At 39.3% G+C, this 72,089-nt stretch overlaps 1 non-coding gene and 1 pseudogene across 1 annotated transcript; one reads left to right on the top strand and one right to left on the bottom strand.

The window, feature by feature from the left end:
• Nucleotides 1-55,602: 55,602 nt before the first annotated feature.
• Nucleotides 55,603-55,706, bottom strand: LOC130951060 (small nucleolar RNA R71). Its single transcript, XR_009073825.1, has one exon. It is a non-coding gene; the product is annotated as a small nucleolar RNA R71 (small nucleolar RNA).
• Nucleotides 55,707-56,361: 655 nt separating this feature from the next.
• On the top strand, nucleotides 56,362-60,423 carry LOC130982907 (uncharacterized; annotated as a pseudogene).
• Nucleotides 60,424-72,089: the final 11,666 nt, after the last annotated feature.

Here is a 72,089-nt window from a genome sequence, read left to right as displayed (position 1 = left end):
GAAAATTGTTGATCCTTGGCCTCTTTTTACAATCTTTGAGGGTATGGAATTCTCGACTTATATTTAGGCACTTGAATCTTTTCTTTTGGTACATATGTGGAAGTTTGAATAGGTTGTTGTTGAAGGTTAGGTGCCATGTTCTCTCCTTGGTGGTTAATGGACTTTGGACCTCCTGTTCTTGACTTGGCTATAGGAGCTTCTTCTTCCTCTTTGCCCAACACCTTTCCACTTCTCAAACTAATGGCTTTACATTCCTCTTTAGGATTTGGAACAGTGTCACTTGGAAATGCTTGAGTAGGTTTTTCCAATTGTTGAGCAATTTGACCCACTTGCACCACCAAATTTCTCATTAAGGCTCCTTGATTTTTGAGGTTATTCCTTGTGTCCTCCATGAATGAAGAAGTGACTTGAGACAATTTTTCTAGGACAAGTTCAAGATTAGAAAGCCTTTAGAAATCTGGAGTGGATTGTGTGGGTGTTGGTTGTTGGTTAGAATTGTTGTGGTTATGTGGAGGGTGGCTGTTTTGGTTGGAATTAAAGGTGTTGTGAGGATGATGAGGATTTAAATGGTTCAGTTAATGATTGTTGAAATTACTGGGTCTCTGGTTTTGATTTCCCACCCAAAATTTGGGTGGTTTATCCATCTAGGAATATAGGTCTTGGAGAAAGGATCATTTTGAGATTGTTTTGAAGGGTTGCCCATGTAATTCACTTGCTCTATAGAAGATTGTCCAAATTCCATACCTTCACTTTGAGAAAATCCATTACTTGCACCATAATAATTCTCTTGTGAGCTCACTATTGAGACTTGCATTTCTCCTAGGTGTTTAGTAATTGCATTGATTTGTCAGGACATGACTTTATTCTGAGCCAAAATGGCATCCAAAGCATCTAACCCCATGACTCCTTTCCTCATTGATCTTTCAGAGCAATGGAGGTATTGATTATTAGCTACCAACTCAATTAACTCCAGTGCTCCATCAATGGTCTTCTTCATATGCAAGGAACCTCCAGCCAAGTTATCCAATGAAACCCGAGAGGCGGGGGTGATCCCATCATAAAATATTTGAAGCTGGACCCAGTTTACAAACATATCCAGAGGGCACTTTCTGAGCATCTCTTTGTACTTCTCCCAAGCTTCATAGAGGGACTTTCTTTCATGCTTTCTGAAGCTCTGAATATTGGTTCCGAGCTTAATCAACCTTTGAGGTAGGAAGAACTTATTTAGGAACTTAGTGACCAACTCCTCCCATGTGGCTATGCTCTCCTTGCACTGATTATCTAACCACTACTTAGCCCGGTCTCTCACAGCAAAAGGAAAGAGCAAAAGTCAGTAAACTTCATCTAGGACACCATTGGTCTTAACAGTGTCACAAATTTGTAAGAAATTAGAGATAAACATATTCGGATATTCTTCCAGGCTCCCACTAAATTGACAATTTTTTTTGAACCAACGAAACAAGTTGAGGCTTCAACTCAAAATTGTTGGCATTGACAGTTGGTGTCACAATGCTACTTCTACAACTCCCTGAATTAGAAGTAGTGAAAGAACTAAGAGTCCTCCTAAGTAAGGAGCTTTAGTATTGCTATTCTTTGCCATGTTTAGCTCAAATTCCTCTTCAACCACTTTTTCAATCTCTTCTTCAACTCATTGATTTCTAGCTTGCTTCCTTTGTCGCTTAAGAGTTCTTTCAATCTCAGGATCATATTGAAAAGCTTCTTTATCCCTGTTATTCTGCATAGATGAAAACAACAATGAATCAAATTGGAATTCCCTTCACAATGCCAAAGGGAATTTTCCAGTGGGGATAAAACGAAAACAATAAATAAACAAAAGGTAAAAAGATCTAATCTAGGTAATCAATTTATTGGTAGTTCGTTAACCACGATTAATCCTTGGCAATGATGCCAAAACTTGATGCGGATTTTATAAACTACAAAACACCGGCAAGTGCACTGGGTCGTATCAATAATAAACTCACGGTGAGTGAGTGTCGATCCCACGGGAACTAACAAATTAAGCAAACAATGGTCAACCGAATAATCTAGTCAGACAAACAAAGTAGGATTTTGAATAACTTGTAACATAAATAACAAAGTGAACAAAAGCAAATAGTGGGTATGGTGCATGAAAATTATAATCACACTTTGTATTTCCAGACAACTAACCAGCAAGTGCACTGGGTCGTCCAACTAATACCTTACGTGAGTAAGGGTCGATCCCACGGAGATTGCCGGCTTGAAGCAAGCTATGGTTATCTTATTATTCTTAGTCAGGATATCAATAGTGGTTCTTAGTTTTTGTTGCGAAGAGTAAAAGAGCATGAATTAAATAATACTTGTTGTGCAGTAATGGAGAATGGGTTGGAGTTTTGGAGATGCTCTGTCTTCTGAATCTCTGCTTTCATACTGTCTTCTTCGTCACGCACGCAAGGCTTCTTCCATGGTAGTTGTATGTTGGTGGATCACCGTTGTTAATGGCTACCATCTGTCCTCTCAGTGAAAATGGTCCATGTAAATGGCTAATCATCTGTCGGTTTTCACTTATGTTGGAATAGGATCCAGTGACCCTTTTGCGCCTGTCACTACGCCCAACATTCGTGAGTTTGAAGCTCTTCATAGTCATCCCATCCCAGATCCTACTCGGAATACCACAGACAAGGTTTAGATTTTCCAGATCTCAAGAATACTGCCAATTGATTCTAGCTTATACCACAAACGCTCTGGATTCACGGATTGAACGCTCTATTATCAGGAGAGGCAGTCAAACTCGTGGACTAGGAACCCAAGAGATAAACACTCAATCGAAGGTAGAACAGAAGTGGTTGTCAGGCACACGTTCATAGGCTGAGAATGGTGATGAGTGTTACTGATCATCACATTCATCATGTTTAAGTGCGAGTGAATATCTTATAATAGAATCAAGCGTGATTGAATAGAAAATAGAAGTAATTGCATTAATCCATCGAGACACAGCAGAGCACCTCACCCCCAACCATGGGGTTTAGAGACTCATGCCGTAGAAGATACAAATTCAGATGTAAAAAATGTCATGAGGTACTGAATGAATCTCTAAAAGTAGTTTTTATACTCAATTAGCAACCTAGGTTTATAGAAAATGAGTAAGCTAAGATAGATAGTGCAGAAATCCACTTCCAGGGCCCACTTGGTGTGTGTTTAGGCTGAGCAATGAAGCTTTCACGTGTAGAGGCTATTCCTAGCATTTAACTCCAGCTTTTGTGCCAGTTTGGGCATTTAACTACAACTTGTATCCTAATTCTGGCGTTTAAAGTTGGCGTTAAACGCCAATTTGCGTCATCAAAACTCGGGCAAAGTATGAACTATTATATATTACTGAAAATCCCTGGATGTCTACTTTCCAACACAATTGAGAGCGCGCCAATTGGGCTTTTTTAGGTCCAGAAAATCTATTTCAAGTGCAGGAAGGTCAGAATCTAACAACATCTACAGTCCTTTTTCAGCCTCTGAATTAGAGTTTTGCTCAGGTCCCTCAATTTCAGCTAGAAAATACCTGAAATCACAGAAAAACACACAAACTCATAGTAAAGTACAAAAATGTAAATTTTGAATAAAAACTAATAAAAATATAATAAAAAGTGAATAAAACATATTTAAAACTACCTAAAAACAATGCCAAAAAGCGTATAAATTATCCGCTCATCACAACACCAAACTTAAATTGTTGCTTGTCCCCAAGCAATTGAAAATCAAATAGGATAAAAAGAAGAGAATATACTACAAATTCCAAAATATCAATGAAACTTAGTTCCAATTAGATGAGCGAGACTAGTAGCTTTTTGCTTCTGAACAGTTTTGGCATCTCAATTTATCCTTTGAAGTTCAGAATGACTGGCATCTATAGGAACTCAGAATTCAGATAGTGTTATTGATTCTCCTAGTTTAGTATGTTGATTCTTGAACACAGCTACTTTATGAGTCTTGGCCGTGGCCCTAAGCACTTTGTTTTCCAGTATTACCACTGGATACATAAATGCCACAGACACATAACTGGGTGAACCATTTCAGATTGTGACTTAGCTTTGCTGAAGTCCCCAATTAGAGGTGTCTAGAGTTCTTAAGCACACTCTTTTTTGCTTTGGATCACGACTTTAACCACTCAGTCTCAAGCTTTTCACTTGGACCTTCATGCCACAAGCACATGGTTAGGGACAGCTTGATTTAGCCGCTTAGGCCTGGATTTGATTTCCTTGGGCCCTCCTATCCATTAATGCTCAAAGCCTAGGATCCTTTTTACCCTTGCCTTTTGGTTTTAAGGGCTATTGGGTTTTTGCTCTTGCCTTTTGGTTTAAAGAGCTATTGGCTTTTTCTGCTTGCTTTTTCTTTTTCTTTCTTTTTCTTTTATTTTCTCCCCTTTTTTTTGCAAGCCTTGTTATTCACTGCTTTTTCTTGCTTCAAGAATCAATTTTATAATTTTTCATATTATCAATAACATTTCTCTTTTTCGTCAGTCTTTCAAGAGCCAACAAATTTAACATTCATAAACTTCAATATCAAAAACATGCACTGTTCAAGCATTCATTCAGAAAACAAAAAGTATTGTCACCACATCAATATAATTAAACTAATTTCAAGGATGAATTCGAAATTCATGTACTTATTATTCTTTTGTTTTTAGAACATTTTTCATTTAAGAGAGGCGAAGGATTGATGGAATTATTCATAGCCTTAAGACATAGTTACTAGACACTAATGATCATGTAGAAAAGACACAAACATAAATAAAACATAAAGCTCAAAACCGAAAATAGAAAAATAAGAACAAGGAGATTAAGGAGCGGGTCCACCTTAGTGAGGGTGGCGTCTTCTTCCTATTGAAGAACCAATGGTGCTCTTGAGCTCCTCTATGTCTCTTCCTTGTCTTTGTTGTCCCATGTTAGAGGAAATGCATCCCTTCAGGTATCTCAGAGATTTCTTGATTAGGAACTTCCTCATGCTCTTGTTGAGGTAGGTGGGGATCATATGGGGTCCACATATCCTGAGGGGTCAAGGATTTCTTATCCTTGCTCCATTTAGGCGTGTAAATGCCCTCTGTATGCAATACTGGCATTTAACGCCAGACCGTTGCTTGTTTCTTCATTAAATGCCAAGCTGTAGCCTGTTTCTGGCGTTTAACACCATCTTGATGCTCTGTTCTGGTGTTAAACGCCAGCTTGATGCTTCTTTCTGGCGTTAAATGCCATTCTGGTGCTTCTTACTGGCATTTAAACGCCAGTAAGCTTATCCTTCAAGGTGTGATGTTTTTAATGCTATTTTTGATTTTGCTTTTGATTTTTGCGACTCCACATGATCATCATCCTAGAGAAGATATAAAATAACAATGGAAAATAGAAATTTAACATAGATAAGTAAAAATTGGGTTTCCTCCCAACAAGCGCTTCTTTACTGTCAATAGCTTGACATTACTGAGCTTTAATCTAGTCTCAGTCTTGAGCATTCTTGTTCAGCATTGCCTTTAAGATAATGCTTGACTCTTTGTCTATTAACAATGAATCTTTTGTTAGAGTCAATGTTCTGAAGCTCTACATATCCATATGGTGACATACTTATAATTACATATGGTCCTTTCCACCATGATTTTAATTTCTCAGGGAATAATCTGAGCTTAGAGTTGAATAACAGAACCTTCTGTCCTGGCTCAAAGACTATAGATGACATCTTTTTATCATGCAATCTTTTTGCTTTCTCTTTGTAAATTTTGGCATTTTCGAAAGCATTGAGTCTGAATTCCTCTAGATCATTCAACTGGAGTAATCTTTTCTCTCCATCTAATTTAGCATCAAGGTTTAGGAATCTGGTTGCCCAGTAGGCTTTATGTTCCAGTTCCACTGGCAAGTGACAGGCCTTTCTATACACAACTGGTATGGAGATGTTCCTATAGGGGTCTTGAATGCTGTTCTGTATGCCCAGAGAGCATCATCCAAGCTCCTTGCCTAATCCTTTCTACGATTAATTACAGTCTGTTCCAGGATTCTTTTTAGTTCTCTATTAGAGACTTCAGCTTGCCCATTTGTCTGTGGATGATATGGAGTTTCCACCTTGTGGCTAATTTCGTATCTTACCATAGTAGAGTAAAGTTGTTTATTGCAGAAATGAGTGCCTCTATCACTGATTAGTGCTCTAGGGACACCAAATCTGCAAAAGATATATTTCTGGAGGAACTTCAGCACTGTCTTAGTATCATTAGTGGGTGTTGCACGAAAATTATAATCACACTTTGTAATTCCGCACAACTAACAAGTGCACTGGGTCATCCAAGTAATACCTTGTCATCCAAGTAATACCTTACGTGAGTAAGGGTCGATCCCACGGAGATTGCTAGCTTGAAGCAAGCTATGGTTATCTTATTATTCTTAGTCAGGATATCAATAGTGGTTCTTAGATTTTGTTGCGAAGAGTAAAAGAGCATGAATTAAATAATACTTGTTGTGCAGTAATGGAGAATGGGTTGGAGTTTTGGAGATGCTCTGTCTTTTGAATCTCTGCTTTCCTACTGTCTTCTTCTTCATGCACGCAAGGCTTCTTCCATGGCAGGCTGTACGTTGGTGGATCACCATTGTCAGTGGCTACCATCCGTCCTCTCAATGAAAATGGTCCATGTACATGGCTAATCATCTGTCAGTTCTCACTTGTATTGGAATAGGATCCAGTGACCCTTTTGCGTCTGTCACTACGCCCAACATTCTTGAGTTTGAATCTCTTCACAGTCATCCCATCCCAGATCCTACTCGAAATACCACAGACAAGATTTAGACTTTTCGGATCTCAAGAATACTGCCAATTGATTCTAGCTTATACCACGAAGGCTCTGGATTCACGGATTGAACGCTTTGTTGTTACGAGAGGCAGTCAAACTCGTGGACCAGGAACCCAAGAGATAAACAGTCAATCGAAGGTAGAACGGAAGTGGTTGTCAGGCACGCGTTCATAGGTTGAGAATGGTGATAAGTGTCACAGATCATCACATTCATCATGTTTAAGTGCGAGTGAATATCTTTGAATAGAATCAAGCGTGATTGAATAGAAAACAGAAGTAATTGCATTAATAATCCATCGAGACACAGCAGAGCTCCTCACCCCCAACCATGGGGTTTAGAGACTCATGCCATAGAAGATACAAATTATGATGTAAAAAATGTCATGAGGTACTGAATGAATCTCTAAAAGTAGTTTTTATTCTCAACTAGTAACCTAGGTTTACAAAAAATGAGTAAGCTAAGATATATAGTGCATAAATCCACTTCTGGGGCCCACTTGGTGTATGTTTGGGCTGAGCAATGAAGCTTTCATGTGTAGAAGCAATTCCTGGCGTTTAACTCCAGCATTTGTGCCAGTTTGGGCGTTTAACTCCAGCTTGTATCCTGTTTCTGGCGTTTAACGCCAGTTTGCGTTGTCAAAACTCGAGCAAAGTATTGACTATTATATATTGCTGAAAAGCCCTAAATGTCTATTTTCTAAAGCAATTAAGAGCGCGTTAATTTGACTTCTTTAGCTCCAGAAAATCCATTTCGAGTGCTGGGAGGTCAGAATCCAATAGCATCTGCAGTCCTTTTTCAGCCTCTGAATCAGATTTTTGCTCAGGTCCCTCAATTTCAGCTAGAAAATACCTGAAATCATAGAAAAACACACAAACTCAAAGTAAAGTCCAGAAATGTGAATTTTGAATAAAAACTAATAAAAATATAATAAAAAGTGAATAAAACATATTAAAAATAACCTAAAAACAATGCCAAAAAGCGTATAAATTATCCGCTCATCACAACACCAAAATTAAATTGTTGCTTGTCCCCAAGCAACTAAAAATCAAATAGGATAAAAATAAGAGAATATACTATAAATTCCAAAATATCAATGAAACTTAGTTCTAATTAGATGAGCGGGACTAGTAGCTTTTTGCTTCTGAACAGTTTTGGCATCTCACTTTATCCTTTGAAGTTCAGAATGATTGGCATCTATAGGAACTCAGAATTTAGATAGTGTTATTAATTCTCCTAGTTTAGTATGTTGATTCTTGAACACAACTACTTTATGAGTCTTGGTCGTGGCCCTAAGCACTTTATTTTCCAATATTACCACTGGATACATAAATGCCACAGACACATAACTGGGTGAATCTTTTCAGATTGTGATTTAGCTTTGCTATAGTCCTCAATTAGAGGTGTCCAGAGTTCTTAAGCACACTCTTTTTGCTTTGGATCACGACTTTAACCACTCAGTCTCAAGTTTTTCACTTGGACCTTCATGCCACAAGCACATGGTTAGGGACAGCTTGATTTAGCCGCTTAGGCCTGGATTTGATTTCCTTGGGCCCTCCTATCCATTAATGCTCAAAGCCTTGGATCCTTTTTACCCTTGCCTTTTGGGTTTAAGGGCTATTGGCTTTTTGCTCTTGCCTTTTGGTTTAAAGAGCTATTGGCTTTTTCTGCTTGCTTTTTCTTTTTCTTTCTTTTTCTTTTCTTTTCGCCCCTTTTTTTTTGCAAGCCTTGTTATTCGGTGCTTTTTCTTGCTTCAAGAATCAATTTTATAATTTTTCAGATTATCAATAACATTTCTCTTTTTCATCATTCTTTCAAGAGCCAACAAATTTAACATTCATAAACTTCAATATCAAAAACATGCACTCTTCAAGCATTCATTCAGAAAACAAAAAGTAGTGTCCCCACATCAATATAATTAAACTAATTTCAAGGATGAATTCGAAATTCATGTACTTCTTATTCTTTTGTTTTTAGAATATTTTTCATTTAAGAGAGGTGAAGGATTGATGGAATTATTCATAGCCTTAAGACATAGTTACTAGACACTAATGATTGTAAAGACACAAACATAAATAAAACATAAAGCTCAAAATCGAAAACAGAAAAATAAGAACAAGGAGATTAAGGAGCGGGTCCACCTTAGTGAGGGTGGTGTCTTCTTCCTCTTGAAGAACCAATGGTGCTCTTGAGCTCCTCTATGTCTCTTCCTTGCCTTTGTTGTGCCATGTTGGAGGAAATGGATCCCTTGAGGTATCTCAGAGATATCTTGATGAGGAACTTCCTCATGCTCTTGTTGAGGTAGGTGGGGATCCTGTAGGATCCACAGATCCTGAGGGGTCAAGAATTTCTCATCCCTACTCCATTTAGGCGTGTAAATGCCATTTGTATGCAATATTGGCGTTTAACGCCAGACTGCTACTTGTTTCTGGCGTTAAACGCCAAGCTGTAGCCTGTTTCTGGCGTTTAACACCAGCTTGATGCTCTATTCTGGCGTTAAATGCCAGCTTGATGCTTCTTTCTGGTGTTAAATGTCATTCTGGTGCTTCTTACTAGCGTTTAAACGCCAGTAAGCTTATCCTCCAGGGTGTGATGTTTTTAATGCTATTTTTTATTTTCTTTTGATTTTTGTGACTCCACATGACCATCATCCTAGAAAAGACATAAAATAACAATGAAAAATAGAAATTTAACATAGATAAGTAAAAATTGGGTTGCCTCCCAACAAGCGCTTCTTTACTGTCAATAGCTTGACATTACTGAGCTTTAATCTAGTCTCAGTCTTAAGCATTCTTGCTCAGCATTGCCTTCAAGATAATGCTTGACTCTCTGTCCATTAACAATGAATCTTTTGTTAGAGTCAATATCCTAAAGCTCTACATATCCATATGGTGACACACTTGTAATTACATATGGTCCTTTCCACGGGGATTTTAATTTCCCAGGGAATAATCTGAGCCTAGAGTTGAATAACAGAACCTTCTGTCCTGGCTCAAAGACTCTAGATGACATCTTTTTATCATGCCATCTTTTTGCTTTCTCTTTGTAAATTTTGGCATTTTTGAAAGCATTGAGTCTGAATTCCTCTAGCTTATTCAACTGGAGCAATCTTTTCTCTCCAGCTAATTTAGCACCAACGTTTCGGAATCTGGTTGCCAAGTAGGCTTTATGTTCCAGTTCCACTGGCAGGTGACAGGCCTTCCCATACACAAGCTGGTATGGAGAAGTTTCTATAGGGGTCTTGAATGCTGTTCTGTACACCCAGAGAGCATCATCCGAGCTCCTTGCCCAATCCTTTCTACGGGCAATTACAGTCCGTTCCAGGATTCTTTTTAGTTCTCTATTAGAGACTTTAGCTTGCCCATTTGTCTGTGGATGATATAGAGTTGCCACCTTGTGGCTAATTCCATATCTAACCATAGCAGAATAAAGCTGTTTATTGCAGAAATGAGTGCCTTTATCACTGATTAATGCTCTAGGGACACCAAATCTGCTAAAGATATATTTCTGGAGGAACTTCAGCACTGTCTTAGTATCATTAGTGGGTGTTACAATTGCCTCTACCCATTTAGATACATAGTTTACAGCCACCAGAATATAAGTGTTTGAGTTTGATGGTGGGAAAGGCCCCATGAAGTTGGTGCTCGAAATTGTGATACACAATGGGGCCAACAACTTGGTCGCACAATTGTAATCTCACTTCTTTTTCACAACTTCGCACAACTAACCAGCAAGTGCACTGGGTCGTCCAAGTAATAAACCTTACGTGAGTAAGGGTCGATCCCACGGAGATTGTCGGCTTGAAGCAAGCTATGGTCACCTTGTAAATCTCAGTTAGGCGGATTCAAATAGATTATCGAGTTTTCATAATTAAAAGATAAATAAAACATAAAATAAAGATAGAGATACTTATGTAATTCATTGGTGGAAATTTCAGATAAGCGTATGGAGATGCTTCATCCCTCTTGAATCTCTGCTTTCCTACTACCTTCATCCAATCCTTCATACTCCTTTCCATGGCAAGCTGTATATTGGGCATCACCGTTGTCAATGGCTACTTCCCGTTCTCTCAGTGAAAATGGTCCATGTGCGATGTCACCGCACGGCTAATCATCTGTCGGTTCTCGATCATGTTGGAATAAAATCCAGTGATCTTTTTGTGTCTGTCACTACACCCAACACTCGCGATTTTGAAGCTCGTCACAGTCATCCCTTCCCAGATCCTACTCGGAATACCACAGATAAGGTTTAGACTTTCCGGATCTCAGGAATGGCCGCCAATAATTCTAGCTTATACCACCAAGACTCCAATCTTTCGGAATGGAGGCTAAGAGATACACGCTCAATCTTAAGTAGAACGAAAGTGGTTGTCAGTCATGCGTTCATAGGTGAGAATGATGAAGAGTGTCATGGATCATCACATTCATCAGGTTGAAGTGCAAGTGAATATCTTAGAACAAGAATAAGCTTTAATTGAATAGGAAATAGTAGTAATTGCATTAATACTCGAGGAATAGCAGAGCTCCACACCTTAATCTATGGTATGTAGAAATTTCACCGTTGAAAATACATAAGAATAAGGTCTAGGCATGGCCGAATGGCCAGCCTCCCCAAATGACATATGAATTCGAAAATAGGGAAAAAGACCCCTAGTACAATAGTCAAAAGTTCTATTTATAATGAAACTAGCTACTAGGGTTTACAGAAATAGGTAAATGATGCAGAAATCCACTTTCGGGCCCACTTGGTGTGTGCTTGGGCTGAGCATTGAGCTTTACACATGTGGAGGCTTCTCTTGGAGTTAAACATCAGCTTTGGTGCCAGTTTGGGCATTTAACTCCAACTTTTATGCCAGTTCTGGCGTTTTGATGCCAGAAAAGGGCAGAGAGATGGCGTTTTGTTGCCATTTGACGTCATAAAAACTCGCGCAAAGTATAGACTATTATATATTGCTGGAAAGCCCTGGATGTCTACTTTCTAACGCAATTGAGATCGCGCCATTTGAAGTTCTGTAGCCCCAGAAAATCGACTTCAAGTGCAGGGAGGTCAGAATCCAACAGCATCTGCAGTCCTTTGCCAGCCTCTAAATCAGATTTTTGCTCAGCTCCCTCAATTTCAGCCAGAAAATACCTGAAATTACAGAAAAACACACAAACTCATAGTAAAGTCCAGAAATGTGAATTTTGCTTAAAAACTAATAAAAATATACTAAAAACTAACTAAATCATACTAAAAACTATATAAAAACAATGCCAAAAATAGTATAAATTATCCGCTCATCACAACACCAAACTTAAATTGTTGATTGTCCCTAAGCAACTGAAAACAAAATAGGATAAAAAGAAGAGAATATACAATGAATCCCACAATATCAATGAAACTTAGTTTTAATTAGATGAGCGGGGCTTGTAGCTTTCTTGCTTCTAAACAGTTTTGGCATCTCACTTTATCCTTTGAAATTCAGAATGATTGGCATCTATAAGAACTTAGAATTTTAGATAGTGTTATTAATTCTCCTAGTTCAGTACATTGATTCTTGAACACAGCTACTTTATGAGTCTTGGCCGTGACCCTAAGCACTTTGTTTTCCAGTATTACCACTGGATACATAAATGCCACAGACACATAACTGGGTGAACCTTTTCAGATTGTGACTCAGCTTTGCTAAATTCCCCAGTTAGAGGTGTCCAGAGTTCTTAAGCACACTCTTTTTCTTTGGATCACGACTTTAACCACTCAGTCTCAAGCTTTTCACTTGGACCTTCATGACACAAGCACATGGTTAGGGACAGCTTGATTTAGCCGCTTAGGCCTAGATTTTATTTCCTTGGGCCTTCCTATCCAATGATGCTCAAAGTCTTGGATCCTTTTTACCCTTGCCTTTTGGTTTAAAGGGCTATCGGCTTTTTCTACTTGCTTTTTTCTTTTTTCTTTTCTCTCTTTTTTTTTCTTCGCCATATTTTTTTCCCTTTTTTTCACTGCTTTTTCTTGCTTCAAGAATCAATTTCATGATTTTTCAGATTATCAATAACATTTCTCTTTGTTCATCATTCTTTCAAGAGCCAACAACTTTAACATTCATAAACAACAAGATCTAAAATATGCACTATTCAAGCATTCATTCAGAGAACAAAAAGTATTACCACCACATCAAAATAATTAAACTAGTTTCAAGATAAAATTTGAAATCCAAGTACTTCTTGTTCTTTTGTAATTAAGCACATTTTTCATTTAAGAGAGGTGAAGGATTCATGGAATTTATTCATAGCTTTAAGGCATAGACACTAGACACTAATGATCATGTAGTGAAGACACAAACATAGATAGAACCTACAGCATAAAACCGAAAACAAAAAGATAAATAGACAAGGAGATTAAGGAATGAGTCCACCTTAGTGAGGGTGGCATCTTCCTCCTCTTGAAGAACCAATGGTGCTCTTGAGCTCCTCTATGTCTCTTCCTTGCCTTTGTTGCTCCATCCCTAGTGATTTTGGTGCTCCTATCCTTAGTTGCTCCCAATAATTGTGTGGAGGAAAATGTATCCCTTGAGGCATCTCAGGGATTTCTTGATGAGGGAATTTCTCATGCTCTTGTTGAGGTCCATGAGTGGGCTCTCTTCTTTGCCTCATCCCTTTTTTTATGATGGGCTTGTCCTTTGAGATGAATCTCTCCATCTCCCATGACTCAGAGGTAGAGGCAGTTGCCTTCCCTTTCCTCTTTCTAGAGGTTTCTTTGGCCTTAGGTGCCATGAATGGTTATGAAAAAACAAAGAGCAATGCTTTTACCACACCAAACTTAAAAGGTTTGCTCGTCCTCAAGCAAAAGAAGAAAGAAAGAAGGGGAAGAAGAAGAAAATGGAGGAGATGGAAGGTGTATGTGTTTCGGCCAAGGGGAGGGGAAGGTGAGTGGCCGAAAGGTTTGGGTGGGTTTGGGAGGGAAATGGTTTTAAATTTTGAAGGTGGGTGTGGGTTTTTGGGGAAGAGTTAAGGAAGTGATTGGTGAAGGGTATTTGGGGAAGAGTGTTGTAGAAAGGTGTGAAGAGGAGAGAGAGTAAGTTGAGGTTGGTGGGGATCCTGTGGGGTCCACAAATCCTGAAGGGTCAAGGAATTCTTCATCCCTGCTCCAATTAGGCGTTCACAACGCCTTAGAGTGCAATTCTAGCATTTAAACGCCAATTTGCTGTCCTGTTTTGGCGTTTAAATGCCAGCTTTCCTTCCTGTCTAGTGTCTAAACGCCAGTTTGTTGCCCTATTTTGGCGTTTAAATGCCAGTCTGGTGCCCTATTCTGGCATTTAAACGCCCAAAAAGGTGCCAGATTGGGCGTTTAAATGCCCATTTTACTACCCTTACTGCGTTTAAACGCCAGTAAGTCCTTCCTCCAAGGTGTACTGTTTTCAATGCTGTTTTTGAATTTTTTTTCTTTATTTTTGTAATTGTCTTTGTGACTTCACATGATCATCAACCTAAAAGAAAACAAAATAATATAGATAAAATTAAAATAAAATTGGGTTGCCTCCCAATAAGCGCTTCTTTAATGTCAATAGCTTGACAGTGAACTCTCATAGAGCTTCACAGATGATCAAAGTATGGTTGAGATCTCTCAACACCAAACTTAGAGTTTGGCTGTGGCCTCCCAACACCAAACATAGAGTTTGAATGTGGGGGCTCTGTTTGACTCTGTATTGGGAGAAGCTCTTCATGCTTACTCTCCATGGTTACAGATGGAGAACCTTGAGTCTTTACTACAAGGCATTATTCATTCACATGAAGGATCAACTCTCCTCTGTCAACATCAATCACAGCTCTTACTGTGGCTATAAAGCGTCTTCCAAGGATGATGGATTCATCCTCATCCCTCCTAGTATCTAGGATTATGAAATCAGCAAGGAAGTAAAGGCCTTCAACCTTTACTAGCACGTCCTCTACTAGTCTATAAGCCTTTTTCATAGATTTATCTGCCATCTCCAATGAGAATTTGGTAGCCTATACCTCATAGATTTTCAGTTTCTCCATTACAGAGAGTGGCATCATGTTTATCCTTGACCCCATGTCACACAGAGCTTTTTCAAAAGCCATGGGGCCTATGGTACAGGGTATAAAGAATTTACCAGGATCCTGTTTCTTTTGAGGTAAATTTTACTAAACCAATGTATTCAATTCATTGGTGAGCAAGGGAGGCTCTTCCTCCCAAGTCTCATTACCAAATAGCTTGGCATTCAGCTTCATGATTGCTCCTAAATATTGGGTAACTTGCCCTTCAACAATGTCTTCATCTTCTTCAGAAGATGAATAGTCATCAGAGCTCATGAATGGTAAAAGGAGGTCCAAGGGAATCTCTATGGTCTCTGTATGAGCCTCAGATTCCTTTGGTTCCTTATTAGGGGATTCCGTACTGACCATTGGATGTCCCTTGAGGTCTTCCTCATTGGGATTCACATCATCCTCCTCCTCTAAGGTTTTGGCCATGTTGATTATATCAATGGCCTTGCACTCTCCTTTGGGATTCTCTTCTGTATTGCTTGGGAGAATGCAAGGAGGAGTTTCAGTAACCCTTTTACTCAGCTGGCCCACTTGTGCTTCCGAATTTCTAATGGAGGATCTTGTTTCAGTCATGAAACTAAGAGTGGCCTTAGATAGATCAGAGACTATGTTTGCTAAGCTAGAAAGATTCTGCTCAAAATACTCTGTCTGTTGCTGAGATGATGATGGGAAAGGTTTACTATTGCTAAACCTGTTTCTTCCACCATTGTTATTATTGAAGCCTTGCTTCTGTTGATCCTTCCATGAAAAATTTGGATGATTTTTCCATGAAGGATTATAGGTGTTGCCAAAGGCTTCACCCATGTAATTCACCTCTGCCATTGCAGGGATCTCAGGATCGTAAGCTTCTTCTTCAGAAGATGCTTCTTTAGTACTGTTGGATGCATTTTGCAATCCATTCAGACTCTGCAAGATCATATTGACTTGTTGGGTCAATATTTTGTTCTGAGCCAATATGGCACTCAGAGCATCAATTTCAAGAACTCCTCTCTTTTGAGGCGTCCCATTACTCACATGATTCCTCTCAGAGGTATACATGAACTGGTTATTTGCAACCATTTCAATAAGTTCCTGAGCTTCTACAGGCATTTTCTTTAGGTGAATGGATCCACCTACAGATTGGTCCAGTGACATCTTGGAAAATTCAGACAGACCATCATAGAATATATCTAATGTGGTCCATTCTGAAAGCATATCAGAAGGATACTTTTTTGTCAGTTGCTTGTATCTTTCCAAAGCTTCATAGAGGGACTCACGATCTTTTTGTCTGAAGGTCTGAACATCCACTCTAAACTTGCTCATCTTTTGAGGACGAAAGAACTTGGCTAAGAAAGTCGTGACCAGCTTATCCCAAGAGTACAGGCTATCTCTAGGTTGTGAGTCCAACCATGTTCTAGCTCTGTCTCTTACAGCAAAAGGGAAAAGCATAAGCTTGTAGACCTCAGGATCAACTACATTGGTCATAACAGTATCACAGATCTGCAAGAACTCAGTTAAAAACTGATAAGGGTCTTCTGATGGAAGTCCATGAAACTTGCAGTTCTGCTGCAGTAGAGAAACTAATTGAGGCTTTAGCTCAAAATTGTTTGCTCTTATGGCAGGGATTGATATGCTTTTTCCATAGAAGTTGGAAGTTGGTGTAGTAAAATCGCCAAGCATCTTCCTTGCATTGTTGTTTGGTTCAGCCATAATTGTTTCTTTTGCTGCTTCCTTTTCGAAAATTTCAGTGAGGTCCTCTTTAGAGTTTTGTGCTTTAGCTGCTCTTAGCTTCCTCTTCAGAGTCCTTTCAGGTTCAAGATCAGCTTCAACAAGTATGCCTTTATCATTGTTCCTGCTCATATGAAAGAGAAGAAAACAAAGAAAATATGGAATCTTCTATGTCACAGTATAGAGATTCTTTGAGGTGTCAAAGGAAAATAAGAATAGAAGAAGGAGGTAGGTAAAATTTTGAACACACACAGAGACATGGAGTTCGAATTGACAATGGAGGAGGAATGTTAGTGTTTAAATAGAGAAAGATAAAATAGATATGATTTTCAAAACTTAAAATTCAAAATAAGTAGTTAATTAAAAAGAATTTTTAAAAAATGGTTAATGTTTTTTCAAAAATTAAGAGTGAAAAGATAGTTTTGAAAAAGATAAGAAACAAAATTGAAAAAGATAAGAAGTTAGAAAAAGATTTTGAAATTAGAATTTTAAAAAGATATAATTTGAAAAAGATATTTTTGAAATACAAATTAAAAAGAATTGAATTTTTTTAAAATTAATGACTTGATTAACAAGAAAATAAAATATATGATTCTAAATTTCAAATATTGAATCTCTCTTAACAAGAAAGTAACAAACTTTGAAATTTTTGAATCAAGATTTTTAAAAATATGAGAAAAAGATTTGATTTTTGAAAAAGATATGTTTGAAAATATATGATTTTGAAAAAGATATGATTGAAAATATTTGATTTGAAAAAGATTTGATTTTGAAAAAAAAAATATGAAGATTTGAAAAAGATTTGATTTGAAAACAAAATTCCTCTCCTTGTGTCATCCTGGCGTTAAACGCCCAGGAGCTGCATGTTTTGGGCGTTTAATGCCCAATTGCTGCATGGTTTGGGAATTTAAACACCCAGCCAGGTAGTTTTCCTTCTTCATTGGGCGTTTTGAATGTCCAGCTTTTTCTTTGTAATTCCTCTGCTTTATGTTCTTGGATCTTCATTTTGCTAAATCCTTTATTCAAGAAGATATGTTTTCAATTTTGAAAAACAACAAAATGAGTCAAAACATATAATTCTTGGATCAAAACACAAGATATATGCAAGAACATTATGAACGTCAAGATGAACACCAAGAACAATCTTGAAGATCAAGATGAACATCAAGAACTCAGTTTTCTTAATGAAAGAAAACATGGAGGACACCAAACTTAGAACGTTCTCATGTTTGGGCCATATGAATGCAAGAATGCATATGTAGAATATCATGCAGTGCAAATCAATAAATCATGAAGATCAAACAAGGCAATTTATCATGAACGACTTGAAGATCATCAAGAACACAATGCATGTGTTCCGAAAATTGCAAGACAATTAAAATCATGCAATTGACACCAAACTTAAAATTTGGCCCTAAATTCAAACAAGAACCATGAAATATTTTTGAGTTTTTATGATTTTATGAATTTTTTTTTTGGATTTTTGAAAATTGTTTTTTCAAAAACGAAAAAGAAGAGAAAAATTTTGGAAAGATTTTTGAAAACTTTTTGAAAATAAAGGTAAGAAGAAAATTACCTAATCTGAGCAACAAGATGAAACGTCAGTTGTCCAAACTCAAACAATCCCCGACAACGGCGCCAAAAACTTGGTGCACGAAATTGTGATACACAATGGCGCCAACAACTTGGTCACACAATTGTAATCTCACTTATTTTTCACAACTTTGCACAACTAACTAGCAAGTGCACTGGGTCGTCCAAGTAATAAACCTTACGTGAGTAAGGGTCGATCCTACGGAGATTGTCGGCTTGAAGCAAGCTATGGTCACCTTGTAAATCTCAGTCAAGCGGATTCAAATGGGTTATGGAGTTTTCATAATTAAAAGATAAATAAAACATAAAATAAAGACAGATATATTTATGTAATTCATTGGTGGGAATTTCAAATAAGCGTATGGAGATGCTTCATCCCTCTTAAATCTCTACTTTCCTACTGCCTTCATCCAATCCTTCATGCACCTTTCCATGGCAAGCTTTATGTTGGACATCACCGTTGTCAATGGCTACTTCCCGTCCTCTCAGTGAAAATGGTCCATGTGCGCTATCCCCGCATGGCTAATCATCTGTCGGTTCTCGATCATGTTGGAATAGAATCCAGTGATCCTTTTGCGTCTATCACTACGCCCAACACTCGCGAGTTTAAAGCTCGTCACAGTCATCCCTTCCCAGATCCTACTCGGAATACCACAGACAAGTTTTAGACTTTCTGGATCTCAAGAATGGCCACCAATAATTCTAGCTTATACCACGAAAACTCCGATCTTTCGGAATGGAGGCTAAGAGATACACGCTCAATCTTAAGTAGAACGGAAGTGGTTGTCAGTCACGCGTTCATAGGTGAGAATGATGACGAGTGTCACGGATCATCACATTCATCAGGTTGAAGTGCGAGTGAATATCTTAGAACAAGAATAAGCTTGAATTGAATAGAAAATAGTAGTAATTGCATTAATACTCGAGGAACAGCAGAGCTCCACACCTTAATCTATGGTGTGTAGAAACTCCACCGTTGAAAATACATAAAAACAAGGTCTAGGCATGGCCGAATGGCCAGCCTCCCCAAATGACATATGAATTCAAAAATGGGGAAAAAGACCCCTAGTACAATAGTCAAAAGTTCTATTTATAATGAAACTAGCTACTAGGGTTTACAGAAATAGGTAAATGATGCAGAAATCCACTTTCGGGCTCACTTGGTGTGTGCCTGGGCTGAGCATTGAGCTTTACACGTGTGGAGGCTTCTCCTTGAGTTAAACATCAGCTTTGGTGCCATTTTGGGTGTTTAACTCCAACTTTTATGCCAGTTCTGGCGTTTTGACGCCAGAAAAGGGCAGAGAGATGGCGTTTTGACGCCATTTTACATCGTCAAAACTCGCGCAAAGTATGGACTATTATATATTGTTGGAAAGCCCTGGATGTCTACTTTCCAACGCAATTGAGAGCGTGCCATTTGGAGTTTGTAGCTCCAGAAAATCCACTTCGAGTGCAAGGAGGTCAGAATCCAATAGAATCTGTAGTCCTTCGTTAGTCTCTGAAACAGATTTTTGCTCAGGTCCCTCAATTTCAGCCAGAAAATACCTGAAATCACAGAAAAACACACAAACTTATTGTAAAGTCCAGAAATGTGAATTTTGTTTAAAACTAATAAAAATATACTAAAAACTAACTAAATCATACTAAAAACTATATAAAAATAATGCCAAAAAGCGTATAAATTATCTGCTCATCAGAAGTCAATACCTCATACGTTAAACAACTCAATCTCTAAGATCCCTTGTTGATACATGGCATATCCTTGAGGCAGATTACCAGCTCTCTGGCAACTGTCACAGTTACGTACAAACTCTTGGGAGACTCTATAGAGGGTAGGCTAGTAGAAGCCACATTGGAGGATGGTGCGCGAAATTGTGAACTATACTTTTTCACAACTCTCATAATCCCTGGTAATGGCTCCCAAAACTTGGTGCGCTCAATACCATGGCATTACACAACTTCGCACAACTAACCAGCAAGTGCACTGGGTCGTCCAAGTAATAAACCTTACGTGAGTAAGGGTCGATCCCACGGAGATTGTTAGTATTGAAGCAAGCTATGGTCATCTTGTAAATCTTAGTCAGGAAAACTCAGATATATATGGTGATGAACGAAAATAACATAAAAGATAAAGATAGTGATACTTATGTAATTCATTGGTAGGAACTTCAGATAAGCGCATGAAGATGCCTTCCCTTCCGTCTCTCTGCTTTCCTACTGTCTTCATCCAACCCTTCTTACTCCTTTCCATGGCAAGCTCGTGTAGGGTCTCACTGTTGTCAGCAGCTACCTCCCATCCGCGCAGTGAAAGCTAATGCACACACTCTGTCACAGTGCTGCCAATCACCGGTTTGGTTCCCTCCCCTACCGGAATAGAATAACTCTTTTGCGTCTGTCACTAACGCCCAGTAGGTTACAGGTTTGAAGCACGTCACAGTCATTCAATCATTGAATCCTACTCAGAATACCACAGACAAGGTTAGACCTTCCGGATTCTCTTGAATGCTGCCATCAGTTCTTGCCTATACCACGAAGACTCTGATCTCACGGAATGGTTGGCTCGTTTGTCAGGCGAGCACTCGGTTGTCAGGCGATCAACCATGCATCGTGCAATCAGGAATCCAAGAGATATTCACTAAGCCTCAAATGCGTGTAGAACAAGAATGGTTGTCAGTCACCTTGTTCATGAGTGAGAATGGTGATGGGCGTCAATCATCACCTTCATCATGTTGAAGAACAAGTGATATCTTGGTAAAAGAACAAGCGGAATTTGAATGAAAGAACAATAGTAATTGCATTAATACTCGAGGTACAGCAGAGCTCCACACCTTAATCTATGGTGTGTAGAAACTCCACCGTTGAAAATACATAAGCATAAGGTCTAGGCATGGCCGAATGGCCAGCCTCCCAATGATCTAAGAACTAAAATGTCCAAAGATGATCTAGAGATCTAAAAGTGATCAAAAGATTTTTATACAATAGTAAAAGGTCCTACTTATAAGAAACTAGTAGCCTAGGGTGTACAGAAATGAGTAAATGACATAAAAATCCTCTTTCGGGCCCACTTGGTGTGTGCTTGGGCTGAGCAATGAAGCAATTTCGTGTAGAGACTCCCCTTGGAGTTAAACGCCAGCTTTAGTGCCAGTTTGGGCGTTTAACTCCCAATTAGGTGCCAGTTCCGGCGTTTAACGCTGGAATTTCTTGAGGTGACTTTGAACGCCGGTTTGGGCCATCAAATCTTGGGCAAAGTATGGACTATTATATATTTCTGGAAAGCCCAGGATGTCTACTTTCCAACGCCGTTGAGAGCGCGTCAATTGGGCTTCTGTAGCTCCAGAAAATCCACTTCGAGTGCAGGGAGGTCAGAATCCAACAGCATCTGCAGTCCTTTTGAGTCTCTGGATCAGATTTTTGCTCAGATCCCTCAATTTCAGCCAGAAAATACCTGAAATCACAGAAAAACACACAAACTCATAGTAAAGTCTAGAAAAGTGAATTTTAACTAAAAACTAATAAAAATATACTAAAAACTAACTATATCATATCAAAAACATACTAAAAACAATGCCAAAAAGTATACAAATTATCCGCTCATCACAACACCAAACTTAAATTGTTGCTTGTCCTCAAGCAACTGAAAATCAAATAAGATAAAAAGAAGAGAACATGCAATGAATTCCAAAAACATCTGTGAAGATCAGTATTAATCAGATGAGCGGGGCTTTTAACTTTTTGCCTCTGAACAGTTTTGGCATCTCACTCTATCCTTTGAAATCCAGAATGGTTGGCTTCTTTAGGAACTTAGAATCCAGATAGTGTTAATGATTCTCTTAGTAAAGTATGATGATTCTTGAACATAGCTATTTATTGAGTCTTGGCTGTGGCCCAAAGCACTCTGTCTTCCAGTATTACCACCGGATACATACATGCCACAGACACATAATTGGGTGAACCTTTTCAGATTGTGACTCAGCTTTGCTAAAGTCCCCAATTAGAGGTGTCCAGGGTTCTTAAGCACACTCTTATTGCCTTGGATCACAACTCTTATTCCTTTCTCTTTTTTTTTTCGTTTTTTTTTTGAAATGCTTTTTCTTGCTTCAAGAATCATTTTATTGATTTTTCAGATCCTCAGTAACATGTCTCCTTTTTCATCATTCTTTCAAGAGCCAACATTCATGAACCACAAATTCAAAAGACATATGCACTGTTTAAACATACATTCAGAGAACAAAAATATTGCCACCACATCAAAATAATTAAACTATTATAAAATTCAGAATTCATGCAATTCTTTCCTTTATCAATTAGGCACGTTTTTATTGAAGAAAGGTGATGGATTCATAGGACATTCATAACTTTAAGGCATAGACACTAAGACACTAATGATCATAAGACACAAACATGGATAAACATAAGCATTAAAATTCGAAAAATAGAAGAACAATAACAAGGAAATCAAAGAACGGGTCCACCTTAGTGATGGCGGCTCTTTCTTGCTCTTGAAGATCCTATGGAGTGCTTGAGCTCCTCAATGTCTCTTCCTTGTCTTTGTTGCTCCTCCCTCATGATTCTTTGGTCTTCTTTAATTTCATGGAGGAGAATGGAGTGTTCTTGATGCTCCACCCTTAGTTGTCCCATGTTGGAACTCAACTCTCCTAGGGAGGTGTTTAATTGCTCCCAATAATTTTGTGGAGGAAGGTGCATCCCTTGAGGCATCTCAGGGATCTCTTGATGAGAGGGGTCTCTTGTGTACTCCATCCTTTTCTTGGTGATGGGCTTGTCCTCATCAATGGGGGTATCTCCCTCTATGTCAACTCCAACTGAATAGCAGAGGTGACAGATGAGATGAGGAAAGGCTAACCTTGCCAAAGTGGAGGTCTTGTCCGCCACCTTGTAGAGTTCTTGGGCTATAACCTCATGAACCTCTATTTCTTCTCCAATCATGATGCTATGGATCATGATGGCCCGGTCTATGGTAACTTCGGACCGGTTGCTAGTGGGAATGATTGAGCGTTGTATGAACTCTAACCATCCTCTAGCCACGGGCTTGAGGTCATGCCTTCTCAATTGAACCGGCTTTCCTCTTGAATCTTGCTTCCATTGTGCGCCCTCTTCACATATGGTTGTGAGGACTTGGTCCAACCTTTGATCAAAGTTGACCCTTCTAGTGTAAGGATGCTCATCTCCTTGCATCATAGGCAAGTTGAACGCCACCCTCACACTCTCCGGACTAAAATCCAAGTATTTCCCCCGAACCATAGTGAGATAGTTCTTTGGATTCGGGTTCACACTTTGGTCATAGCTCTTGGTGATCCATGCATTGGCATAGAACTCTTGAACCATCAAGATTCCGACTTGTTGAATGGGGTTGGTGAGTACTTCCCAACCTCTTCTTCGGATCTCATGGCGGATCTCCGGATATTCACCCTTTTTGAGTGAAAAGGGGACCTCGGGGATCACCTTCTTCAAGGCCACAACTTCATAGAAGTGGTCTTGATGCACCCTTGAGAGGAATCTATCCATCTCCCATGACTCGGAGGTGGAAGCTTTTGCCTTCCCTTTCCTCTTTTTAGAGGTTTCTCCGGCCTTGGATGCCATAAATGGTTATGAAAAAGCAACGCTTTTACCACACCAAACTTAAAATGTTTGCTCGTCCTCGAGCAAAAGAAGAAAGAAGAGAGTAGAAGAAGAAGAAATGAGGAAGAGGGAGATGGTAGTGTGTTCGGCCAAGAAGGGTAAGAAAGGGTGTTTAGGTTGTGTGAAAATGAAGAGTTGAAGAAGGGTATTTATAGGAGAGAGGGGGGGTAATGGTTCGGCCATGGAGGGTGGGTTTGGGAGGGAAAGTGGTTTGAATTTGAAGGGTGAGGTTGGTGGGGATTTATGAAGGATGGATGTGAGTGGTGAAGAGAAAGATGGGATTTGATAGGTGAAGGGTTTTTGGGGAAGAGGTATTGAGGTGATTGGTGAATGGGGGAAGAAGAGAGAGAGTGATGGTGGGGTCCTGTGGGGTCTACAGATCCTGTGGTGTCAAGGAAAAGTCATCCCTGCACCAAATGTTGCTCAAAATCACGTTTTGAGCCATTTCTGGCGTTAAACGCCGGGCTGGTGCCCATTCCTGGCGTTTAACGCCAGGTTCTTGCCCTTTACTGGCGTTTAACGCCAGTCTGGTGCCCCTTTCTGGCGTTAAACGCCCAGAATGGTGCCAGACTGGGCGTAAACGCCCAACAGCTAGCATTACTGGCGTTTGAACGCCAGTTTCTTCTCCTCCAGGGTGTGCTGTTTTTCTTCCTGTTTTTCATTCTGTTTTTGCTTTTTTCATTGTTTTTGTGACTTCTTATGATCATCAACCTACAAAAATGATAAAATAACAAAAGGAAATAGTTAACTATAAAACATTGGGTTGCCTCCCAACAAGCGCTTCTTTAATGTCATTAGCTTGACAGAGGGCTCTCATGGAGCCTCAGAGATACTCAGAACCGTGTGGGAACCTCCCAACACCAAACTTAGAGTTTGAATGTGGGGGTTCAACACCAAACTTAGAGTTTGGTTGTGGCCTCCCAACACCAAACTTAGAGTTTGACTGTGGGGGCTCTGCTTGGCTCTGTTTTGAGAGAAGCTCTTTATGCTTCCTCTCCATGATGATAGAGGGATGTCCTTGGGCCTTAAACACCAAGGATTTTCCATTCACTTGAATGATCAACTCTCCTCTATCAACATCAATCACATCCTTTGCTGTGGCTAGGAAGGGTCTGCCAAGGATGATGGATTCATCCATGCACTTCCCAGTCTCTAGGACTATGAAGTCAGTAGGGATGTAATGGTCTTCAAATTTTACCAGAACATCCTCTACAAGTCCATAGGCTTGTTTTCTTGAGTTGTCTGCCATCTCTAATGAGATTCTTGCAGCTTGCACCTCAAAGATCCCTAATTTCTCCATTACAGAGAGGGGCATGAGGTTTACACTTGACCCTAAGTCACACAAGGCCTTCTTGAAGGTCATGGTGCCTATGGTACAAGGTATAGAAAACTTCCCAGGATCTTGCCTCTTTTGAGGCAGTTTCTGCCTAGACAAGTCATCCAGTTCTTTGGTGAGCAAGGGAGGTTCATCCTCCCAAGTCTCATTTCCAAATAACTTGTCATTCAGTTTCATGATTGCTCCAAGGTATTTAGCAACTTGCTCTTCAGTGACATACTCATCCTCTTCAGAGGAAGAATACTCATCAGAGCTCATGAATGGCAGAAGTAAGTCCAATGGAATCTCTATGGTCTCATTTTGAGCCTCAGATTCCCATTGTTCCTCATTGAGGAACTCAGAGGGGATTGGTACACGCCCACTGAGGTCTTCCTCAGTGGTGTCCTCCTCCTCTCTTTCCTCTCCATATTCGGCCATGTCTATGGCTTTGCACTCTCCTTTTGGATTTTCTTCTGTATTACTTGGGAGAATACTAGGAGGGAGTTCAGTAACTTTCTTGCTCAGCTGACCCACTTGTCCTTCCAAATTTCTGATGGAGGACCTTGTTTCATTCATGAAACCTTGAGTGGTCTTTATTAGATCAGAGACCATTGTTGCTAAGTCAGAAGTATTCTGCTTAGAACTCTCTGTCTGTTGCTGAGAAGATGATGGAAAAGGCTTGCCATTGCTAAACCTATTTCTTCCACCATTATTGTTGTTGAACCTTGTTGGGGTCTCTCTTGATTCTTCCATGAGAAATTGGGGTGATTTCTCCATGAAGAATTGTAGGTGTTTCCATAGGGTTCTCCTAGGTAATTCACCTCTTCCATGGAAGGGTTCTCAGGATCATAAGCTTCTTCCTCAGATGAAGCCTCCTTAGTACTGTTTGGTGCATTTTTCATTCCAGACAGACTTTGAGAAATCAAATTGACTTGTTGAGTCAATATCTTGTTCTGAGCCAATATGGCATTCAGAGTGTCAATCTCAAGAACTCCTTTCTTCTGATTAGTCCCATTGTTCACAGGATTCCTTTCAGAAGTGTACATGAATTGGTTATTTGCAACCATTTCAATCAATTCTTGAGCTTCTGCAGGCGTCTTCTTCAGATGAAGAGATCCTCCAGCAGAGCTATCCAAAGACATCTTGGATAGTTCAGAGAGACCATCATAGAAAATACCTATGATGCTCCATTCAGAAAGCATGTCTGACGGACATCTTCTGATTAATTGTTTGTATCTTTCCCAAGCTTCATAGAGGGATTCTCCATCCTTCTGTCTGAAGGTTTGGACTTCCACTCTAAGCTTACTCCATCTTTGTGGTGGAAAGAACTTTGCCAAGAATGCATTGACTAGCTTTTCCCAAGAGTCCAGGCTTTCTTTAGGTTGAGAATCCAACCATATTCTAGCTCTGTCTCTTACAGCAAAAGGGAATAGCATCAGTCTATAGACCTCAGGGTTAACCCCATTAGTCTTGACTGTGTCACAGATTTGCAAGAATTCAGCTAAAAACTGATGAGGATCTTCCATTGGAAGTCCATGGAACTTGCAATTCTGTTGCATTAGAGAAACTAATTGAGGCTTAAGCTCAAAGTTGTTTGCTCCAATGGCAGGGATAGAGATGCTTCTCCCATAGAAGTCGGGAGTAGGTGCAGTAAAGTCACCCAGCACCTTTCTTGCATTGTTGGCATTGTTGTTGTTTTCGGCTGCCATGGGTTCTTCTTCTTTGAAGAATTCGGTCAGGTCCTCTAAAGAGAGTTGTGCTTTGGCTTCTCTTAGCTTTCTCTTCAAGGTCCTTTCGGGTTCAGGATCAGCTTCAACAAGAATGCCTTTGTCTCTGCTCCTGCTCATATGAAAGAGAAGAGAAAAAGAAAATGTGGAATCCTCTATGTCACAGTATAGAGATTCCTTGAAATGTCAGAGGAAAAGAGAAATAGAAAGAAGAAGGAGAAGAAGAATTCGAACTTTAATGGGATAAGGTTCGAATCGTGCATTTAGAAGGAGTGGTACTCCATAAATAGAAGGATGTGAGAAGGAGGGAAGAGGATTTTCGAAAATTCAATCAAAAGATTTTGAAAACATTTTGAAAATTTGATTGATAATTTTCGAAAACTCAAAGTGGAAAAGAAATCAAGTGATTATTGAAAAAGATTTTGAAATTAGAAACTAAAAAGATTGGATTGAAAACTATTTTGAAAAAGATGAGGTTAAAAAGATTTGATTGAAAAGGTATGGTTTTAAAAAGATGTGATTGAGAAGATATGATTTGAAAACAATTTTAGAAGATATGATTTGAAAACAATTTGAAAAGATATGATTTTAAAAATTAATGACTTGCCTAACAAGAAAAGATATGATTCAAACATAAAACCTTCCTTGATAGAAAAGGCAAAAAATGTTCAATCAAATCATTAATTGTTAGTAAGTATCTTTGAAAAAGGAAAGAAATTGATTTTGAAAACATTTGATTGAAAAGATATGATTTGAAAAAGATTTGATTTTGAAAAACTTTGAAAACTTGAAAAAAAATTGATTTGAAAACAAAATCTTCCCCCTAGCACCATCCTGGCGTTAAACGCCCAGAATGGTATACATTCTGGCGTTTAACGCCCAAAATGCTACCTTTTTGGGCGTTAAACGCCCAACCAGGTACCCTGGCTGGCGTTTAAACGCCAGTCTGCCTTCTTCACTGGGCATTTTTGAATGCTCAGCTTTTTCTGTATAATTCCTCTGCAGTGTGTTCTGAATCTTCAATCCCTTGTATCATTGACTTGAAAAGACACAAATTAAAAATATTTTTGGATTTTTAATAATTAAAATGCAACAAGAATCAAATAACAATGCATGCAAGACACCAAACTTAGCAGTTTGTATACTACTGACACTATATGAGACACAGAAACACTCAAGCCAAAAGAATTCAAAGATCAAAACAAAGAACTATATGCATGAATTCGAAAAATATAACAAAAACATGCATTTGACACCAAACTTAAGATGAGACTCTAGACTCAAACAAAAAAACATGAAGAAAAATAAAATATTTGATGTTTCTTGAAAAATTTTTTTTTTTGTTTTTATGAATTTGCAATTTTTTTGTGTTTTTCGAAAATTAAATGGGAAAAGGTATCAAAATCCTTAATGAGAATTCCAGGAATCAGTGCAATGCTAGTCTAAGACTCCGGTCCAGGAATTAGACATGGCTTCACAGCCAGCCAAGCTTCCAAAGAAAGCTTCGGTCCAAAACACTAGACATGACCAAAGGTCAGCCAAGCCTTAGCAAATCACTGCTCCAAAAGCAAGATTGATACGAAATCAACAAACTCTTGTGGTGATAAGTTGAAACCTCGGTCCAATCAGATTAGACATGGCTTCTCAGCCAGCCAGATTTCAACAAATCATCATGAAACTCTAGAATTCATCTTCAAGAATTTCGAAAAAAAAAATACCTAATCTAAGCAACAAGATGAACCGTCAGTTGTCCAGCCTGAACAATCCCGGGCAATAACACCAAAAAATTGATGTTGTTGCCGGATCTTGGCACTGATGTTACCAAAGGCTTGCTCAAAACTAGAACAATCCCCGGCAACGGCGCCAAAAACTTGGTGCGCGAAATTGTGAACTATACTTTTTCACAACTCTCATAATCCCTGGTAATGGCTCCCAAAACTTGGTGCGCTCAATACCATGGCATTACACAACTTCGCACAAACTAACCAGCAAGTGCACTGGGTCGTCCAAGTAATAAACCTTACGTGAGTAAGGGTCGATCCCACGGAGATTGTTAGTATTGAAGCAAGCTATGGTCATCTTGTAAATCTTAGTCAGGCAAACTCAGATATATATGGTGATGAACGAAAATAACATAAAAGATAAAGATAGTGATACTTATGTAATTCATTGGTAGGAACTTCAGATAAGCGCATGAAGATGCCTTCCCTTCCGTCTCTCTGCTTTCCTACTGTCTTCATCCAACCCTTCTTACTCCTTTCCATGGCAAGCTCGTGTAGGGTCTCACTGTTGTCAGCAGCTACCTCCCATCCGCGCAGTGAAAGCTAATGCACACACTCTGTCACAGTGCTGCCAATCACCGGTTTGGTTCCCTCCCCTACCGGAATAGAATAACTCTTTTGCGTCTGTCACTAACGCCCAGTAGGTTACAGGTTTGAAGCACGTCACAGTCATTCAATCATTGAATCCTACTCAGAATACCACAGACAAGGTTAGACCTTCCGGATTCTCTTGAATGCTGCCATCAGTTCTTGCCTATACCACGAAGACTCTGATCTCACGGAATGGTTGGCTCGTTTGTCAGGCGAGCACTCGGTTGTCAGGCGATCAACCATGCATCGTGCAATCAGGAATCCAAGAGATATTCACTAAGCCTCAAATGCGTGTAGAACAAGAATGGTTGTCAGTCACCTTGTTCATGAGTGAGAATGGTGATGGGCGTCAATCATCACCTTCATCATGTTGAAGAACAAGTGATATCTTGGTAAAAGAACAAGCGGAATTTGAATGAAAGAACAATAGTAATTGCATTAATACTCGAGGTACAGCAGAGCTCCACACCTTAATCTATGGTGTGTAGAACTCCACCGTTGAAAATACATAAGCATAAGGTCTAGGCATGGCCGAATGGCCAGCCTCCCAATGATCTAAGAACTAAAATGTCCAAAGATGATCTAGAGATCTAAAAGTGATCAAAAGATTTTTATACAATAGTAAAAGGTCCTACTTATAAGAAACTAGTAGCCTAGGGTGTACAGAAATGAGTAATGACATAAAAATCCTCTTCCGGGCCCACTTGGTGTGTGCTTGGGCTGAGCAATGAAGCAATTTCGTGTAGAGACTCCCTTGGAGTTAAACGCCAGCTTTAGTGCCAGTTTGGGCGTTTAACTCCCAATTAGGTGCCAGTTCCGGCGTTTAACGCTGGAATTTCTTGAGGTGACTTTGAACGCCGGTTTGGGCCATCAAATCTTGGGCAAAGTATGGACTATTATATATTGCTGGAAAGCCCAGGATGTATACTTTCCAACGCCGTTGAGAGCGCGCCAATTGGGCTTCTGTAGCTCCAGAAAATCCACTTCGAGTGCAGGGAGGTCAGAATCTAACAGCATCTGCAGTCCTTTTGAGTCTCTGGATCAGATTTTTGCTCAGATCCCTCAATTTCAGCCAGAAAATACCTGAAATCACAGAAAAACACACAAACTCATAGTAAAGTCCAGAAAAGTGAATTTTAACTAAAAACTAATAAAAATATACTAAAAACTAACTATATCATATCAAAAACATACTAAAAACAATGCCAAAAAGTATACAAATTATCCGCTCATCAGAGGACTTTTGTGGCTGTTCGCTCACTTCCAAAATGTCCTCCATATTGTGATCCATGAAAATGCCATAGGATCTTCTGTGCTTCTTCTCTAGGCACACATCTACGGATTATTTCGTCTGCACATCTCTTAAAGAGATATGGTTCATCCCACAAGTAGTACCTTGCATCAGAAAGTAATTTTTTCTTTTGCTGCCTGTTGTACTCCTTGGGAATGAATCTTGCAGCTTTATAGTTTGCAATGTCTACAAACCATGGCACTTCCTGAATGGCAAAGAGTTGCTCATCTGAAAAGGTTTCAGAGATCTCAGTGAGGGAGAGAGACATCCCTTCTACTGGTTCTATCCGGGACAGGTGATCTGCTACTTGATTCTCTGTCCCTTTTCTGTCTCTTATTTCTATATCAAACTCTTGCAGAAGCAACACCCATCTTATGAGCCTGGGTTTTGAATCTTGCTTTGCGAGTAGATATTTAAGAACAGAATGGTCAGTGTACACAATCACTTTTGATCCTACTAGATAGGATCTAACCTTGTCAATGGTATAAACCACTGCAAGTAGCTCTTTTTTTGTGGTTGTGTAATTCTTCTGTGCGTCATTTAGAACACGGCTAGCATAGTAAATGACGTGCAAAAGCTTATTATGCCTCTGTCCTAATGTTGCACCAATAGCATGGTCACTAGCATCACATATTAATTCAAATGGTAATGTCCAGTCTGGTGCATATATGACAGGTGCTGTGATCAACTTAGCTTTCAGAGTCTTAAAAGCTTGCAGACACTCTGTGTCAAAGATAAATGGTGTGTCAGCAGCTAGCAAGTTGCTTAGGGGTTTTGCAATTTTTGAAAAATCCTTTATAAACCTCCTATAGAATCCTGCATGTCCCAGAAAGCTTCTGATTGCCTTAACATTGGTAGGTGGTGGTAATTTTTCAATTACCTCTACCTTGGCTTGATCCACCTCTATCCCCTTATTCGAAATTTTGTGCCCAAGGACAATTCCTTCAGTCACCATAAAGTGACATTTCTCCCAGTTTAAAACCAGGTTGGTCTCCTGGAACCTTTTCAGAATGGTGGACGAAATTGTGATCACTATTCTGTTCAAGTTGTTTGTCTTTGTATGGAATTATTTTTATGGCACTGCCATGTTCTAATTATTTTGAGATGAAGGCTTCTAAGGGGCAGCACCTGTGTGAGGTTTTCTTTATTGGAATTCACAACTCCGTTCAACTAACCAGCAAGTGTACTGGGTCGTCCAAGTAATACCTTACGTGAGTAAGGGTCGAATCCACAGAGATTGTTGGTATGAAGCAAGCTATGGTCACCTTGTAGATCTCAGTCAGGCAGATTAAATATTGATTTATGGGTTTCGAAAATAAAAAGAAATAAATAATAAAAAGGATAGAAATACTTATATAGATTCATTGGTAGGAATTTCAGATAAGCGGAATGGAGATGCTGTAGAGCTCTCGGACGCCTGATCTCCTATTTCTTCTACTCAATCCTTCTTACTCCTTTCCATGGCAAGCTTTGTATAGGGGTTCACCATCAACTGTGGCTACTTTCATTCCTCTCGGGGAAATAACCTGTGCGGCTGTCACTCGCACAGCTAACCAGTCTGGAGGCATCACCCATGGTTGATAGCTACATCCCATCCTCGCAGTGAAAGCTAATGCACGCACTCTGTCACAGTACGGCCAATCACCGGTTGGTTCCCGCTCCTACTGGAATAGAATCCCTCTTTTGCGTTTGTCACTAACGCCCAGCAGGTTAAAGTTTGAAGCACGTCACAGTCATTCATGAACGGAATCCTACTCGGAATACCACAGACAAGGTGAGACTTTCCGGATTCCCAGGATCCTACTCGGAACACCACAGACAAGGTTGGACTTTCCGGATCCAGATAAATGCCGCCATCTATCTAGCTTATACCACGAAGATTCTGTTGGGGAATCTAAGAGATACACATTCAAGCTTGTGTTGCATGTAGAACGTAAGTGGTTGTCAATCACGCGCGTTCATGAGTGAGAATGTTAATGAGGGTTATTAACTCATCACATTCATCATGTTCTTGGGTACGAATGAATATCTTGGAATAAGAATAAAAGAGGAATTGAATAAAAGAAAATAGAACTTCATTAATCTTTGAGGTACAGCAGAGCTCCACACCCTTAATCTATGGTGTGCAGAAACTCCACCGTTGAAAATACATAAGCAAGAGGTCCAGGCATGGCCGAATGGCCAGCCCCCTAAACGTGATCACAGGATAGAAAATACAATCCAGGATGTCTAATACAATAGTAAAAGGTCCTATATATACTAGACTAGCTACTAGGGTTTACATGAGTAAGTTATTGATGCATAAATCCACTTCCGGGGCCCACTTGGTGTGTGTTTGGGCTGAGCTTGATCAATCCACGTGTAGAGGCATTTCTTGGCGTTGAACTTTGAGTTATGACGTGTTTTGGGCGTTCAACTCCGGATTATGACGTTTTTCTGGCGTTTTACTCCAGACAGCAGCATGAACTTGGCGTTTAACGCCAAGTTACGTCGTCAATCTTCGAATAAAGCATGGACTATTATATATTGCTGGAAAGCCCTGGATGTCTACTTTCCAACGCCGTTGAGAGCGCGCCATTTGGAGTTCTGTAGCTCCAGAAAATCCATTTCGAGTGCAGGGAGGTCAGAATCCAACAGCATCAGCAGTCCTTTTGTCAGCCTTCTTCAGAGTTTTGCTCAAATCCCTCAATTTCAGTCAGAATTTACCTGAAATCACAGAAAAACACACAAACTCATAGTAAAGTCCAGAAATGTGAATTTAACATAAAAACTAATGAAAACATCCCTAAAAGTAGCTTAAACTTACTAAAAACTATATAAAAACTATGCCAAAAAGCGTATAAATTATCCGCTCATCACAACACCAAACTTAAATTGTTGCTTGTCCCCAAGCAACTGAAAATCAATTAGGATAAAAAGAAGAGAATATACTATAAAGTCCAAAATATCAATGAATATTAATTTAATTACATGAGCGGGACTTGTAGCTTTTTGCTTCTGAACAGCTTTGGCATCTCACTTTTTCCTTTGTAGTTTAGAGGTATTGGCGTCTCTGGGGGAATTTAGAATTTGGGATAGTGTTATTGACTTTCTTAGTTAAGCATGTTGATTCTTGAACACAGCTACTTATGAGTCTTGGCTGTGGCCCTAAGCATTTTGTCTTCCAGTATTACCACCAGATACACAAATGCCACAGACACATAACTGGGTGAACCTTTTCAGATTGTGACTTAGCTTTGCTAAAGTCCCCAATTAGTGGTGTCCAGAGCTCTTAAGCACACTCCTTGCTTTGGATCACGACTTTAACCACTTAGTCTCAAGCTTTTCACTTGGACCTTCATGACACAAGCACATGGTTAGGGACAGCTTGATTTAGCCGCTTAGGCCCGGATTTAATTTCCTTGGGCCCTCCTATCCATTGATGCTCAAAGCCTTGGATCCTTGCTTTAGAATTTTCGCCTTTTTTTTTTTTCACTGCTTTTTCTTGCTTCAAGAATCAATTTCATGATGTTTTTCAGATCATCAATAACATTTCTCTTTGTTCCTCATTCTTTCAAGAACCAACAATTTTAAACACTCATAAACAACAAGATCAAAAGACATATGCACTGTTCAATCATTCATTCAGAAGACAAAAATTATTGCCACCACATCAATACAATTAAACTAAATTCACTAATAATTTCGAAAATTATGTACTTCTTGTTCTTTTGAATTAAAACATTTTTCTTTTAAGAGAGGTGAAGGACTAATGGATTTTATTTCATAGCCTTAAGGCATGGTTTACATACTAATGATCATGAAGTAGAGACACAAAAAGAAAATAAACATAGCATTAAAAACCGAAAACAGAAAGAAATAAAGAACAAGGAATGAATCCACCTTAGTGGCGTCTTCTTCTTGAAGGACCAATGATGTTCTTCAACTCTTCTATGTCCCTTCCTTGCCTTTGTTACTCCTCCCTCATTGCTCTTTGATCTTCTCTTATTTCTTGGAGAGTGAGGGCGTGTTCATGATGTTCCACCCTTAGTTGTTCAACATTATGGCTCAAATCCTCTAAGGAGGTGTTGAGTTGCTCCCAATAGTTGTTAGGAGGGAAGTGCATTCCTTGAGGCATTTGTTGATGATGCACTTCTTCATGTTCTTCTTGGAGGCCGTGAGGAGCTTCCCTTGTTTGCTCCATCTTTTTCTTGGTAATGGGCTTGTCTTCTTCAATGGAGACATCTCCTTCTATGATAACTCCAGCTGAGTAACATAGATGGCATATAAGGTGGGGAAGGCTAGCCGTGCCATGTATGAAGGCTTGTCAGCTATTTTGTAGAGTTCATTGGAGATGACTTCATGAACCTCTACTTCTTCACCAATCATGATGCTATGAACCATGATGGCCCGATCCACAGTAACTTCAGATCGGTTGCTTGTAGGGATGATGGATCTTTGAATGAACTCCAATCATCCTCTAGCTACAGGCTTGAGGTCCAGTCTTCTTAGTTGGACTGGCTTGCCTTTGGAGTCTACTCTCCATTGGGCGCCTTCCACACATATGTCCATGAGGACTTGGTCCAACCTTTGGTTAAAGTTGACCCTTCTTGTGTAGGGGCGTTCATCACCTTGCATCATGGGTAGGTGAAACGCCAACCTCACATTTTCCGGACTGAAATCCAAGTATTTCCCCCTAACCATTGTGAGATAATTTTTTGGGCTTGGGTTCATACTTTGGTCATGGTTCCTAGTGATCCATGCATTGGCATAGAACTCTTGAACCATTAGAATTCCGACTTGTTGCATGGGGTTGGCTAAGACTTCCCAACCTCTTCTTTGAATTTCATGTCGGATTTCCGGATACTCATTCTTCTTGAGCTTGAAAGGGACCTCAGGGATCACTTTCTTCTTTGCCACAACATCATAGAAGTGGTCTTGGTGGCTCTTGGAGATGAATCTCTCTTTCTCCCATGACTCGGAAGTGGAAGCTTTTGCTTTCCCTTTTCCTTTCTTTGAGGAAACTCCGGTCTTAGGTGCCATTGATGGTGAATGAAAAATAAAAAAGCTTAGGCTTTTTACCACACCAAACTTAAAATTTGCTCGTCCTCGAGCAAGAAAAGAAAAGAAGAGTAGAAGAAGAAGAAGAAAATAGGGAGAGAGGGAGAAGAGAGGGTTCGGCTATGTGGGAGAATGTGGGTTTGTGTTGTGTGAAAATGTAAAAGAAAAGAAGGGTATTTATAGGGAGGGGGGAGGGTATAGGTTCGGCCATTTTGGGTGGGAAAGGGTGGGAATTTGAATTCGAATTTTTATGGAGGTAGGTGGGGTGTATGGGAAAGAGGAGGTTGATGTGAATGGTGAATGGGTAAATTGGGAGGAGGAATTGAGGTGATTGATGAAGAAGATGTTGGGAATTGTGACATGGGGAATCACATCACAAAAACTAGGATTGGGAAGTAAGGTGGGAATATGTTAGGTGAGGATCCTGTGGGGTCCACAGATCCTGAGGTGAAAACAAATACCATTCCTTCACCATATAAGCATGTAACATGCCTCCATGCATTATTCTGGCGTTCAAACGCCCATTGATGCACGTTCTGGGCGTTAAACGCCCATGTGATGCTTGTTTCTGGCGTTGAACGCCAGTTTCAAGCTTGTTTCTGGCGTTCAGCGCCAGATTGTCCTCTGTCTGCGCATTCTGGCGTTAAACGCCAGGATGTAGCTTGTTTTGGGCGTTCAGCGCCAGAAAGATGCTCTGTTCTGGCGTTGAACGCCAGCCAGATGCTCCTTCTGGGCGCTGAACGCCAGCCCGTGCGTCCTCCAGGGTGAAAAATTTTTTTCTTCTGTTTTTGACTCTGTTTTTAATTTTTTTTGATTTTTTTCGTGACTCCTCATGATCATGTACCTAATAAAACACAAAAATAACAAAGAAACAAAATAAAATAAAATTAGATGAATAAAATTGGGTTGCCTCCCAACAAGCGCTTCTTTAATGTCATTAGCTTGACAGTGGCTCTCATGGAGCCACAAGGTGATCAGGTCAACTTAAGTGTGGTATTCCCAACACCAAACTTAGAGTTTGGATATGGGGTTTGGACACCAAACTTAGAGTTTGGTTGTGGCCTCACAACACCAAACTTAGAGTTTGACTGTGTGGGCTCTTCTTGACCTTGAACTGAGAGAAGCTCTTCATGCTTACTCTCTTTTGTCACAGAGGGATTGCCATGTGCCTGAAACACAAGGTATTCTCCATTCAATTGAAGGACTAATTCACCTCTGTTGACATCTATCACAGCTCCTGCTGTGGCTAGGAAAGGTCTTCCTAGGATGATGCATTCATCATCTTCCTTCCTAGTGTCTAGGATTATGAAATCAGTAGGGATGTAAAGGCCTTCAACCTTTACTAGCACGTCCTCTATCATCCCATAAGCTTGTCTTATGGATTTATTTGCCAATTGTAATGAGAACAAGGCAGGTTGTACCTCAATGATTCCCAGCTTCTCCATTACAGAGAGTGGCATAAGATTTATTCCTGACCCAAGATCACATAGAGCTTTTTCAAAGCTCATGGTGCCAATGGTGCAAGGTATTAAGAACTTGCCAGGATCTTGTTTCTTTTGAGGTAGAGTTCTCTGAATCCAAGTATCCAGTTCACTAATGAGCAAGGGAGGTTCACTTTCCCAAGTCTCATTACCAAATAACTTGGCATTCAGCTTCATGATAGCTCCTAAATATTGAGCAACTTGCTCTCCAGTCACATCTTCATTCTCTTCATAGGATGAATATTCTTCAGAGCTCATGAATGGCAGAAGGAAAATTAAAGGAATCTCTATGGTCTCTAGATGAGCCTCAGTTTCCTCAGGATCCTTAATAGGAAACTCCTTCTTGCTTGAGGGACGTCCCAGGAGGTCTTCCTCACTGGGATTTTCGTCCTCCTCCTCCTTAGTGCATTCGGCCACTTTGATTAAATCAATGGCCTTGCACTCTCCTTTTGGATTTTCTTCTGTATTACTTGGGAGAGTACTGGGAGGAGTGTCAATGACTTTCTTACTCAGCTGGCCTACTTGTGCCTCCAAATTTCTAATGGAGGATCTTGTTTCATTCATGAAACTGAAGGTGGCCTTTGACAGATCAGAGACAATATTAGCTAAATTAGAATTATTTTGTTCAGAGTTCTCTGTCTGTTGCTGAGAAGATGATGGATATGGCTTACTATTATTCAGCCTGTTGCGTCCACCATTGTTAAAACCTTGTTGAGGTTTCTGTTGATCCTTCCAGGAGAAATTTGGATGATTTCTCCATGATGAGTTATAGGTGTTTCCATATGGTTCACCTAAGTAATTAACCTCTGCCATGGCAGGGTTCTCAGGATCATAAGCTTCTTCAGAAGCTGCCTCTCTAGTACTGTTGGATGCATGTTGCAATCCATTCAGATTTTGAGAGATCATGTTGACCTGTTGAGTCAACATTTTGTTCTGAGCCAATATGGCATTCAGAGCATCAATTTCAAGAACTCCTTTCTTCTGAGGTACCCCATTATTCATGGAATTCCTCTCAGAAGTGTACATGAACTGGTTGTTTGCAACCATGTCAATGAGTTCTTGAGCCTCTTCAGGCGTTTTCTTCAGGTGAATAGATCCACCTGCAGAATGGTCCAATGACATTTTCGAAAATTCAGAGAGGCCATAATAGAATATATCTAGTATGGTCCATTCTGAAAACATGTCAGATGGACATCTCTTGGTCAGCTGCTTGTATCTTTCCCAAGCTTCATAGAGGGATTCACCATCTTTTTGTTTGAAGGTTTGAACATCCACTCTTAGCTTGCTCAGCTTTTGAGGAGGAAAGAACTTATCTAAGAATGCAGTGACAAGCTTATCCCATGAGTCCAGGCTATCCTTGGGTTGTGAATCCAACCATACTCTAGCTCTGTCTCTTACAGCAAAAGGGAAAAGCAAGAGTCTGTAGACTTCAGGATTAACTCCATTTGTCTTTACAGTGTCACAGATCTGCAAGAACTCAGTTAAAAACTGGTAAGGATCTTCAGATGGAAGTCCATAAAACTTGCAGTTTTGTTGCATTAAAGCAACTAGTTGAGGCTTAAGCTCAAAGTTATTGGCTCCAATGGCAGGAATGGAGATGCTTCTTCCATCAAACTTGGACGTTGGCTTTGTGAAGTCTCCAAGCATTCTCCTTGCATTATTATTATTATTTTCGGCCATCACCTCTTGTGCTAATGTTTCTGAAAGGTTGTTTCTGGATTGTTGTAATTTAGCTTATCTTAATTTTCTCTTCAGAGTCCTTTCAGGTTCTGGATCAATTTCAACAAGAGTGCCCTTATCCTTGTTCCTGCTCATATGAAAGAGAAGAAAACAAGAAAAGAAAAAGGAATCCTCTATGTCACAGTATAGAGATTCCTTTATGTAGTAGAAAAAGAAAGGGGGTAGAAGAATGAAGAATGGCTTCGGTTTTATGGATGAAGAGAAGTGAAGAGAAGTGTTAGTAATTAAATAATTAAATAGAAGAAGAAAAGAGAAGGGAGTATTCGAAATTAATTTTGAAAAAGAGGTTAGTGTTTTTCGAAAATTAGCAATAAAGTAAAATTAAAATTAAAACTTAAAACAATTAATTAATTAAAAAGAATTTTTTTTTTTTGAAAAAGGAGGGAGATATTTTCGAAAATAGAAGAGGGAAAAGTAGTTAAGTGGTTTTGAAAAAGATAAGAAACAAACACAAAGTTAGTTAGTTGATTGAAAAAGATTTGAAATCAAAATTGAAAAAGATAAGAAGATAAGAGGTTAGATAAGATATTTTGAAATCAAATTTTGAAAAAAAAGATAAAATTTTTGAAAAAGATAAAATAAAAGATAAAAAGATTTAATTCAAAAATTTTGAAATTATTTACTTCACTAACAAGAAACTACAAGATAAGATTCTAGAATTTAAAGATTGAACCTTTCGTAACAAGAAAGTAACAAACTTCAAATTTTTGAACCAATCACATTAATTATTAGTGAATTTTCGAAAATTACATGTAAAGATAAGAAAAAGATTTTGAAAATAATTTGAAAAAGATTTTTGAAATTTTCGAAAAATAGAAAAAAATGAAAAAGATATGATTTTTGAAAAAGATTTTGAAAAGAAAAGATTTTTAAAATTGAAATTTTGACTTGACTTGTAAGAAACAACTAATTTTGAAAATTTTTGACCAAGTCAACCCAAAGTTTCGAAAATTTGGAGGGAAATAAGGAAAAGATATTTTTTTGATTTTTGAATTTTTAAAGAAAAACACAAAAATGACCCAAAACATGAAAATTTTGGATCAAGACACAAGATGCATGCAAGAATGCTATGAATGTCAAGATGAACACCAAGAACACTATGAAGATCATGATGAACATCAAGAACATAATTTTGAAAAATTTTTGATGCAAAGAAAACATGCAAGACACCAAACTTAGAAATCTTTAATGCATGGAAAATATGAATGCAAAAATGCACATGAAAAACAAGAAAAGACACAAAACAAGAAATCATCAAGATCAAACAAGAGGACTTATCAAGAACAACTTGAAGATCATGAAGAACACTATGAATGCAAGGATTTTCGAAAAAAATGCAAGAAAAATTTTAAAAGCATGCAATTGACACCAAACTTAAAATTTGACTCAAGACTCAAACAAGAAACACAAAATATTTTTTATTTTTTATGATTTACTAAATTTTTTTTTTTGTATTTTTACTAATTATTTTCGAAAATAATTTTTGGAAAAACGAAAAATAAAAGAAAAATTTTTGAAAAAGATTTTGAAAAGAAAAATTACCTAATCTGAGCAACAAGATGAACCGTCAGTTGTCCATACTCGAACAATCCCCGGCAACGGCGCCAAAAACTTGGTGGACGAAATTGTGATCACTATTCTGTTCAAGTTGTTTGTCTTTGTATGGAATTATTTTTATGGCACTGCCATGTTCTAATTATTTTGAGATGAAGGCTTCTAAGGGGCAGCACCTGTGTGAGGTTTTCTTTATTGGAATTCACAACTCCGTTCAACTAACCAGCAAGTGTACTGGGTCGTCCAAGTAATACCTTACGTGAGTAAGGGTCGAATCCACAGAGATTGTTGGTATGAAGCAAGCTATGGTCACCTTGTAGATCTCAGTCAGGCAGATTAAATATTGATTTATGGGTTTCGAAAATAAAAAGAAATAAATAATAAAAAGGATAGAAATACTTATGTAGATTCATTGGTAGGAATTTCAGATAAGCGGAATGGAGATGCTGTAGAGCTCTCGGACGCCTGATCTCCTATTCCTTCTACTCAATCCTTCTTACTCATTTCCATGGCAAGCTTTGTATAGGGGTTCACCATCAACTGTGGCTACTTTCATTCCTCTCGGGGAAATAACCTGTGCGGCTGTCACTCGCACAGCTAACCAGTCTGGAGGCATCACCCATGGTTGATAGCTACATCCCATCCTCGCAGTGAAAGCTAATGCACGCACTCTGTCACAGTACGGCCAATCACCGGTTGGTTCCCGCTCCTACTGGAATAGAATCCCTCTTTTGCGTTTGTCACTAACGCCCAGCAGGTTAAAGTTTGAAGCACGTCACAGTCATTCATGAACGGAATCCTACTCGGAATACCACAGACAAGGTGAGACTTTCCGGATTCCCAGGATCCTACTCGGAACACCACAGACAAGGTTGGACTTTCCGGATCCAGATAATGCCGCCATCTATCTAGCTTATACCACGAAGATTCTGTTGGGGAATCTAAGAGATACACATTCAAGCTTGTGTTGCATGTAGAACGTAAGTGGTTGTCAATCACGCGCGTTCATGAGTGAGAATGTTAATGAGGGTTATTAACTCATCACATTCATCATGTTCTTGGGTACGAATGAATATCTTGGAATAAGAATAAAGAGGAATTGAATAAAGAAAATAGAACTTCATTAATCTTTGAGGTACAGCAGAGCTCCACACCCTTAATCTATGGTGTGCAGAAACTCCACCGTTGAAAATACATAAGCAAGAGGTCCAGGCATGGCCGAATGGCCAGCCCCCTAAACGTGATCACAGGATAGAAAATACAATCCAGGATGTCTAATACAATAGTAAAAGGTCCTATATATACTAGACTAGCTACTAGGTTTACATGAGTAAGTTATTGATGCATAAATCCACTTCCGGGGCCCACTTGGTGTGTGTTTGGGCTGAGCTTGATCAATCCACGTGTAGAGGCATTCTTGGCGTTGAACTTTGAGTTATGACGTGTTTTGGGCGTTCAACTCCGGATTATGACGTTTTTCTGGCGTTTTACTCCAGACAGCAGCATGAACTTGGCGTTTAACGCCAAGTTACGTCGTCAATCTTCGAATAAAGCATGGACTATTATATATTGCTGGAAAGCCCTGGATGTCTACTTTCCAACGCCGTTGAGAGCGCGCCATTTGGAGTTCTGTAGCTCCAGAAAATCCATTTCGAGTGCAGGGAGGTCAGAATCCAACAGCATCAGCAGTCCTTTTGTCAGCCTTCTTCAGAGTTTTGCTCAAATCCCTCAATTTCAGTCAGAATTTACCTGAAATCACAGAAAAACACACAAACTCATAGTAAAGTCCAGAAATGTGAATTTAACATAAAAACTAATGAAAACATCCCTAAAAGTAGCTTAAACTTACTAAAAACTATATAAAAACTATGCCAAAAAGCGTATAAATTATCCGCTCATCACAGAACAAGTGCTAGATGGTCAAGACAAGAGCTGAATGAATCTCCAAATACTGAGAAGTCGTCCATGAAGACTTCCAGAAATTTTTCCACAATATCAGAGAAAATAGAGAGCATGCATCTCTGAAAGGTTGCCGGTGCATTACACAGACCAAATGGCATCCTTTTGTAGGCAAATACTCCAGATGGACATGCGAATGCTGTTTTCTCTTGATCTTGGAGATCTACTGCAATTTGGTTGTAGCCTGAGTAGCCATCCAGAAAGCAGTGATAGTCATGACCTGCTAGTCTTTCTAGCATTTTATCTATGAATGGTAAAGGAAAATTATCCTTTCTGGTGGCTATATTGAGTCTTCTGTAGTCAATACACATACGCCACCCTGTAACTGTTCTTGTAGGAACCAGTTTATTTTTTTCATTATGAACCACTGTCATGCCTCCCTCTTTGGGTACAACTTGGACAGGGCTTACCTAGGGGCTATCGGAAATGGGATAAATAATCCCAGCCTCTAGTAATTTAGTGACCTCTTTCTGCACCACCTCCTTCATGGCTGGATTTAGCCACCTTTGTGGTTGAACCACTGCTTTGGCATTATCCTCCAGTAGGATCTTGTGCATGCATCTAGCTGGGCTAATGCCCTTGAGATCTGATGCCAAGGCATCTTAGGCTAGTTTCACTAGCATTTTTCTGTTAGTTTTAGTTGTTTTATGCATTTTTCTTGAGCTTAAAGTAACCAAGAATGGTTAAATGAATAACAAAGCAATGAACCATCCAAACAGTATGATTTTGATGCAAATTCCATGAGTTTTTAGTTATATTACTTGAATGCTATGAATGAAAGATTTCTCATGAAATTTTGCAAGACTTTGATGCAGTTGTTTGGATGATTTCAGGGAAGAAGAGGCTAGGCAAGGAAGCAACAAAATCAATAAAGGAAGCTTGAATATCACATGTGGAGTTTAAGCTCCAGTTTAAGCTTAAACTGGAGCTTAAACGCCAAAATCATGAAAGCTGAGGAAAGGGCAGAAAGTGGCATTTAACCTCCAGTTTAACCTTAAACTGGAAGTTAAACGCCAGAATTGAAAGCACCAGGGAGCCATTTCCACGTTTAAGCTCCAGTTTAACCTTAAACTGGAGCTTAAACGTGTTCGACCATTCTCCTCCAGGGTTGCGTTTTGCATTCCACGTTTAAGCTCCAATTTAAGCTTAAACTGGAGCTTAAACGTGTTCGACCCAATTTCCTCCAGGGGTTGCTTTCCTCATTTCCACGTTTAAGCTCCAGTTTAAGCTTAAACTGGAGCTTAAACGTGTTCAACCAATTCCATCCTCCAGGGTGCTTTCTTCATTTCCACGTTTAAGCTTCAGTTTAACCTTAAACTGAAGCTTAAACGTGTTCGACATTTCACACTCCAGGATTGCTTTCTTCCATTCCCACGTTTAAGCTTCAGTTTAACCTTAAACTGAAGCTTAAACGTGTTCGACAATTTTACCTCCTGGAAGTGTCTAGCGTTTAAGTTGAAGTTTAAGCTTAAACTTCAACTTAAACGCCACTATTTGAAAAGGTTTCTGGGCCAAAGATATTGCAGTTTAAGTTAGCATTTGAGCACAAACATTAACTTAAACGTACTCTGGTATGAAACCCAATTGAATATCATGGTTTATGGGATTGGGCCTGAAGAATTGATGAGTCTGGAATTTCAATTTGTTGAGTCATGTGTCAGTACTTGATTATCACTAAGTTGGCTCAATAAATGTTACAGAATTGGATCAGCAGCCTCATCAGGATTATGGATCATAAACCCAAAGCAAAAGGAAATCAGGGAAAGGCCTCAAAGCCCAAGAAACACAACAGAAGCTCAATTTAGAAAGTGTATAAATAGGATAGAATTTAAGTTAGTCAGACACTTTGAGAACTTGGGATCATTTTTCTAGTTTTCATACTTGTTGTAATTGAATTCAGAGCTATGACTCACTAAACCCCTTTCATTGGGTTAGGGAGCTCTATTGCAATTCAATGAATCAATAATAATTTTTATCTTCTTCTTCAATCTTTCTCTTGAATTTTGTTAGAAAGCTTCTCGATCTAATTCCATTGGTTAGTTGTCTTGGGAAAGAAACTATCCATAATTGGAATCCTTCGGAACCTTGGGAAAGGAATGGAGGATTCATGCTAGAGAAGCTTTCTCACAGTGAATTGGATTGGGGTTTGGATGGATATTGTGACATGTAATCCTACCAAATTGTGGTTCATGAAACTGTGTGGTATAATCAGTGATCGAACATCATCTCTTCTTATGAACATTTAAACCAAGGGATTGGGAATTTGTTTGTTTTTAGAGAGAATTGTTGAGCCAAGGGATTGGGATCCAATCATATAAGATTGCCAAGCAAAATTCAATGAATGCATTGGTTGAGGAAGGGATAAAAATGTTTTGATTCGGAGATCCCAATATCTCCTGAAACCCAATGAATTCCCCATTTCTGATCTACCACTTTCTATTTACATTCTGCAATTAATTTCATGCAATCACCCCGATCCCTTTTTAATTTCAGCAATTTAGCTTCTCGCTCTTTAAATCATGCAATTTTACATTCCGCAATTCTCATCTAAATCTTGATTCCGCTCAACTAGAACACGCTTCTAATCCGAATTGCTCACTCAACCAATCCTTGTGGGATTCGACCTCACTCTATTGTGAGTTTTTACTTGACGATAACCGGTGCACTTGCCGGAAGGAATTTTTGCCGATCGTGCAATTTCCTAAAATCGTAGCTATCAAGTTTATAGCACATCAAGTTTATGGCGCCGTTGCCGGGGATTGGTTTTCGATTGACAATTCTCAAATTGGAAGTTAACTAGATTGAGCATTTTTCTTGTTTTGTTAATTCAGTTCAAGTTACTTGTTGAATTTTATTTTCTGCACTCTGTTACTTGCTTTCTTTCTTTATGCCTTTAAATTCAAGCAACTAACTCACTGACTCACTAACTATTTGAATTAATTCCTCAATTGTTCTAACCATACTCTTCCATTAATCAAGAGTATTTCACTTGTTTGTTGCCTGTGTTGTGTTCGTGTATGACAGGTAGGAGAGGAGAGACATCAACTCCTCCATATACCGAACCAGAGAGGACCCTTCATAAACTTAGAAGGGAAGCAAGAGGGAAGAGAGTACTGAGAGAAGAAGAATCTGAAGGAGAATCTGAGGACAATTTTGAGGAAGCTCTAGATCTCAACATGGATAGAGAAGTTCACAACCATGAGAGAGCTGATGGAAACAATGCCATTCCCGAGAGGAGGGTTCTTGGTTCATACATAAACCCAACCTCTGGGAATTGTGGTAGCAGCATTCAGAAACCACCCATTCAGGCCAACAATTTTGAACTCAAACCACAGCTAATATCACTGGTGGAGGATCATTGTTCATTTGGTGGGAGTGCTAATGAAGATCCAAACCAACATCTCACAAAATTCCTGAGAATTTGCGACACTGTGAAGTCCAATGGAGTCCAGGAAGATGCCTATAAACTGCTCTTGTTCCCATTTTCACTTAGGGACAAGGCAGCTAAGTGGCTGGAATCTGATGAGCGGATAATTTATACGCTTTTTGGCATTGTTTTTATATAGTTTTTAGTAAGTTTAAGCTACTTTTAGGGATGTTTTCATTAGTTTTTATGTTAAATTCACATTTCTAGACTTTACTATGAGTTTGTGTGTTTTTCTGTGATTTCAGGTAAATTTTGACTGAAATTGAGGGATTTGAGCAAAACTCTGAAAAAGGCTGACAAAAGGACTGCTGATGCTGTTGGATTCTGACCTCCCTGCACTCGAAATGGATTTTCTGGAGCTACAGAACTCCAAATGGCGCGCTCTCAACGGCATTGGAAAGTAGACATCCAGGGCTTTCAAGCAATATATAATAGTCCATGCTTTATTCGAAGATTGACGACGTAACTTGGCGTTAAACGCCAGAAAAACGTCATGATCCGGAGTTGAACGCCCAAAACACGTCATAACTCAAAGTTCAATGCCAAGAAATGCCTTAGCTCGTGGATTGATCAAGCTCAGCCCAAGCACACACCAAGTGGGCCCCAGAAGTGAATTTATGCATCAATTACTTACTCATGTAAACCCTAGTAGCTAGTCTAGTATATATAGGACACTTATCTATTGTATTAGATATCTTTTGACCATCTTTTGACCACTTTAAACTCTTTATTCATTCGGTCACTTGATCATGGAGAGGGCTGGCCATTCGGCCATGCCTGAACCTCCTTCACTTATGTATTTTCAACGGTGGAGTTTCTGCACACCATAGATTAAGGGTGTGGAGCTCTGCTGTACCTCAAAGATTAATGAAGTTCTACTTTCTTTTATTCAATTCCTCTTTTATTCTTATTCCAAGATATTCATTCGTACTCAAGAACATGATGAATGTGATGAGTTAGATAACCCTCATTATCATTCTCACTCATGAACGCGCGTGATTGACAACCACTTCCGTTCTACATGCAAAGAAGCTTGAATGTGTATCTCTTAGATTCCCCAACAGAATCTTCGTGGTATAAGCTAGATAGATGGCGGCATTTATGAGGATCTGGAAAGTCCAACCTTGTCTGTGGTGTTCCGAGTAGGATCCTGGGAATCCGAAAAGTCTACCTTGTCTGTGGTGTCCGAGTAGGATTCCGGTAATGAATGACTGTGACGTGCTTCAAACCTGTAACCTGCTGGGCGTAGTGACAACGCAAAAGAATCAATGGATTCTATTCCAGTAGGGGAGGGAACCAACCGGTGATTGGCCGTACTGTGACAGAGTGCGTGAGCATTAGCTTTCACTGCGAGGATGGGATGTAGCCATCAACCATGGGTGATGCCTCCAGACTGGTTAGCTGTGCGAGTGACAGCCGCATAGGATATTTCCCCGTGAGGATGAAAGTAGCCACAGTTGATGGTGAACCCCTATACAAAGCTTGCCATGGAAAGGAGTAAGAAGGATTGAGTAGAAGGAATAGGAGAGCAGGCGTCCGAGAGCTCTACAGCATCTCCATTCCGCTTATCTAAAATTCCTACCAATGAATCTACATAAGTATTTCTATCCTTTTTTTTATTTATTTCTTTCTATTTTCGAAACCCATAAATCAATATTTAATCTGCCTAATTGAGATTTGCAAGGTGACTATAGCTTGCTTCATACCAACAATCTATGTGGATTCGACCCTTACTCACGTAACGTTATTACTTGGACGACCCAGTACACTTGCTGGTTAGTTGAACGGAGTTGTGAATTCAACCAGTGCCATAATTAGAACATTGATCACAAATGATACAAGAATTTTGATCACAATTTCGTCCACCAAGTTTTTGGCGCCGTTGCCGGGGATTGTTCGAGTATGGACAACTGACGGTTCATCTTGTTGCTCAGATTAGGTAATTTTCTTTTCAAAAATCTTTTTCAAAATTTTTCTTTTTATTTTTCGTTTTTCAAAACTATATTTTCGAAAAAATATAATAAAAATACAAAAAAAATCATAAAATCATAAATATCAAAAATATTTTGTGCTTCTTGTTTGAGTCTTGAGTCAATTTTTAAGTTTGGTGTCAATTGCATGCTTTTAAAATTTTTCTTGCAATTTTTTCGAAAATCCATGCATTCATAGTGTTCTTCATGATCTTCAAGATGTTCTTGATAAGTCCTCTTGTTTGATCTTGATGTTTTCTTGTTTTGTATTGTTTGTTGTTTTTCATGTGCATTTTTGCATTCATATTTTCCATGCATTAAAAATTTCTAAGTTTGGTGTCTTGCATGTTTTCTTTGCATCAAAAATTTTTCAAAATTATGTTCTTGATGTTCATCATGATCTTCAAAGTGTTCTTGGTGTTCATCTTGACATTTATAGCATTCTTGCATGCATTCATTGTTTTGATCCAAAATTTTTATGTTTTGGGTCATTTTTGTGTTTTTCATTAAAAATTTAAAAATCAAAAATATCTTTTCCTTATTTCCCTCCAAAATTTCGAAATTTTGGGTTGACTTGGTCAAATATTTTCAAAATTAGTTGTTTCTTACAAGTCAAGTCAAAATTTCAATTTTAAAAATCTTATCTTTTCAAAATCTTTTTCAAAAACCATATCTTTTTCATTTTTTTATTATTTTCGAAAAATCTTAAAAAATTTTTTCAAAAATCTTTTTCTTATCTTTATATCATATTTTCAAAAAAATTAGCTAACAATTAATGTGATTGGTTCAAAAATTTGAAGTTTGTTACTTTCTTGTTAAGAAAGGTTCAATCTTTAAGTTCTAGAATCTCATCTTGTAGTTTCTTGTTAGTTAAGTAATTTTAAAAATTAAATCTTTTTCAAAATATCTTTTTATTAAAAATCTTTTTATCTTTTATTTTATCTTTTTCAAAAATTTTATCTTTTTCTAAATTTGATTTCAAAATATCTTATCTAACTTCTTATCTTCCTATCTTTTTAAATTTTGATTTCAAATCTTTTTCAATCAACTAACTAACTTTTTGTTTGTTTCTTATCTTTTTCAAAACCACCTAACTACTTTTCCCTCTCTAATTTTCGAAAATATCTCTCTCTTTTTCAAAAGTTCTTTTTAATTAATTAATTGTTTCATGTTTTAATTTTAATTACATTCTATCTCTAATTTTCGAAAATCACTAACTCTTTTTCAAAATAATTTTCGAAAATTATCCCTCCCCCATCTTATTCTATTTATTCATTCATATCCTAATATCTCATCTCACATCTCTACCATCCTCACAGTTGTGTTTCTTCCATTACATTACATTCTTTGTCTCCCCCTCTTCTTCTACCCCTTTCTTCTTTTACTAACATAAAGGAATCTCTATACTGTGACATAGAGGATCCCTTTTTCTTTTCTTGTTTTCTTCTCTTTCATATGAGCAGGAACAAGGATAAAGGCACTCTTGTTGAAATTGATCCAGAACCTGGAAGGACTCTGAAGAGAAAATTAAGAGAAGCTAAATTACAACAATCCAGAAGCAACCTTTTAGAAAATTTCGAACAAGAGGAAGAGATGGCCAAAAATAATAATAATAATGCAAGGAGAATGCTTGGTGACTTCACAAAGCCAACGTCCAAGTTTGATGGAAGAAGCATCTCCATTCCTGCCATTGGAGCCAATAACTTTGAGCTTAAGCCTCAACTAGTTGCTTTAATGCAACAAAACTGCAAGTTTTATGGACTTCCATCTGAAGATCCTTACCAGTTTTTAACTGAGTTCTTGCAGATCTGTGACACTGTAAAGACAAATGGAGTTAATCCTGAAGTCTACAGACTCTTGCTTTTCCCTTTTGCTGTAAGAGACAGAGCTAGAGTATGGTTGGATTCACAACCCAAGGATAGCCTGGACTCATGGGATAAGCTGGTCACTGCCTTCTTGGATAAGTTCTTTCCTCCTCAAAAGCTGAGCAAGCTGAGAGTGGATGTTCAAACCTTCAAACAAAAAGATGGTGAATCCCTCTATGAAGCTTGGGAAAGATACAAGCAGCTGACCAAGAGATGTCCATCTGAGATGTTCTCAGAATGGACCATATTAGATATATTCTATTATGGTCTCTCTGAATTTTCGAAAATGTCATTGGACCACTCTGCAGGTGGATCTATTCACCTGAAGAAAACGCCTGAAGAGGCTCAAGAACTCATTGACATGGTTGCAAACAACCAGTTTATGTACACCTCTGAGAGGAATTCCGTGAACACTGGGGTACCTCAGAAGAAAGGAGTTCTTGAAATTGATGCTCTGAATGCCATATTGGCTCAGAACAAAGTGTTGACTCAACAGGTCAACATGATCTCTCAAAATCTGAATGGATTGCAACAAGCATCCAACAGTACTAGAGAGGCAGCTTCTGAAGAAGCTTATGATCCTGAGAACCCTGCCATGGCAGAGGTTAATTACTTAGGTGAACCTTATGGAAACACCTATAACTCATCATGGAGAAATCATCCTAATTTCTCCTGGAAGGATCAACAAAAACCTCAACAAGGTTTTAACAATGGTGGACGTAATAGGCTAGGCAATAGCAAGCCATATCCATCATCTTCTCAGCAACAGACAGAGAATTCTGAACAAAACAATTCTAATTTAGCAAATATAGTCTCTGATCTGTCAAAGGCCACTTTTAGTTTCATGAATGAAACAAGATCCTCCATTAGAAATTTGGAGGCACAAGTGGGCCAGCTGAGTAAGAAGGTTATTGAAACTCCTCCCAGTACTCTCCCAAGCAATACAGAAGAAAATCCAAAAGGAGAATGCAAGGCCATTGATTTAATCAAAGTGGCCGAATGCACAAAGGAGGAGGAGGACGAAAATCCCAGTGAGGAAGACCTCCTGGGACGTTCCTCAAGCAAGAAGGAGTTTCCTATTAAGGATCCAGAGGAATCTGAGGCTCATCTAGAGACCATAGAGATCCCTTTAAATCTCCTTCTGCCATTCATGAGCTCTGAAGAATATTCATCCTCTGAAGAGAATGAAGATGTGACTGGAGAGCAAGTTGCTCAATACTTAGGAGCTATCATGAAGCTGAATGCCAAGCTGTTTGGTAATGAGACTTGGGAAAGTGAACCTCCCTTGCTCATTAGTGAACTAGATACTTGGATTCAGAGAACTCTACCTCAAAAGAAACAAGATCCTGGCAAGTTCTTAATACCTTGCACCATTGGCACCATGAGCTTTGAAAAAGCTCTATGTGATCTTGGGTCAGGGATAAATCTTATGCCACTCTCTGTAATGGAGAAGCTGGGAATCATTGAGGTACAACCTGCCTTGTTTTCATTGCAATTGGCAGATAAATCCATAAGACAAGCTTATGGAATAGTGGAGGACGTGCTAGTAAGGGTTGAAGGCCTTTACATCCCCACTGATTTCATAATCCTAGACACTAGGAAGGAAGATGATGAATGCATCATCCTAGGAAGACCTTTCCTAGCCACAGTAGGAGCTGTGATAGATGTCAACAGAGGTGAGTTAATCCTTCAACTGAATGGGGACTACCTTGTGTTTCAGGCACATGGCCATCCCTCTGTGACAAAAGAGAGTAAGCATGAAGAGCTTCTCTCAGTTCAGAGTCAAGAAGAGCCCACACAGTCAAACTCTAAGTTTGGTGTTGTGAAGCCACAACCAAACTCTAAGTTTGGTGTCCAAACCCCATATCCAAACTCTAAGTTTGGTGTTGGGAATACCACACTTAAGTTGACCTGATCACCTTGTGGCTCCATGAGAGCCACTGTCAAGCTATTGACATTAAAGAAGCGCTTGTTGGGAGGCAACCCAATTTTATTTATCTAATTTTATTTTATTTTGTTTCTTTGTTATTTTTATGTTTAATTAGGTACATGATCATGAGGAGCCACGAAAAAATCAAAAAAATTAAAAACAGAGTCAAAAACAGAAGAAAAAAATTTTTTTCACCCTGGAGGACGCACGGGCCGGCATTCAACGCCCAGAAGGTGCATCTGGCCGGTGTTCAACGCCAGAACAGAGCATCTTTCTGGCGCTGAACGCCCAAAACAAGCTACATCCTGGCGTTTAACGCCAGGATGCGCACACAGAGGACAATCTGGCGCTGAACGCCAGAAACAAGCTTGAAACTGGCGTTCAACGCCAGAAACAAGCATTACATGGGCGTTGAACGCCCAGAACATGCACAAATGGGCGTTTAAACGCCAGAATGATGCATGAAGGCATTTTACATGCCTATTTGGTGCAAGGATGGAATTCCTTGACACCTCAGGATCTGTGGACCCCCACAGGATCACCTCAAGGATCTGTGAACCTCACAGGATCCCCACATACCTCGCCCTATCTCTCTATATTCATGGTCATCCCTTCTATTTTTCATTCACCACTCACTCTTTCCCATAAACCCCACTCACCTTCAAGATTCAAAATTCTTTCCCACCCAATCCCACCCATATAGCCGAATCCATCTCCCCTCACTCTCCTCCATTTTCTTCTTCTTCTAATATTCTTTTCTTTTCTTGCTCGAGGGCGAGCAATATTTTAAGTTTGGTGTGGTAAAAGCATAGCTTTTTTGCTTTTCCATTACCATTAATGGCACCTAAAGCCAGAGAAACCTCAAAGGGAAGACAAAAAGCTTCCACCTCTGAGTCTTGGGAGATGGAATAACTCATGTAAGCTGGAATAGCTCAGTTGGTTAGAACATGTGGCTGCAAATCAAGAGATCCCTGAGATACCTCAGGGGATAAGTTGTCCTCCACACAATTATTGGAAGCAACTAAGGGTGGAACATCATGAGCACTCCATCATTCTCCAAGAAATAAGAGAAGATCAAAGAGCAATGAGGGAGGAGCAACAAAGGCAAGGAAGGGACATAGAAGAGTTGAAGAACATCATTGGTCCTTCAAGAAGAAGACGCCACTAAAGGTGGATTCATTCCTTGTTCTTTATTTCTTTCTGTTTTCGGTTTTTAATTATTGTGTTTATCTATGTTTTGTGTCTTCATTTCATGATCATTAGTATGTAACCATGCCTTAAAGCTATGAATAAATTCCATTAGTCCTTCACCTCTCTTAAAAAGAAAAATGTTTTAATTCAAAAGAACAAGAAGTACATAATTTTCGAAATTATTAGTAAATTTAGTTTAATTATATTGATGTGGTGACAATGCTTTTTGTTTTCTGAATGAATGAATGAACAGTGCATATGTCTTTGGATCTTGTTGTTTATGAGTGTTAAAATTGTTGGTTCTTGAAAGAATGATGAACAAAGAGAAATGTTATTGATGATCTGAAAAACATCATGAAATTGATTCTTGAAGCAAGAAAAAGCAGTGAAAAAGGAAGCTTGCGAAAAAAAATGGAGCTAAAAAGAGTATATAGAAAAAGAAGGAGCAGTAGAAAAAGCCAATAGCCCTTAAAACCAAAAGGCAAGGGTAAAAAGGATCCAAGGCTTTGAGCATCAATGGATAGGAGGGCCTAAGGAAATTAAATCCAGGCCTAAGCGGCTAAATCAAGCTGTCCCTAACCATGTGCTTGTGTCATGAAGGTCCAAGTAAAAAGCTTGAGACTGAATGGTTAAAGTCGTGATCCAAAGCAAAAGAGTGTGCTTAAGAGCTCTGGACACCACTAACTGGGGACTTTAGCAAAGCTGAGTCACAATCTGAAAAGGTTCACCCAGTTATGTGTCTGTGGCATTTGTGTATCCGGTGGTAATACTGGAAGACAAAGTGCTTAGGGCCACAGCCAAGACTCATAAGTAGCTGTGTTCAAGAATCAACATGCTTAACTAGGAAAGTCAATAACACTATCCGAAATTCTAAGTTCCTAGAGAAGCCAATCATTCATAAACTTCAAAGGAAAAAGTGAGATGCCAAAACTGTTCAGAAGCAAAAAGCTACAAGTCCCGCTCATGTAATTAAATTAATATTCATTGATATTTTGGACTTTATAGTATATTCTCTTCTTTTTATCCTATTTGATTTTCAGTTGCTTGGGGACAAGCAACAATTTAAGTTTGGTGTTGTGATGAGCGGATAATTTATACGCTTTTTGGCATTGTTTTTATATAGTTTTTAGTAAGTTTAAGCTACTTTTAGGGATGTTTTCATTAGTTTTTATGTTAAATTCACATTTCTAGACTTTACTATGAGTTTGTGTGTTTTTCTGTGATTTCAGGTAAATTCTGACTGAAATTGAGGGATTTGAGCAAAACTCTGAAAAAGGCTGACAAAAGGACTGCTGATGCTGTTGGATTCTGACCTCCCTGCACTCGAAATGGATTTTCTGGAGCTACAGAACTCCAAATGGCGCGCTCTCAACGGCATTGGAAAGTAGACATCCAGGGCTTTCCAGCAATATATAATAGTCCATGCTTTATTCGAAGATTGACGACGTAACTTGGCGTTAAACGCCAAGTTCATGCTGCTGTCTGGAGTTAAACGCCAGAAAAACGTCATGATCCGGAGTTGAACGCCCAAAACACGTCATAACTCAAAGTTCAACGCCAAGAAATGCCTTAGCTCGTGGATTGATCAAGCTCAGCCCAAGCACACACCAAGTGGGCCCCAGAAGTGAATTTATGCATCAATTACTTACTCATGTAAACCCTAGTAGCTAGTCTAGTATATATAGGACACTTATCTATTGTATTAGATATCTTTTGACCATCTTTTGACCACTTTAAACTCTTTATTCATTCGGTCACTTGATCATGGAGAGGGCTGGCCATTCGGCCATGCCTGAACCTCCTTCACTTATGTATTTTCAACGGTGGAGTTTCTGCACACCATAGATTAAGGGTGTGGAGCTCTGCTGTACCTCAAAGATTAATGAAGTTCTACTTTCTTTTATTCAATTCCTCTTTTATTCTTATTCCAAGATATTCATTCGTACTCAAGAACATGATGAATGTGATGAGTTAGATAACCCTCATTATCATTCTCACTCATGAACGCGCGTGATTGACAACCACTTCCGTTCTACATGCAAAGAAGCTTGAATGTGTATCTCTTAGATTCTCCAACAGAATCTTCGTGGTATAAGCTAGATAGATGGCGGCATTTATGAGGATCCGGAAAGTCCAATCTTGTCTGTGGTGTTCCAAGTAGGATCCTGGGAATCCGGAAAGTCTACCTTGTCTGTGGTGTCCGAGTAGGATTCCGGTAATGAATGACTGTGACGTGCTTCAAACCTGTAACCTGCTGGGCGTAGTGACAACGCAAAAGAATCAATGGATTCTATTCCAGTAGGGGAGGGAACCAACCGGTGATTGGCCGTACTGTGACAGAGTGCGTGAGCATTAGCTTTCACTGCGAGGATGGGATGTAGCCATCAACCATGGGTGATGCCTCCAGACTGGTTAGCTGTGCGAGTGACAGCCGCATAGGATATTTCCCCGTGAGGATGAAAGTAGCCACAGTTGATGGTGAACCCCTATACAAAGCTTGCCATGGAAAGGAGTAAGAAGGATTGAGTAGAAGGAATAGGAGAGCAGGCGTCCGAGAGCTCTACAGCATCTCCATTCCGCTTATCTGAAATTCCTACCAATGAATCTACATAAGTATTTCTATCCTTTTTATTATTTATTTCTTTCTATTTTCGAAACCCATAAATCAATATTTAATCTGCCTAATTGAGATTTGCAAGGTGACCATAGCTTGCTTCATACCAACAATCTCTGTGTATTCGACCCTTACTCACGTAAGGTTATTACTTGGACGACCCAGTACACTTGCTGGTTAGTTGAACGGAGTTGTGAATTCAACCAGTGCCATAATTAGAACATTGATCACAAATGATACAAGAATTTTGATCACAATTTCGTCCACCAGAATCATTCCCAAGGGGGAGCCTAACAACCTGGGATGAGGTAGAAAGCAAGTTTCTGGCACGTTTCTACCCCCCACAAAAGGTCAATAGGCATCGATCTGAGGTTCAGACTTTTAGACAACAAGATGGTGAAACTCTCTACGAGGCATGGGAGAGGTTCAAGGAGTTGACAAGAAAATGCCCACCAGACATGTTCCATGACTGGGTGCAATTGCATATTTTTTATGATGGACTTTCTTATGAATCAAGGAAGGCTGTAGACCATTCATCAGGAGGTTCATTGAACAGGAAAAAGACTGTGGAAGAAGCCATTGAAGTGATTGAGACAGTGGCTGAGAATGAGTACTACTATACTTCAGAGAGACACAACACTAAGGGAGTCATGGAGCTGAACCATGTTGATACAATTCTAGCCCAAAACAAGGTGTTTGCCAAGCAACTAGCAGAGCTCACCAGGAAATTAGGAACAAATCAAGTGGCTGCAATACACACACAAGATCAAGAGGAAGTAAGCACTGAAGGAGGTGATTGGGAAGAAGCCAACTATGTGGGAAATCAACAAAGGTAACCATATGATCCACATTCCAACACTTACAACCCAGGCTGAAAAAACCACCCAAACTTTGGGTGGGGAAACCAGCAAACCCAACCACAAAACCACAAACCTTACAACCACAACCAACATAACAATTCCACATACCAAAACTCCAACCAAAGATCATACCAAGCCACACAAAACACTTACTCCCAACCACCATATCATGGCCAAAATAATCAACCTGCCCAACCTAATCCAAACCAACAATTTCAAGATCAATTAAACAGGATAGAAAGAATGCTTGCAACCATGGGTCAAGACATAACCGAATTGAAAGCCTTTAAGGAAGAAGTAAATTCTAACTTGCAAAACCAAGGAGCTGCCATCCAGAAGCTAGAAAATCAAATTGGGTACTTGTCTAAGCAAACCCCTGGGCCAAGCGTTTCTCATGCTGCCAAGATTATTGCAAGGGAAGAATGTAAGGCCATAACCCTTAGAAGTGGAAAGAAGCTAAAGGAGATCTCAAAGGAAACCACAGAGGATGAACTAAAGGAAAATGTGAGAGACAAGGAACAGGGACAATCTTTTACACCGTCTGCAACAAAAGAAAAAGAAAAAGAGGTCCTGAAGCCTTATACACCCAAAGCACCATATCCTCAACGTTTGATGAAAAGTGAAAAAGATGGCCAATTCTCCAGATTTTTGGAGATTTTCAAGAAGCTTCAAATCAACATTCCGTTTGCTGAGGCAATAGAGCAAATGCCACTCTATGCAAAATTCTTAAAGGAATTAATGACCAAAAAGAGAAGCTGGAGAAATGAGGAAACTGTGTTGTTGACTGAAGAATGCAGTGCTATCATTCAACACAAATTGCCTCAAAAATTGAAGGATCCAGGCAGTTTCCAAATTCCCTGCATCATAGGAGAAGTCATGGTGGAGAAGGCCTTGTGTGACTTAGGGGCCAGTATTAATTTGATGTCTCTAACAATGATGAGAAGAATGAAGATTGAGGAAGCCAAACCAACAAGAATGGCCCTCCAATTGGCAGATCGAACTTTTAAATTCCCTCATGGGATAGTTGAGGATTTGTTGGTGAAAGTGGGAGATTTTATATTTCCTGCCGATTTTGTGGTGTTAGATATGGAGGAAGAAGCCAAAGCTTCGATAATCCTGGGAAGACCCTTCCTGGCTACTGCTGGAGCCATCATAGATGTCCAAAAGGGTGAACTCACTCTTAGACTACATGACGAGCAATTGGTGTTTAACGTATTCAAGGCAATGAGCTATCCATCAGAATCACTAAAGGAATGCATGAGGGTGGATGTAGTGGACATTGCAGTACAAGAAACCTTTGAGGAAACAACAAAGGAAGTGGCAGAGGAGGAGTTCACCAAGGATATTGAAGTTAGTGACATCAAGGTTGCTGAAACAACCATGCCAAGCATGCCAGAGAGAGTGAAAGAAGAAAAGGAAGCACCAAAACCTGAGCTCAAAGCATTGCCCCCTAATCTCCAGTATGCATACTTGGGTAGTGATGAGAGCCATCCTGTTATCATTAGCTCTGCCCTGAGCCAAGAACAGGAAGAAGAATTGATCAAGGTGCTACAAACTCATCAAGATGCCATTGGATGGACCCTAGCTGATTTGAAGGGGATAAGTTCATCCATATGCATGCATAAAATCTTGTTAGAAGAGGATGCTAGACCCTCCATTCAAGCTCAGAGAAGATTGAATCCCGTCATGAAAGAAGTGGTACAAAAGGAGGTCATGAAGTTATGGCAGGCAGGGGTAATCTACCCCATTTCTGATAGCCCATGGGTTAGTCCCATCCATGTAGTTCCCAAGAAAGGTGGCATAACTGTGGTGCCAAATGAGAGGAACGAACTCATACCCACAAGAACTGTCACTGGGTGGAGGATGTGCATAGACTACAGGAAGCTCAATGAAGCCACCAGAAAAGATCATTTCCCACTCCCATTCATGGATCAGATGCTTGAAAGGCTTGCAGGACATGCTTACTATTGCTTTCTGGATGGATACTCAGGCTATAATCAGATAGTAGTTGATCCAAGAGATCAAGAGAAAACATCATTTGTTTGTCCATATGGAGTTTTTGCTTATAGACGCATGCCCTTTGGATTGTGCAACGCACCTGCCACTTTCCAAAGATGCATGCTGTCCATCTTTTCGGACATGATTGAAAAATTTATTGAGGTTTTCATGGATGATTTTTCTGTGTTTGGAGATTCTTTTCCTAGCTGCCTACACCACCTTGCCTTGGTGCTTAAGAGATGCCAAGAGACCAACCTAGTATTAAACTGGGAAAAGTGTCATTTCATGGTCACAGAAGGAATAGTCCTTGGCCACAAAATCTCTAATAGAGGCATTGAGGTGGACAGAGCTAAAGTGGAACTCATTGAAAAACTACCTCCACCAAGTAATGTCAAGGCAGTTAGGAGTTTTTTGGGACACGCTGGCTTTTACAGAAGGTTTATTAGAGACTTTTCTAAAATAGCCAAACCTTTGAGTAACTTGCTTGTCTCTGATACACCCTTTGTATTTGATAAAAATTGCATGCTAGCATATGAACTTTTGAAGCAAAAACTTTCCTCTGCACCTATCATTGCCCCACCTGATTGGAACTTACCTTTTGAACTGATGTGTGATGCATCAGACCTTGCTATTGGGGCAGTGTTAGGACAAAGGAAAGACAATTTGGTACATGTGATTTATTATGCCAGTAAAGTCTTGAATGATAACCAAAGGAATTACACAACCACTGAAAAAGAACTCTTGGCAATAGTCTTTGCATTTGACAAATTTAGATCCTATCTCATTGGATCTAAAGTCATTGTCTTCACTGATCATTCAGCTTTAAAATACTTACTTGCTAAACAATAATCCAAACCAAGACTTATTAGATGGGTTCTTTTGTTGCAGGAATTTGACATTGAAATCAAAGACAAGAAGGGTGTAGAGAACAAGGTGGCAGACCATTTATCACGGATACCATGTGAAGAAGGAAGCACACAAGGCACATATATAAATGAGTGCTTTCCTGATGAACAACTCATGGTAATTCACAAAGCACCCTGGTTTGCAGACATAGCAAACTTCAAGGCCACTGGGAGTTTGCCGTTGGAATTTAACAAGCATCAAAGGAAGAAATTGGTAAATGATGCCAAATACTTCATCTGGGACGAACCATACTTGTTCAAAAAATGTTCGGATGGCATACTCAGAAGATGCATATCAGAGGAAGAAGGAAAGGAAGTCTTATGGGACTGCCATGGCTCCACTTATGGAGGACATTTTGCAGGAGAAAGAACAGCAGCTAAGGTTTTGCAGTGTGGTTTTTATTGGCCCATTATCTTCAAAGATGCAAAGGAACTAGTGAAGCACTGTCATGAATGCCAGAAAGCGGGGAACCTGCCAAGAAGAAATGAAATGCCACAACAGTTCATTCTGGAACTTGAATTGTTTGATGTATGGGGGATAGATTTCATGGGACCCTTTCCCACCTCATACTCAAATAATTACATTCTTGTGGCAGTAGACTATGTCTCCAAATGGGTTGAAGCAATAGCAACTCCAACCAATGATAACAAGGTAGTCATGAACTTCCTCAGAAAACACATTTTTTGCCGTTTTGGGGTTCCAAGAGCAATCATCAGTGATGGAGGAAGCCATTTCTGCAACAAACCATTAGAGGCATTGCTTCTAAAATATGGAGTCAAACACAAGGTAGCCACACCATACCATCCACAGACAAGTGGGCAAGCCGAAATATCTAATAGGGAACTCAAAAGAATCCTGGAAAAGACTGTGGGAACCTCAAGGAAGGACTGGTCGATTAAGCTAGATGATGCTCTTTGGGCATATAGGACAGCTTTCAAAACACCAATTGGAATGTCCCCTTACCAACTAGTATATGGAAAAGCTTGCCATTTGCCATTGGAGTTGGAGCACAAGGCATTCTGGGCCTTGAAACTCTTGAACTTGGACAGCAAAGCTGCTGGAGAAAGAAGGATGTTGCAAATTCAAGAGTTGGAAGAATTCAGAGCTGAAGCTTATGAGAATGCCAAAATTTACAAAGAAAGAGCAAAGAAGAAGCATGACAGCAACATAGCCCCAAGGAAATTTGAAGAGGGACAAAAAGTATTGCTCTACAATTCTAGGCTGAAGCTATTTCCAGGGAAGCTAAAATCAAGGTGGTCTAGACCATTCCTTGTCACCAAGGTCTCCCAATATGGACAAGTAGAAATCATGGAAGAAAAGTCACAACGAACCTTCACTGTGAATGGTCAAAGACTCAAACATTACTTGGGAGATGTGGAGGAGAAGGACAAGGTTAAATATCACCTCAACTGAAGCTGACTGTCAAGCTAATGACGTTAAAGAAGCGCTTGTTGGGAGGCAACCCAACCTGAGGTAATACTCCTTTGCTGTTTCTTTTATTTGTTTCAATAAAAAGGTGAAGTAGTTTCTGTGCATTGCAAAGAATTAAGTTTGGTGTTTCACACCAAACAATGAATTCGTGGATCAATAATTCAAAGGGGAATGTGTGACTCTAAGTTTGGTGTTCCACCATACAGATCAACTGAACACAACAACCTTTGAATTATATGAAAGGAACAACCATTCTAAGCAATCACAGAAATGCTTAAAATCCTTAGCAGCAACTTCATTCCAAGGAGAATTCAAGGATTCAAAGAGCAGAGGAGTAAGTAAGAGACTAAGTTTGGTGTTCACACACCAACTTAAGACTCAGACACTTGCCCATACATAGTTGAGCTAACCACTCAAGTGCTTGAGAAGCAAGCAACTTCATCACTCTTTGCAGGAAAGGAAACAAGGATCTTAGAAAGAACATGAAGCAACAACTAGGAGAAGAAGGAGAAATCAAATTGTTTCCTGGCAACAAAGAGAAAACAAGAAATTTCACAAGGTGGTGTTGTTCCTTGACCATTCTTTAAAAGGCAAACAAAAGCATGCTTGTTCTGGTTTAAACTGTAATTGTTGAATCTTTCTGGAATGTGAAGTTTTTAGTATGAGTGTTGGTTTACTGCTTTGAATAAAGTGAATGCCTAGATGTTTGGATATAACTTCACCTTCTTAAACAAATGCTTGCCATGCTTGTTCTGTTTCCAAAAATAAAAGAAAAGTTTGAACAAAAGTAACTTGGCTCAATTAGTGACAAATCAAGTAGAATTAAGTGGTGGTATGCATGCTTGATTGTTTAGTCAGATCACTGGAAATTGAGTGTAGAATTATCAGTTTTTTGTAGAAGTTTGAATACTGTCTATGGATCTTGATGAATAAATGTCTTTGGCCATGAAAAAGAAAGAAAAAGAAGAAGAAAAAGCCACTGAAAAAGGGCAACCAAAAAGCAAAAAAAAATTTTGAGAAAATAAGCTAGGCACCAATGGTTTGAACTTCTGAGACAAATGCCTGTGGTGTTTATGTATTAAGGATATGCTTGGATGAATAGGTTCTGAGGAGTGTTTCAACACTTGGTAACTTGGGTTAACTAACCCGGGATTATCAACCAAAAGTCCATTATCAAGAGCAACCTAAATACAAAACATTTAGTCACACAAAGAGGTGCTGGGCACCAATGTCTCAAGAAGAAATGTGAACTAAAATGCCTGTAGTGGATATGTGTAGTGCACTGATAAGAAAAAGAAAATGCCAAAGGCTTGTGCAACACATGACACTGAGCAAACAAGGAGCAAAGGAGCTCTAAGAAAAAGAAAAACAAAAAAGGGAAAAGTGCCAAGCACATAAGAATAACAAGAGGCCATAGCAGTGTTTGATGGATGCAATGAAAAAGTGATAATCTTACCTGATAAGAATGAAAAAGTGATGCTGCAACTTTCTGCATAAAACCCTTCTGATGAACTTCAAGTGCTTACTAATATAGCCAATATAATTGCTTTCTGTTTCATACTTTCTTCTCAAATAACTCAGGACTTGCTTAGGGACAAGCAAGTATTAAGTTTGGTGTTGTGATGCCAAGGCATCTTAGGCTAGTTTCACTAGCATTTTTCTGTTAGTTTTAGTTGTTTTATGCATTTTTCTTGAGCTTAAAGTAACCAAGAATGGTTAAATGAATAACAAAGCAATGAACCATCCAAACAGTATGATTTTGATGCAAATTCCATGAGTTTTTAGTTATATTACTTGAATGCTATGAATGAAAGATTTCTCATGAAATTTTGCAAGACTTTGATGCAGTTGTTTGGATGATTTCAGGGAAGAAGAGGCTAGGCAAGGAAGCAACAAAATCAATAAAGGAAGCTTGAATATCACATGTGGAGTTTAAGCTCCAGTTTAAGCTTAAACTGGAGCTTAAACGCCAAAATCATGAAAGCTGAGGAAAGGGCAGAAAGTGGCGTTTAACCTCCAGTTTAACCTTAAACTGGAAGTTAAACGCCAGAATTGAAAGCACCAGGGAGCCATTTCCACGTTTAAGCTCCAGTTTAACCTTAAACTGGAGCTTAAACGTGTTCGACCATTCTCCTCCAGGGTTGCGTTTTGCATTCCACGTTTAAGCTCCAATTTAAGCTTAAACTGGAGCTTAAACGTGTTCGACCCAATTTTCCTCCAGGGGTTGCTTTCCTCATTTCCACGTTTAAGCTCCAGTTTAAGCTTAAACTGGAGCTTAAACGTGTTCAACCAATTCCATCCTCCAGGGTGCTTTCTTCATTTCCACGTTTAAGCTTCAGTTTAACCTTAAACTGAAGCTTAAACGTGTTCGACATTTCACACTCCAGGATTGCTTTCTTCCATTCCCACGTTTAAGCTTCAGTTTAACCTTAAACTGAAGCTTAAACGTGTTCGACAATTTTACCTCCTGGAAGTGTCTGGCGTTTAAGTTGAAGTTTAAGCTTAAACTTCAACTTAAACGCCACTATTTGAAAAGGTTTCTGGGCCAAAGATATTGCAGTTTAAGTTAGCATTTGAGCACAAACATTAACTTAAACGTACTCTGGTATGAAACCCAATTGAATATCATGGTTTATGGGATTGGGCCTGAAGAATTGATGAGTCTGGAATTTCAATTTGTTGAGTCATGTGTCAGTACTTGATTATCACTAAGTTGGCTCAATAAATGTTACAGAATTGGATCAGCAGCCTCATCAGGATTATGGATCATAAACCCAAAGCAAAAGGAAATCAGGGAAAGGCCTCAAAGCCCAAGAAACACAACAGAAGCTCAATTTAGAAAGTGTATAAATAGGATAGAATTTAAGTTAGTCAGACACTTTGAGAACTTGGGATCATTTTTCTAGTTTTCATACTTGTTGTAATTGAATTCAGAGCTATGACTCACTAAACCCCTTTCATTGGGTTAGGGAGCTCTATTGCAATTCAATGAATCAATAATAATTTTTATCTTCTTCTTCAATCTTTTCTCTTGAATTTTGTTAGAAAGCTTCTCGATCTAATTCCATTGGTTAGTTGTCTTGGGAAAGAAACTATCCATAATTGGAATCCTTCGGAACCTTGGGAAAGGAATGGAGGATTCATGCTAGAGAAGCTTTCTCACAGTGAATTAGATTGGGGTTTGGATGGATATTGTGACATGTAATCCTACCAAATTGTGGTTCATGAAACTGTGTGGTATAATCAGTGATCGAACATCATCTCTTCTTATGAACATTTAAACCAAGGGATTGGGAATTTGTTTGTTTTTAGAGAGAATTGGTGAGCCAAGGGATTGGGATCCAATCATATAAGATTGCCAAGCAAAATTCAATGAATGCATTGGTTGAGGAAGGGATAAAAATGTTTTGATTCGGAGATCTCAATATCTCCTGAAACCCAATGAATTCCCCATTTCTGATCTACCACTTTCTATTTACATTCTGCAATTAATTTCATGCAATCACCCCGATCCCTTTTTAATTTCAGCAATTTAGCTTCTCGCTCTTTAATTCATGCAATTTTACATTCCGCAATTCTCATCTAAATCTTGATTCCGCTCAACTAGAACACGCTTCTAATCCGAATTGCTCACTCAACCAATCCTTGTGGGATTCGACCTCACTCTATTGTGAGTTTTTACTTGACGATAACCGGTGCACTTGCCGGAAGGAATTTTTGCCGATCGTGCAATTTCCTAAAATCGTAGCTATCAAGTTTATAGCACATCAAGATCACTAATGGACCACCCAAGAGCTGTCTTGTGTTTCCTCAGCACCTGAATTAGTGCTTTCTCTTCCTGTGGCTCTAAGGCAGAGCTTATGATTACAGGAAAAGTTTCACCTTCCCCCAGAAATACATATTTTAGGGATGGTGGTAGTGGTTTGAGCTTGGGTTTAGGAGGTTTCTCCTCTTCCTGAGGAATTTTCAGAGGTTCTTTTATTTCCTCTGGTTCTTCCAGATCAGGCTGAACATCTTTAAAGATATCCTCTAGCTCTGATTTGAGACTCTTAGCCATACAGATCTCCAGTACCAGGGAGTCAATAATATCAACACGCATGCAGTCTTTTGATGTGTCTGGGTGCTTCATTGCTTCAATAGCATTCAGCCTAAACTCATTCTCATTGACTCTCAGGGTTACTTCCCCTTTTTGGACGTCAATGAGGGTTCGTCTAGTTGCTAGGAAAGGTCTTCTTAGAATGAGAGTTGCACTCTTGTGCTCCTCCATTTCCAGCACTACAAAGTCAGTGGGAAAGGCGAATGGCCCAACTGTGACAATCATGTCTTCAATCACGCCTGATGGGTAATTCATGGAGCCATCAGCAAGTTGAAGACATATCCTGGTTGGTTTGACCTCTTCAGTCAAGCCAAGCTTTTTGATAGTGGATGCAGGGATTAGGTTGATACTTGCCCCAAAATCACATAAAGTTGTCTTGGTACAGGTACCCTCTAATGTGCATGGTATCATAAAACTTCCAGGATCCTTAAGCTTCTCTGGTAAGCTCCTTAAAATGATTGCACTGCATTCTTCAGTGAGAAAAACTTTTTCAGTTTCTCTCCAATCCTTCTTATGACTTAAGATCTCTTTCATGAACTTAGCATAAGAGGGTATTTGCTCAAGTGCTTCTGCAAAGGTAATGTTGATTTCAAGAGTCCTGAGATAGTCTGCAAAGCGGACAAATTGTTTATCCTGGTACTTGATGAGCGGATATTTTATACGCTTTTTGGGGGTAATTTCATGTAGATTTTAGCATGTTTTAATTAGTTTTTAGTTAAATATTATTAGTTTTTAGGCAAAAATCATATTTCTAGACTTTACTATGAGTGTGTGTATTTTTCTGTGATTTCAGGTATTTTCTGGCTGAAATTGAGGGAGCTGAGCAAAAATCTGACTTAGGCTGAAAAAGGACTGCTGATGCTATTGGATCCTAACCTCCCTGCACTCGAAATGGATTTTTTGGAGCTACAGGAGCCCAATTGGCGCTCTCTCAACGGCGTTGGAAAGTAGACATCCAGGGCTTTCCAGCAATATATAATAGTCCATACTTTGCGCGAAGATAGACGACGTAACTTGGCATTGAACGCCAAGTACACGCTGCTGTCTAGAGTTAAACGCCAGAAAAACGTCATGATCCGGAGTTGAACGCCCAAAACACGTCATAACTTGGAGTTCAACTCCAAGAAAAGCCTCTACTCGTGGATAGCTTTAGTCTCAGCCCCAGCACACACCAAGTGGGCCCCAGAAGTGGATTTCTGCACCAATTATCTTAGTTACTCATATTCTGTAAACCTAGGTTACTAGTTTACTATTTAAACAACTTTTAGAGAATTATTTTGCATCTCATGACATTTTCATATCTGAATTACATACTTTTTGACGGCATGAGTCTCTAAACTCCATTGTTGGGGGTGAGGAGCTCTGCAGCGTCTCGATGAATTAATACAATTACTTTGTTTTCCATTCAAACACGCTTGTTCTTATCTAAGATGTTCATTCGCGCTTAATTATGAAGAAGGTGATGATCCATGACACTCATCACGTTCCTCAATCCATGAATGTGTGCCTGACAACCACCTCCGTTCTACATTAGATTGAATGAGTATCTCTTAGATTCCTTAATCAGAATCTTCGTGGTATAAGCCGGATTGATGGCGGCATTCATGAGAATCCGGAAAGTCTAAACCTTGTCTGTGGTATTCCGAGTAGGATTCTGGGATTGAATGACTGTGACGAGCTTCAAACTCCTGAAGGCTGGGCGTTAGTGACAGACGCAAAAGAATCAATGGATTCTATTCCAACCTGATTGAGAACCGACAGATGATTAGCCGTGCTGTGACAGAGCATAGGAACGTTTTCACTGAGAGGATGGGAGGTAGCCATTGACAACGGTGACACCCTGCATAGAGCTTGCCATGGAAGGAACCTTGCGTGTGGGAAGAGGATTTCAAGGAAAAGTAGAAATTCAAAGGACAAAGCATCTCCAAAACTCCAACATATTTCTCATTACTGCACAACAAGTAACGATTGGATTCTCTTTTATTTTTCTAATAATTTTAAACACTTTGACTTCTTACAATTAAATCCAAATAATCGTATTGGCCTCCTGACTAAGATTAATAAAATAAATATAGCTTGCTTCAAACCAATAATCTCCGTGGGATCGACCCTTACTCACGTAAGGTATTACTTGGACGACCCAGTGCACTTGCTGGTAAGTTGTGCGGATCACAAATTCGTGCACCAAGTTTTTGGCGCCGTTGCCGGGGATTATTCGAGTTTGAACAACTAAAGGTTTATTTTATTTCTTAGATTAGGAATAATTTATTTTTATTGTTATAGAGTCATTAAAATTTGATAGGATAGTTTCTTTTCAAAAAAATTCTTTTCAAAAATATATTATTTTTCTCCATTAATTGTAAATTTTTCGTGAGTCTAGTGTCTTGTTCAAAGTTTGGTGTTAATTGCACATTTTATATTTTTCTTTAAATTTTCGAAATTGTGTTCTTTGTTCTTCATTGATCTCCAAGTTGTTCTTGTTTATCTTTCTTGTTGATCTTGAGTTTTTCTTGCTTTGTGTCTTTTCTTGTTTCACTTGTGTTCTTTTTAAAGCATTAATTGGAATATTCAGAACAAGTGTTACATTTACTCCCAATTGGCTAGAGTATTGGTTTACATTCTTGATGATTGGGCACCAGTTCTTTTGAAAATCTTTTTCAAAAATAATTTTTCTTGATTTAATCTTGCACCAAACTCTAAGTTTGGTGTTTTCTTGTTAATTTTAATATAATTTTCGAAAAATTGTCTTGGTTTTCTAAAAATTTTAAGTTTGGTGTTCTTTCTTTTGTTCTTGGTGTTCTTGTGAATCTTCAAGGTGTTCTTGAGTCTTTCCTGTGTTTTGATCTTAAAATTTTTAAGTTTGGTGTTCCTTGGTGTTTTCCCTCCAAAATTTTCGAAAAATAAGGAACATTGGATCTAAAAATTTTAAATCTTGTGTCTTTTGCATATTTTTCTCTTTCATCATAAAATTCAAAATTCAAAAAAAATATATATTTTCTAACTAATTTTGGAACTACATTTTTCGAAAATATCATATAAAAATTCAATTTTCAATTTCAAAATATTTCCAATTTCTTTTATTTATTTCGTTTTTATTTTATTTTATAAAAAATTAATTTTTATAAAATAAATAATATCAACATATATATTATCTCTTTTATTCCATCATGGAAGCAAGTAGGAATGAACAGTCCAAGAGGACTCTGGGGTCATATGCTAACCTCACTACTACTTCATATTGGAGTAGTATCTGTATACTCTCCATTGGAGTTAGTAGCTTTGAGTTGAATCCTCAGCTCATTATCATGGTGCAGCAAAACTGTCAGTATTCTGGTCTTCCACATGAAGAAGCTACAGAGTTTCTGGCACAATTTTTGCAAATTGCTGACACAGTACATGATAAGGAAGTGGATCAGGATGTCTACAGATTATTACTGTTTCCATTTGCTGTAAAAGATCAAGGTAAGAGGTGGTTAAATAACCAGCCTAAGAACAGCATAAAAACATGGAAACAGCTGTCAAAAAAATTCCTGAATCACTATTTCCCTCCAAAACGGATGACACAGCTAAGGCTAAGCATCCAAGGCTTCAAACAAGGAGATAATGAATCTCTTTATGATGCCTGGGAGAGATACAGAGAGATGCTAAGAAAATGCCCCTCTGAAATGTTTTCAGAATGGGTGCAATTAGACATCTTCTACTATGGGCTTACAGAAAAAGCTCAGATTTCTCTAGACCTCTCAGCTGGTGGATCTATACATATGAGAAAAACAATTGAAGAAGCTCAAGAGCTTATTGATACAGTTGCCAGAAATCAACATCTGTACCTAAGCAGTGAATCTTCCATGAAAGAAGAAGCTAAAACAGTAACTGCTGAACTCAGTCCGGTGGATCAGGCTAATGAATTCAATCAGCAATTAGACTTTCTAACTCAGCAGCTAGCCAAATTCAAGGAAATATTACAGTAAACAAGAATGGCTAACAGGAATATGGAAGTGCAATTAAAGCAGACAGAAAAGCAACTGTCAAAACAAATAGCAGAAGAATGCCAAGCAGTCCAATTAAGAAGTGGGAAAACATTAAATACCTCACTTCAAAGCAGCAGGAAACCAAGAAATGAACAATTGGTTACTCAAAATCCCTCTGAGAATAGTCAAAGCCCAGAGAGGAATAAAGCTGGCGCTGAACGCCCAGACCATGCTCATTCCTGGCGTTCAACGCCAGGAACAAGCATGAATCCGGCGTTGAACGCCCAAAGGGAGCATGGTTCTGGCGTTCAAACGCCAGTAACAAATAATGAGGTGGCGTCTAACGCCACTCCAGCTTCCACCCCTGGCATTCAAATGCCAGTGGGGGATCAGTCACATACAAGTGCTGATGACAACCCTTCTAAAAAGGCTTCCCAACCCACTTCTGTAGGTAATAAACCTGCAGCAACTAAGGTTGAGGAATACAAAGCCAAAATGCCTTATCCTCAAAAACTCCGCCAAGCGGAACAGGATAAGCAATTTGCCCGCTTTGCAGACTATCTCAGGACTCTTGAAATAAAGATTCCGTTTGCAGAAGCACTTGAGCAAATACCATCTTATGCTAAGTTCATGAAAGAGATCTTAAGTCATAAGAAGGATTGGAGGGAAACTGAAAAAGTTTACCTCACTGAAGAATGCAGTGCAGTCATTTTGAAAAGCTTACCTGAGAAGCTTAAAGATCCTGGGAGCTTTATGATACCATGCACATTAGAGGGCACTTGCACCAAGCAAGCTTTATGTGATCTTGGGGCAAGTATCAACCTAATACCTGCATCTACTATCAGAAAGCTTGGTTTAACTGAAGAAATCAAACCAACCAGGATATGTCTTCAACTTGCTGATGGCTCCATTAAATACCCATCAGGCGTGATTGAGGACATGATTGTCAAGGTTGGGCCATTTGCCTTTCCTACTGACTTTGTGGTGCTGGAAATGGAGGAGCACAAGAGTGCAACTCTCATTCTAGGAAGACCTTTCCTAGCTACTGGCCGAACCCTCATTGACGTCCCAAAAGGGGAAGTAACCTTAAGAGTCAATGAGGAGGAGTTCAAGTTGAATGTTGTCAAAGCCATGCAACATCCAGACACCCCAAATGACTGCATGAGTGTTGATATTATTGACTCTCTGGTAAGAGAGGTCAATATGGCTGAGAGTCTCGAATCAGAGCTAGAGGACATTTTTAAAGATGTTCAGCCTGACTTGGAGGAATCGGAGAGAATAGTAGAACCTCTGAAAGTCCCTCAGGAAGAGGAGAAACCCCCAAAACCCGAGCTCAAACCATTACCACCATCCCTAAAATATGCATTTTTGGGAGAAGGTGATACCTTTCCTGTAATTATAAGCTCTACCTTAGAGCCACAGGAAGAGGAAGCACTAATTCAAGTGCTAAGGACACACAAGACAGCTCTTGGGTGGTCCATCAGTGATCTTAAGGGCATTAGCCCAGCCAGATGCATGCACAAGATCCTATTGGAGGGTGACACCAAGCCTGTGGTCCAACCACAAAGGCGGCTGAACCCAGCCGTGAAGGAAGTAGTACAGAAAGAGGTCACTAAGCTACTAAAGGCTGGGATTATTTATCCTATTTCTGATAGCCCCTGGGTGAGCCCTGTCCAAGTTGTCCCTAAAAAAGGTGGCATGACAGTGGTTTATAATGAAAAAAATGAACTGGTTCCTACAAGAACAGTTACTGGGTGGCGTATGTGTATTGATTACAGAAGGCTCAATACAGCTACCAGAAAGGATCACTTTCCTTTACCATTCATAGACCAGATGCTGGAAAGACTGGCAGGTCATGAATACTACTGCTTCCTAGATGGATATTCAGGTTATAATCAAATTGCAGTAGATCCAAAAGATCAAGAGAAAATGGCATTCACATGTCCATCTGGAGTATTTGCATACAGAAGGATGCCATTTGGCCTGTGCAATGCACCTGCAACCTTTCAGAGGTGCATGCTCTCAATTTTCTCTGATATGGTGGAAAAATTTCTGGAAGTCTTCATGGATGACTTTTCAGTGTTTGGAGACTCATTCAGCTCCTGCCTTAACCATTTAGCACTTGTTCTGAAGAGATGCCAAGAGACTAACCTGGTTTTAAACTGGGAGAAGTGTCACTTTATGGTGACTGAAGGAATTGTCCTTGGGCACAAAATCTCGAACAAGGGGATAGAGGTGGATCAAGCTAAGGTAGAGGTAATTGAAAAATTACCACCACCTGCCAATGTTAAGGCAATCAGAAGCTTTCTAGGGCATGCAGGATTCTACAGGAGGTTTATAAAGGATTTTTCGAAAATCGCCAAACCTCTGAGCAACCTGCTAGCTGCTGACACGCCATTTATCTTTGATAAAGAGTGTCTGCAAGCATTTGAGACTCTGAAAGCTAAATTGGTTACAACACCAATCATCTCTGCACCAGACTGGACATTACCATTTAAATTAATGTGTGATGCTAGTGACCATGCTATTGGTGCAGTGTTGGGACAAAGGCACGACAAGCTTCTGCATGTCATTTACTATGCTAGCCGTGTTTTAAATGACGCACAGAAAAATTACACAACCACAGAAAAAGAGCTACTTGCAGTGGTTTACGCCATTGACAAATTCAGATCCTATTTAGTAGGATCAAAAGTGATTGTGTATACTGATCATGCTGCTCTTAAATATCTACTCACAAAGCAGGATTCAAAACCCAGACTTATAAGATGGGTGTTGCTTCTGTAAGAGTTTGATATAGAAATAAGAGACAGAAAAGGAACAGAAAATCAAGTAGCAGATCACCTGTCCCGAATAGAACCAGTAGAAGGGGCGTCCCTCCCTCTCACTGAGATCTCTGAAACCTTTCCGGATGAGCAACTCTTTGCCATCCAGGAAGTGCCATGGATTGCAGACATTGCAAACTACAAGGCAGTGAGATTCATACCCAAAGAGTATAGTAGACAGCAAACAAAGAAGCTGATCACGGATGTAAAGTATTATCTTTGGGATGAGCCATATCTCTTTAAGAGATGTGCAGACGGAGTAATCCGTAGATGTGTGCCTAAGGAAGAAGCACAGAAGATCCTATGGCACTGCCATGGATCACAGTATGGAGGACATTTTGGAAGTGAGCGAACAACCACAAGAGTCCTCTAATGTGGCTTCTACTGGCCTACTCTCTATAAAGACTCCCGAGTGTTTGTACTTAATTGTGATAGTTGCCAAAGATCTGGCAATCTACCTCACAGTTATGCCATGCCTCAACAAGGGATCTTGGAGATTGAGTTGTTTGATGTATGGGGCATTGACTTCATGGGACCTTTCCCACCATCATACTCAAACACTTATATTCTGGTGGCAGTGGATTATGTATCCAAATGGGTGGAGGCTATTGCAACACCCACCAATGACACTAAAACAGTGTTAAAATTCCTCCAGAAACACATCTTCAGCAGATTTGGTATCCCTAGAGTATTAATCAGTGATGGGGGCACTCATTTCTATAATAAACAGCTTTACTCTGCTCTGGTTCGTTATGGAGTTAG

This window comes from Arachis stenosperma, chromosome 1, assembly GCF_014773155.1.
Source record: "Arachis stenosperma cultivar V10309 chromosome 1, arast.V10309.gnm1.PFL2, whole genome shotgun sequence".
Taxonomy (NCBI): Eukaryota; Viridiplantae; Streptophyta; class Magnoliopsida; order Fabales; family Fabaceae; genus Arachis; species Arachis stenosperma.
Note: the sequence above shows the minus strand (reverse complement) of the source record. Positions and strands in the feature narration are given on the sequence as shown.